Below are 72089 nucleotides of genomic sequence, written 5' to 3'. Positions count from 1 at the left end.
CTCATGCTTGAGTCATAGCTGCATTTCTTTTTGGTTTGAGTTGTGTAACGCTCGATGTGTTACAATAAACTTGATGTGAGGGTTGGCGTTTCCATCTGCCAGGCACGCTCCAGACTTATTCTAGAAGGTTCATCAAATGCATTCACGGTTTCTAATCAGTCATCATTTGTGTTCATCTCTTTTTTCTCACCTGCATCTTCTGCACATCCAAGAGAAGATCGTGCTTTTTCACTCTGAGTAACAGGCACGCAGCGTAGAGAGAGAGAGAGAGAGAGAGAGAGAGAGAGAGAGAGAGAGAGAGAGAGAGAGAGAGAAATCAAGAAGCCAATCAAAGCAAAACTGATTAAACTAACATTAGCATCCAGAGGAAACTCATAAATCAATGGCGCCTCGCTGATCACAGTCCTAAAGGCCATGCAATGCCCAAGTATCCTGTGGAGGTATTTTTAGTTTGAGAGTAAACAATTTAATAAAAAGCTCCTTCTCCTTCCCCTGACCTTTTGTCAATGGCCACAACTCATCCTCTTGCTTGACATAGACAGTCATCTGAATTCAAAGATTAGGCTCATTCCGACATCCACTCTGACATTTACATTTAAAAAACGATTGTATCACAGCTGCATAATCAACATAAAACTGTTTCAATGAGGATTTGGGGGGGGGGGGGGGGGGATCAGATCACATCTATGTGGGTGTGCTACACGTCACCAAAACTGAATGTGGATACACAAACGTACATCAACAATGATGTAGAATCTTATGTGCAAATCTGAACACTAATACAGAAGTGAGGTCATTTAAGGGCACGTTTCTTCCCCTGGATGCTAATGCTAACATTAACCCTGAGTGACACCTACCTTGACATAATGCCAATGAAATCCTCCCTTTATTCATTCATATTCTAAACCGCTTATCCTGTTCATTGTGGTGGGATTGCTGGAGATTATTCCAGCATGCAATGGGCGAGAGGCCTGGGTCTTACACACTCACATTCACAGCATCAAAGTAGACGTTCTAATTCATCGAACATGGATGGACGTGCACGAAGAAGACTAATGCACATGTTTGCAGGATGTGCAAACCTCTTCACGCTGCCTGTCGAAGACATAAAGCATTTAATAGTTGCTGAATGTAATGACATTAAAACTTGAGACACTTAATTATGTCCCTGTGAAAGTTGTAATCAACTGGCTTTAATGCAAAACTTGTCCCCCCACGACGCTCAGAATCAGAGGCACGCACACACACATACAGTTATGAGCAGCCCGTGTTCCACTCATCACCCCCTCATCACTCTACCTGCCAGACTTAATTGCAGGACAGAAACTTCCTGGAAGATGCTACTCTACATTTAATCGTCACACGGATGACACTCCGAGGCATGCATGAATGCGTTAGTACAGTTTCGAGGTCTAAGGAGTGTGCAGGCATATGTGTCTGATCCACATTATAATTATACCATCGAGATGTCCTTAATAGAACTGAAAAGCTGAAAGGACGGTCATTCGCCATATGCGGTGGTCATTAGTGCGTGCATGTTTGTCTAAGTTAATGTACTGTGTGGATTGATCTTGAATCCCTACATATATTTACCCCTACATTGCCTATAATGTGCATTCGGATTAAGTTATCCGATCCCTTCTTGCTCTGGAAAGGAATTGTAACTGCACTGCCTCCATTTACAAACTGAGAGTTGTCTGGAGTGTAGTTTCAAAGTATTGCTGAAACACTGTTGGGCTTGAGATCCTCTCAATGAGAGACTGTGCAGGTTTATTAAATCTCACTCCTTGATGCCCATGTGCCGGAGAGCAGTTTGAAGTATTGGGCCATTGTGCTGGAGGACTGTGGGAAGTGACATCTGGAGGAGATGATTAGAGAAGAAGGTTGACTCGAACGCAGGAGGTGTTTGTGTCCCAGAATAATACCTGGTGCCGGAACAGGACAAATAATAGACTTATATAATATCATCAGCAACCATATGTCTAGCAGCTGCTTGACAGCCTTTAATCATTCAGTCATACCTGGCGTGATGGGATACCAAGGACAGGGCTGCTGGACTGGATAATAGGGTAATTTATTTGTTTTTTTTAATGGGGGTAGGTAGTGTGGCCCCCCCCCCCCCTTTTTGAGATATCACAATGAAACCTTTTACTTTTGTAAGGGCAAATAGATATCCTTGTGTCATGGGAACAGCAGCATCATAAGGTTAGAAAGTCAGTCATCTGGAGGACAAGTGCACTCCGACCCTCCACTACTGGACCGAAAAGTGGCAGCTGAGTTGTTTCGAGCATCTGATCAGGATAACTCCTTAAAGCCTTTTGTGGAGCTAGTCTGGCAACATCCATTTGTAAGAGAACCCCAGGAGCAGACCCACAACATGCTGGAGGGATTATTTATTTTATCAGGCCTCAACGCCTCAAGAACTTCCAGAAGGATTGAAGGAAGTGTCTGTGGATTCCATGTTTGCTTGCCCTGCTGCTGCTGTGATCCGTGCCCTGAATAGGAATAGATGGATGACTGTGAACAAAGCAGTAACATACATTAGGCATTACAAAAATGTAGCAATTTTAAGTGAATATCCTTAAAATCTACACAGTACTACCCAGAAATCCTTTCATACAGTCAAAACTCATTTATAAATCTGAAAATATACAATATTATTTGGTTTTGCAGAATTTCTGCAGAATGTTTGTGCCTGTGTCTTCTTTGTGTTTCCCTTTGGGAGTGACTCAGCTGTGTGCTTGGGTGAGTCTGTGGGACCTCGGGGATTTGACCGCCAGCAGAGGAGATATGTAAGGCATGCAACCACGGGCCTTCGCTCTGCTGGGAGAGACAGGGACACTTCTCTCGACTAGACAGGTCTGATGCTGGAGCGTCATGGCCTTGGGGGAGTCCAGGCAGCAACGGTCACGTGGGGCGAGGGCAGTCAAGGGCAGCGCGGTCCAACAGCCATTCAAAGCAATCGCACATAGTTTAGAACACAGACAGGGATGCAAAGGTCAAATACGGTTCAAAATATGCTGATACACAAATACTCACAATTCTTGCTGAAAGGGTTAGTTTGATATTATAGATTTGAGCAACGTGCATTTTTCAGTAAACAAAACGTGTTTTTTGAGAAACGTTAACAATAATGTTCAGTCTAGATGTATGACGTGCAGAGGAAAGGATATAACATTTCAATTGACCTCATTCGATGCTGTGTAAGCAACAGATTCTTCCGCCTCAGCTCCTGCTCTGCACTGTCAGCATTTTGCCCACTGGTTCATATTCTGGGCAAAATGTTAACAAGCTGTCTCCGAGATAACTCAAGCACCAAAAAATGTTGTTTCCCCACCATCTGAACGCATAATGCCATGGATCCGTGAACACAGAAAACTAAAAAATGCTGTACCGGTGCCTTGAAACCTACCTGACAGTCCTCTGTGTGACCAACCGCTGAACCGAGCCCAGACCTGACAGATCCGCTCATCCCCTTGGTGGAGAGATGAGAAAAGGCAGCTGCCGAAGGTTCCGTACGACGAGCGGCCATCCGCTTGTGTGCATGTGTGTGTTTGACATGTACGTAGCGGGTTATGAACATATCTGTCACGCCACTCCCGCCAGTGCGTGTTCTGCGGTCACAACATATTAGTGTCCATCGTCACATATGTTTATTCTTCAATTGTGTTGCATTTGAAGGTCTCCATTTTATTGTGTCAGATGTTTTGTGCGCGTGCAGTATTAATCTGGGCTGATGTGTTGGCCACTGGTGCCTGGTGGTGTGGCATCCTGATGAATGTGAACCTGGAGGGTGAGCTGCTGTGTCCACAGCCGTCGTATCATTGCTGCGTTTGAGAAAAGACAGAGATGCAATGTGATACTGACACAGAACTTAGTCAGGGAGAGAGTATGTGTCACCGAAATCTATTTCCAAGTTTTGGCAAGAAAATGTTGCCATTGTTGGCTTCTTTTTGTGTATGTGTGGTTGTGTGTGTGTGTTTGTGTGTGTGTGTGTGTGTGTGTGTGTGTGTGTGTGTGTGTGTGTGTATGTGTATGTGTATGTGTATGTGTATGTGTATGTGTATGTGTATGTGTATGTGTATGTGTATGTGTATGTGTATGTGTATATGTGTGCATTACTGTGTGTGTACGAGTGTGTGAGTGAGTGTTTAGTGGTGGTACTGTAGTATAATCAGATCTCAAGTGCCTCACTGTCAAAGCACATTCAACTCCTTCCCATAACCGATATCTTATAGGTATATGCAGCATGTTGTTGGGGGGGCGGGGGGGAGGAACTGTGTATAACATTGTGTCGTTCCTGTGGACGCGCTCCATCAGTCCTGTCAAAGCTCATTGCCGCGGCTAATGTTGAAACCAATCTGTGAAAAAGGCCCCGGTAATGGTGTTGGCCTGACTTATCAGGCTTCTATTATGTCTGATGCTGTGCAAACAATGATGTGAGGAGCCTGGTGATTGCCTCACTCTTCTGTTCATCACTCATAAATATCAATGAGTCAGCAAGACAGGCAGGAAGACCGAACGCTACTGTCTGTCCGCTGCGGGAAGAGAGGAGATGATCCGAAGAAAAAAACGAATCTTTTATCGCTGCTTTTAAATTTTATATTTATAATATATTTATTTGAACTGCAAAGTCGTTTCTAAACGAGGAACATCTCTGTAAAGTTTTTCTAGGCTGCTTTGATCAACATCAGCCAGAATGCACTGTTATCTGGAGACTAACCCCCAAGCATCAGATTGGTCTAATTTCACAGATTTAGTCACAGTGAAGAAGTGACGGGATTAGAGATTTAAAACATCTCCACACCTGCAGCTCTCTCTCTCTCTCTCTCTCTCTCTCTCTCGCTCTCTCTCTCGCTCTCTCTCTCGCTGCAGGGCCGTGCTTATAAGGAACAGAGTGGATGCACAGGGTCCACGAGGTTCTGAAGTGGGATTATTCACGACAAAGACTTTAAAAAATATATTTTTCTCTATAATAATCCTTTGAGAGTGACTTCTAACAGGACTGTTGTACGTTGTAGTCGTACTTCAGGATATCTCGAATGTCATCTTTAATATATTTTTCATAACTACTGCCTTCCGCCATTGCAGGTTAAGTTTTAATTTCTCACAGCAAAAAGTTTTATTCAATTCCTCTTGGAACATAATCAAAATTCGTATATATACCTTTCTCTAATTATTTCCGTCCCAAAGTGTTGACGAACTTTATACAGTCGCTGATGCCAAATTAAATCCTTACCCAAAGCTAACAAACTCACTTTTTAATGAATCTTCTAAAGCAAATAGCTTTGTTGGCTGTGATTTTTACTGTTCCTGGCAAAGTCAACTGTTGCTAATTAATGTTGTTTTTTGGACTTGGCCAAACTCAAAATATAAAGACTGTTGCCTATGTTTGCAGTATGAATGTATAAAAATACTATAAAAATGTAAAAATAAAAGACGTCAATGGGATTAAATCAACAGAAACTCATTTGGTGGTTTGTAGACGTGACTGACTGAGCTGAGGGACAGTAAACAGAAGTCTGGATCGTTCACAGCTCTGAATGTGGATTTTCTTATGTGAGGACACACGTCCTTTCACCGATAAATCAATAGACCTGCAACATTAGGTCTTTAATGTCATATGTATTTATAAATTAAATGAAATCAAGTCAAAAACAGCAATAATCGTAATTTTATTTGATTATTTGACACCATTAATTGACTGTATGATAAGAATCTAAATCAACCTCCACCTGCCTATATTGCTTTGATTTACATGGACACAGAATACCATTAAATCCTATTTCAAGTTGGTCAAAGCCAGAGTGCCGTTCATCAATAAAAAATGTGAATGTTGTAATCTGCAACAAAAAAGCTGTTTGTCTCCCTGCCACCCACTCCGGGGAAGAGAGAGAGAGAGAGAGCAACACCCGAGGCTTCCTTGACAGGGGAGATCTGAAGCGACCTCATTCTACACTGAATATGAAATGGTGAAGATTTTCAGCCCGAGTAACAACTTAACAACTTCACCTCCACCTCGTACTTAAGATACTATGAATCTTTAATGATCCCTGAGGGGGGGAACTCAGAAATAGCAACAGGATACTGCAAAGAAAAGTAGCATTAAAACAGAATGGACACAGAGATTGCCCATTCAGCTCTGTGACATACGTAGTGTTTTTGAAGAGAATGCATTACAAAGGCGTTTGTGGGTTTTGTACATTCCTCACGTTCAAACTTGCTTTCTGGGAGGAGGGGCACAGTCTTATGTCTGCTGGCAAAAGATTGCTGCAAGTTATGCCTCGGATAGATGATGGGAAGAAGGATGAAGGTGATAACTTTCGAGATGTGGGTAGCGGGTCGATTACTATTCAGGCTGCAGTGAAGTCCTTGGTCTCTCCTCTGCAGCTGCCTGCAGGGGGCCCGACTCAGCTCGACAACACATCCACCGGTTTCCCACAGACTAGTCATTACCGAGTGATCGAAGATGCGGTCTCCTGCCTCTTGTTAGTACTGGAGATTGTTGAACTTGTTGAAATTCATCGCACCCTTATAGTTATATCACTTACCGAGAGACTGAAAGAAAGAACATAAATATTAATGAAGTGTTTGCACAATCGCCCTGTGGATATGGCTCATCCTCTGAGTTTGAAAAAAAATGCCAGTGAACTTTTTGCTCTGCAGCAAGATGATGCCTAACTTCCCCTCACTGCGAGAGGACACCCAGCCCCTCGACAAAATCACCACTGTTTGCTGTCCTGGATCCCAAATGGTGGAACGAGCTCCCTGTAGACATCAGGACAGCAGAAAGTCTACACATCTTCCACTTCAGGCTGAACACACATCTCCTCTGTGTACACCTTGGCTAAGAAGATGGTCAAAGTCAAGTTACACGTATATGTTGAACTTACATAAAGCACTTTGTGGTTGTACTTTTTTGAAGCTAATGTATTTACATGATTCCTTTCTGATAATGCCTGATTGACCAAAGCATCATCACGGATTTTCCTGATTTTCCACATTGTCTTTATCCTAGCTTCCTGCCGCACACCTTTATAAGATGAGTAGAATCCTTGTTGTATGCAGATGTTACTTCTGCTGATCCTGTCAGATTTGCTAATGACAGAAGGTTGCATTCGGCATCACAAAGTGCTAACGCTGTACCGGCCCAGGTTTCCCCTCGTGGCTTTGGGTGACCAGCGCTATGACCTTGGTTTTCAGCTGCTGGGTGTTTTTAGCGCCTTAAGTGTGAGCGTTCTCGCTTTAAAATTAGAAACTCGCCGAAGCCATTTCTGGAGCAAAGAGAACTTGTCTTTTCACAGGCAGACGTTTGCCAATGCTTTTAACAACGTTTTAAAAGTTGGAGAAGACCCAGATTGGCTATATTTCATATTTTGGTCTAAATTTACATTTTATCGAAGTGGTACAAAATAATTAGTAAAAGAAACTTCGTATAATAAAGGATGAGATCACTATTTTTCGAGTTGTCACATGAAATACACGCCAGTATGCATGTACAAAGAAACAGCATAGAATTACAGATTGAATCTTTACTAGTTAATCAATGTCTCCTCAACAGTAGATATATTTACATCTGAGATCTTCTAGTTTTCTTCTATCTTCTAGTCTATTGTATTATTGTAATTATCTTAATAGTTTTTATTATTTTTATTATTATTTTACCATTAATCCCTAAATTAAACCCAGACTTCAAAACACATGCCGAGCTGCAGGAAGGTAAGCTGAAAAGCACAGAGCACCTTTACCAGTGGACCCTGGGAAGCCTAGGGTGCACAGCAGCAAGCATCAAGGGTCATTGAATTTAAGTTGCCCATAAAACATGTGGTTTATGGAGCCTTCAGTTCCTGGTAAATGTACCATGTCTGCAAAAAGACATTGTGCAAGCTTGTCATACTGTGTTGGATCTGAGCCCTCACATTGAAAAGGGGTCAGATCTGTGCTTAGCAAAAGGTGACAGAGGAAAATAAGGTGCTTATATTGTAATCATTCTCTCTCACAAACACAGTTTATTTGTCATGCACTTTCGAAAAAAACTCCAAATCACTTCAGTGGCATTTTATAGATTTTCGGTATGGGTTGTTTTTCTTTACTCTCAGTCACTGGAGACTCAATTAGCAGCTGAGAATAGAAGGTTTATAAAGCTGGAAAAATAACAGGGATTCTCTTTGAACTAAGAATGACTAGATGGCATTTAAGGACATGTTTTGGGGGAGTTATTGCTTGATTGACAGCTTTCTTATCCTATCAATGTAGTTTCCCATTGCTCATAGCCCCACTGATTACTTCCTACTCCTATTAACCAAATTCACTCAGTAAAGTCACTGCAAAAATCACGGGGGAGACAAACTTAAATATAAGAGAAAAAAGCCGAGTGGTATCTTAAAAGTCCTGATTATCAGAGGTCTCTACATTAAAGTCTCTAATCTAATCTCTCAATCTAATCCAATTGTATTTCTCTTGTAGGATATTAAGTTCTTTTAGGCCTTTTGAAGTTAGAGATGTTTAACATCATTATGAGATGTGGGACAGCGATACAAATTCCATTTACGTAATGAAACATTCTGTAAATAAGTAACTTCAGCAGTAAACAAATAATATTGATGCTTTATTTCTCTTAACAGGATTAGAAGTGAGACAAAAATATTACTACGTGTGTGTGTGTGTGTGTGTGTGAGTGTGTGTGTGTGTGTGTGTGTGTGTGTGTGTGTGTGGGTGTGTGTGTGTGTGTGTGTGAGTGTGTGAGTGTGTGTGTGTGTGTGTGTGTGTGTGTGTGTCTCGTCAGTAGTCCTGGTGCATCAGGACCCTGTTTGTCTTCTCCCTGTGATGTTGCTGGATTGCAGTATCTTGACAGTAAGCCCTGCTAATTAATCCCTGTTTATTCAGTGTCTCGGCTAAACAGAAGTTATGCAACCATCCCCCTGTTTCCCTGCTCACACTGTTACCAAACCCGTACAGACCACATCTGAGCTGTTAATGAGGGGGGCAGGAAACCAGGCGCTAACATGCACACGCAGTGAAACACAGGCCGACACGTTGGGGGGGGGGAAAAAGGGGAGAATACCTGCGTGGACCTTTACGGTCAAACCCACTGTCCCTCAGTGCTAACACACAGGGCTCAGTCCAAATTAATGTGAAAGGTCAAATTACTTTATGGCTGACATTTTACAACGTGCATCATTGAGTCCACGCTTGAAAAGTCTTTAAATGTCATGTGTAATGAAGTCACTGATGACACAGGGTGGTATCTCAAGTATCATGGCTTTTTAAATATTGCTTTTGAAAGAGGTCATCGTCGGATCTAATGGTTTTAGTGGCTGTGAATTTATCAGTTGTGTTTGAACCAGTGATTGAAAGGCTCCTGATCTCAAGGAGCTTTACACAGTATTCACTTTAGTCTCTTTGGAAACAGTGTATGAGATAGAATAACATTACGTTACAAGTTCATCCACCAATTAGCAGGATCCCAGTGTTGCTGGGTTCAAACTCTGCAAGCTGTGAAAAGTGAAAATACTGTTTGCACAAATTATTAATTTATGTGGCGACTATATGTCCGTAGCACAGTTATTAACTCTAGGGAGAATAATTTAAAGGGCCGATTTAATTGAATTTTTATATAATTAGATTTTGTGCTACCAAGGTTTTCATGGTGGCCTGAATATGCTCACTGTGATTTTACTGAAATAAAAAAAAACAACCGCAGTCTGTATATTAATGTTCTGGATATCTCATAACACATGGTGATGAAAGCATGAAGGCGAAGTCCTAAAAAAGTGAGCCATGTGCAGGTTGCATTATTCATGCAGGAGTCCCTGCACCGGCAGCTCTGCACTCTCTGAAGAGCTTGTACCGCAGCTGATGAAAGGGCCTTGCCACCGCGGCACGCTGCTGTGGTACATTGCAGGCGGTTGTGTAATAATCAGAGGGATCCAGTGGCTGTCCTCCGCAGCTGCCGCCCTGCCCAGTGGAGGGAGAGGTGCCAGCACGGGGGTCCGTCCGCCAACTGCTGCTCTGATTCAAGTGCACTTTCCTGGAAGGAAGAGAAATCAGTGCACAGGACACGGACAGGCTGTTCTATTCCCGTATAAAGACCGTCCCATTAAATAGAAATATGCTTCGGGTAGAGTTATATCACGATTAAACAAACGACCTCAGGTGTTTTCATAAAAGCAGGTCACTAATGTATTCTGTTTAATTGTGTTTCAGAATACAGTTTGAAATCATGGCTCAATATTTAGCAAGTACACATGAGTTTTAATATTACACTGTTGGTTCACTATACTTTTATGGTTTTGTACTGAATTTCCAACAAGTGGCACATCCATAATCCAAACCCTGTGCTGGCTGTGGAAAGGATGTCGTCTCAAAGTCGACGGCTCATCACGACGACTGATAAGTGTAAATTCGTCCGGCTGAACAGAGACGGACGGTTAAATGTGTTTTTCTGCTACAAGGGGTAAATGAGTATCATTTCCATCCAGCTTTGCCTACCAATTTGCAGCAGAGCCATTAAAATGTCTCAACGCGTCAGTTGTAATTTGTAACTTATAATTAAAGTGACTCGACTTTAGATCGCATGACAATGAAAGGGGGTATTTATGTTTATCCTAGTTTATTGTAATTACAACTTGTAGCAGACGCTGCCTGAGAATGAGTTCAAACTTGTTTTCAACTTTTTGTAAGTGGCTGTGTCTGTAGCAGGATGCTGCGGGGGGGACTGCAGTGGAGGGGAACGACAAACTATTATGCGCTTGAACTCTAAACTTCAGCAGAAGTTTTCTCTCTCACATAAAACCATCATAACTTTTTAGTATATCACTCGCTGCTTGCCTTCTGGAACTCGCTGCTTGTTATCGTAGCTCTAAAATATTTGAGGGTGCCTTTCACCATCAGCGTCAACCTTTGTAGAGAGGCTGGTTTGAGCAACTCAATCTGAGGCTTGAACTTTGGAATAGCCTGTCACTTTGGTATAGTGTTTATAAAATAACTGAAATCAGTTTACAGCTATGAGACAGCAAAACATGATTTTAATTTCATTTCTAATTTTTTCCATTACTCCAAAGAGAGCTGGGAAATTTGTTTTTTGACGCAAGACAATCTGACCCAGGCTCCATCACACCAATTCCTTCTGCTCCCATTAATTCCCTGCGCTAGTTAATATCCAGTAGTTTCCAGTAGTCCACAATGAAACACATCATTCTGTAAAACATAGTATGCCACTGAAATAATCCTACACAACTAATAATAATAATATAGTAAGAATTCACTTAAACACACTGATAAATGCAACCATTTTATTGTAAAATTCCACAGCTATGTGCAATTCCCTTATGAAAAGGATGTTTTTCCAGTACATGTATAGGATATTATGCAGCCCCAAACAGAATTCATCAGTGCCCCTTTTATACAATACTCAAATGTACATAGATGGCAAAAGACTAACATATTGTATGAAGTAGAATCATATGAAATGTATTTTGCTCATGGATACCTTTTTACTAACTTCTGTAATTCCAGCGTGGTTTTTTTTGTTCTTTTTGTTCTGCATTCTGACAAAATACATAACAATAGAAAATATCTACATGTGCTGTTCACATATATGTGTCTCATTTGTGGGTCCCAAAATAAATATTGTCCAAAATGATAATATCGATGCAGGCGAAGGATTAGATGACGTGATGCTTGAGTCCAGATTCCTCAGAGACGTCCCTGTTCGACTAAAAGCTTGTTCCACATGCAAACTGCTGGAAACATTCCCCTGTACCTTCATTCCTCTGCATTTACAGTAGAGTGCACAAAAAACTTCAAAATATAATTAACATATCATAAAACAGGCTTCAACCTTCATGGAAAATAAATCATATTTGTTTTCTGCATCACTGTGAAAACACAAAACATGCTCTGTTATCGTTATGATAGGTTTGTAAATAGAGACAGGTACAGTTTGAATGGGACACTTTTTACCATTTGATAAAATAAATAAAAAGAGCATCTGCAAATCTGCGTCTGAGGGAACCTCGGTGGGGCTGTTGAACGATTCCTTGAGGCAAACGCTCACTGGACTCACAGATGTTATATAATAATCTGATATCCTCTATTGCATGTGTCAGTTTGGCACTTTTACAAGATGTAATCACTCCGTTACACTTTTTTGAATCTACTGAACACTGACGACGCCCTGTCTACGTAGCTATCGACTGACTCACGGTCCTACAGGTGTGAAGGTGTGTGCAGCTTCGGAACACAAACGGGACCACCGCCGAATACAGAAAGGGAGAGAACGTCAGGAAATCTGAGATAATCTGCTAAAATGCAATCAGTATCATCACTGATGCTTAATTAATGATGGCGAATATCAGAGGCCGATGACAGCCCATGTGGTGGTGGTGGTGGGAATAATGACTTGTCACTTCTTCTTCTGGTGGCGTGGGAACTTTTTTTTGTGTTTTCTTTTCTTTAACCCCCCTGAAAAATATTGAAGGCTACTACTCAGAGGCTGCACTACAGGTAATGTTGCAACTCGCTAAATTCAACAGATAGAACAGTTTGACAGGCAGTGAGTGAGAGTAGTGCACATTGATCACAACATAGAAAACACAAGATAAATAAGCTCAAGCTCCACCGACACATAGAACGGAAATGTAATCTTTGATATAGATGACAGCATTCTGTGTTTCTTTTTCAGGGGCTATATGAACATAACATACATTTTCTTTTGAACAGAATAAATAAATACCATCAATGGATAATTAAATAAATAAATAAATACCCCCATTACCCCCTAAGTATTCTACATGGTGAGTCCAGCATAATACAATAAGTCTAATATACTGTATGATGATATACTGTAACTATGCTGAAATTACAAAATATATTTCCCTTTTACAAAATCCCAAGGGCCCGACAAATGTTTTTCTTCTGTTTATAATCTATGTACAAAAAGAACAAATCTGATTTACACATCCCGTTCCTCATGAAGTTTACAAATCATACTCCAGCACTGTCTCCACTTGTTGCATACTGGTGTCTTATCAAAAGTGATCTGCGAGGGGGGGTGCTAACTCACGTGCGTTGTTTCGTATCATACACAACATTTACAATTCAGACGCCTCCGCTGTGTCCTCTGCTCTGTAACACAGCATTCCAAAGAAATTTTAAGGGAAAAGTAAAAAATAAAATAAGAAAGGAAAATACGGAACGTCAGCCCAACCAGAGAATGGATTTCCTCAGATTGTGATAATTCCAATCCTCAGTGTGTTTTCAAAGGGACAGGAAGTGGGATGCTTGAGACTAATGCCTACCCGTCTCTTGAGCTCAGTACAATCAGATCCACGTTATACTTGAATGAAAATCTCTTTATTTATTAGCAGTTTATATTGTCTCTTTTTTTGTTTGTTTCTCATCTTAGAAGAAAGAACACTGTTCTGTTGCGGAGATTTTAAAAATACCTTAAATCTATCTGTGGTCACATTTGTAGATTAGTTTCTATAAGATGCAACATCTCAACCTGTGTTTACATACCACTGCTGACCTCTGGGGGCAAAACGGTTTTATAACCTCCCTTGCTTTAGAGCAGCTTCTTTTGTAAACGTTTGCATAACCAAAATACAGCAGCAGCGTGTGATTATGTAAATACTCACTTTTAACAGCGAGTGGAGGAGAGGGTCAAAGGTCAGTTATGTCTGTACTGTAACTGAGCGGCCGCAGAGAAAATGATTTAACCTGTTTTCTGGACTGATCTTCCCACTTGTATGCAAAAATGATTCCTCAACTCAAAAGCATGAGGTGGGCACATATTATTATTTTTTTAAATCATTTGATTTTCAAAATTTTTCTAGAAAAAAGGTATAATTAAGTCCTGAATGATAATCAACAGTGCTCGTTAATTAGTTTCCATATCCAACAGTAGAAGACCATAAAACATGTAGATTTTTTGGCCTGAAATGTGCATGCAATAAATGTAAACCACTATGTAATTGTAAAATACAGTGTCTGTACAGTTAAGCATTTAAACAGCATCCGTGCTGCCTGACCACACGTGAAAAAATGCCATTTTTAATTGTGCTAATATTTTAAATAAATTAAGAATAAATTAGCATTACCAAAATGGATTTCAATGTCACTGCCTAACATAGCTCTATTAAAGTGCTTCAGATTCAGTGTTTTAGAATGTAAAAAATGTAGGAATAAGACATACATAATATAATTCATATTTCTCTGATGGGTGTCTGATTTACTATTTATTTTAATTGATTATTGTGGAAGGAATGTTTTTTTTTTAAAGTAATCAATTCATACCAATTGAAAATAAATAAAAAGGAAATTTAAATTAAAAAAAGTCAGAAAATAAAAAAATGACAACAAAAAAAAACGTAGATTCTGATTTGCTCACACAATCAATATTTTCAAAACACATCTACAGACCTCTCCATGCCAGTAAGATGTAATGCTACAACATTTGCAATGTCTGTTAAAGTCAAAAGTAACTTTTTACTTTTGCAAAGAGATTCAAACCAGGGAATTAAAAGAAAAGCTCGAAATCAATTCATTTTTGTGTTTCAGTGGGTCCCCTTCTCAAAAATGTCCCTTGCTGGCGCTGAGCATATGCAGAATATAATGAAGTGTATGATGAGGCTGGTTGCACACCAGGGCCTAGAGATAGAGATAGGAGACCCAGTAGACCAGGTTGAAGAGACCGAACGCGGTGGGGAAGAAGATGCGTGCATACGAGTCTATCTTGGCCACGTGGATATGCAACCTGCCGTGCCGCCAGGCTCCGGAGCGGCAGTCCTCGAAGCAGCAGAAGAAGCTGGTGCAGTCCTTCCCGTCCAAGCACTCGTAGCCGTACTCCTCGTCTCGCTCATGCATGTGCGTGGCGTTGTTCATTTGGATGGCAGTGGCGGAGCGTGGACGGATGTCGACCGTGGGTGTCTGCTTTAACCAGGACAGAAACCACACAGTTAGCCACCGGAGCCTCGGAGCAGCACAACAAACTGACAATAGCAGGGGACATAATCTGAGCTGCCACTTCTCTGTCTCCCATTTCATTTGGACACCGGTCAGCAAAATGTGATTTGCACATTCAAATTGCCGATGTCAAGAAAATACAAATAGACCCATAACTACCACCTGTGGATGTAATTAGGGAGGCTTATAGTGACAAAGGGTCAGAGCTTGTGAAACCAATGCTGCACATTGCAGCATTTTAAGCTGATGGCTGAGGGAATCATATATCATTTTAGGACAGTAGTCCATATTATTATATTTTGCTGTTGTATAAATCTACTGCTGCGTCATTTGCCCCAAGGAGAGTTTTTATAATGTTCTTAACGTGCGACGAATGAAAGGAATTTTGTAAATTCAACTTGTATGGGTGTTGTAAGCATTTTTCCTTTTTATAGGAATGCATTTATAGGATATGTTGTAACTGGCTTATGATGCACCGTAAAGCTAAGCTTAGGGAGGAGCATGTGTTGGCAGATGTGCAGCACGCAGCTCTATCTTTCTCCGGCCCACTCTGCCTGTCACTGGATGGAAATAAACCTCCCTTTCAAATGGCGCTCACCACTGGAGGCCATGCGCCTTTCATTCTGTGACGATTTCCTAAAATAGGACGGTGACATCAGTGAGTCTGCGGCCCCGTCACTCTACAGGGAGACAATTAGTATTCAAATAGACAGTTTTCATCAGCTTTTATCTTCCGAATGCCACGTCACCTTAGCACAAATTGGAATTCTGGCTGTTTGGCAGATTAAACTGCCCCTCTCCCCCCCTCCCCTTTGTAGAAATGGAAGCTCCCTTGACCTTGCTGATAAACTAGAGTGTCAAGCTCATCATTTAAAAACAGACTCAGTGTAGAGAGTCGTGCGTACTCCGGAGGTCAACTTCTAAGAATTTCTCGTCACCGCTTTCCATCGTCATTTTACTTTGTTCTCTGTGTTTTGTCTTTGTCAGATAAGAACAATAATCTGGATTAGCTTCACTAAGCACGTATTCATGTAGATACTTGCTAATATTAATGAGGTCCTTTTTATAAATTGCAAAAACATCACATAACAGCAAATGTATGTTCTTTCCCCCCAAACTTAAATGTATCTACAGGCATGCTCTGCTGCACAAACTGAGGCAGTTTTAGTTTGGACATAACAGTATCTGCAGTAAGCATGCAATCCTCCAACAAGCTGCAAACACTGAACTACCTGACTGAGCCGTTCATTCCCTGCAACAAACCTGCCGTCCCTTTGAAAACGATACATAACCACAGACAAAGCAGCGGGATGGTCTCAGCATCTCTGTCCTCATTGAGGGACAGAATGTTGAGTTAATAAGGGGATTAGCCCAACAGGTTATGACTCGGTTCTCAAAGGGGATTGGTTTGCACTGGAGGAGGCGCAGTGGGAGCTCAAGCAGGAGGAGAGTAAACGGCATCCAGCCGCAGGGCCGGGGTCAAGCTGGGGTTGTGCTGGGTCGGTGTTAGCAACACAAAAAATTCAAAATACGTAGAAAGAATATTCAAGAAAGAAACACAAAAACAACACAGTGGCACTGGCAACTTTAACTGGCTGAAAGTAGACAACCTCTCGGAGAAGAGTAAAGGTGGAAACACGAGACTCATACACTGGACGATCCCTTGGTTGTGTAGCTGGAAATTGGATGCCAGTGTTTCCAGGCTGAAAATCCAACTTATCCAAACCTACAAATATTCCTCCTAAAGTGAAATATTAATGTTTAAAAAAAAAAGTAGAGTCTTAAATTGTATGTTTCAAGTTAAATTTAGGTCTTTGCCAGCCCCCACCCACCCTGGGATGCTTTTTCGGGTATTTAAAGATTAGCGTGTGTTAATCCCCCCCCGAATGGACCTCCAACTCTAATTAGACTTAACACGGTGCAGGGGTTGTCTGTTTCAGTCTGTTAAGGCTCTGCTGACTCTGCAGGAAGCGTCAGGTGGAGAAGCCCAACAAAACACACAGGTATAGATTCGCTGGCGGGAGAAGGGGAAGAAGAGGAAGCCGTGGCAGCAGCTGCTAATTCACGGTGGTTACAACAACAACAGAAGGTGGAACAGGACAGAGGAGGGAGGAGCCAGAATGAGTCCACACCGGGCCCTGGACTGCTACATTCCTCTGGACTGGGGATGTGTGGGATGCTGATTTGAATTGTTTTGAAAACTGCATAAGTACGTCTGGCTGGCTGCCTCCGCACTGTGCACTGCAGAGCGCCCCCTCCCCTTTGTAATGCCATCTCTGATACCTATTTAGTAAGTGAGGAGGAGGACATTAAGAATGCAGGTAAAGGATAAACAGGGAGTAGAGAAAGAGGCATATCTGCTGCAGAACAGGCAGAGAGAAGCAGTGAGGTGCCGGGGGGGCTCGAGGAGCCGAAATGCAGCAGACACATGCAGTCAGACACAGGCAATATACCTTTGAGGAAAATAGCCGGAGGAGCTTTTGTCCAGACAGGAAACAAAGAATATGTGGAGTTGAGAGAGAGTTACAACAAAAAACAAAGAAGACATGTGAACAGAGAGAAAACATCAATATAGGGGGAATCAACAGAAACACAAGCTAATGCATGGAGATTTACAAATTACTGGAGAATTTAACTCAAAGTGGAGAAAGAGGAAATATACTGTAGAGAGACACGCATGTTACAAACAGACATGGAGGGGGGGGGGATGCATGGGGGGATATATATGTATCTCACATGATTCTTACACCAGGAAAATATCAGAATATAAAATAAACGAAAAGAGAGAAGTACACATGATCCATTATTCAGAATTGAAATACTGACATCATCATGCTTTCACTTTACGTCAACAGCATATGTTTAGTCTGAGTTACACAGGCTGTGGTGATGCGTGATAATTCAAAAATAAACTGAAGTCAAAGGAATCAAAGCGATCCTCAAAAACTGCTCTGAACTTTTAAGGAGAAAACTCACATCACATGAAACTGAATCAACTCTGAAGTAGTTAAACAGACGTCTGAAGTTCTTCATATGTAGTTCCGCGATTTCTTCTTATTGACTTATTTTTTTAAAAACATTAATGAGCATCAGAAGAATTTCAGTCAAAGACCTCTCCTGGCCTCTTCCTGCATCTGGGCAAGTCATGCAGAGATCCTAGAAACGCTCCTCTGAGATGAAGAGCTGGCTTCACACCTTCCACTATTCATTCATCCGTCAACGGGACAGTTAGACCACGTGCACAACCTTAGCTTTCGAGGCAGAAACTGGAGCGCACCTCTTCCCCCCCCACCCGAAGTTCCAGTCCAATACTCCTGTTCGCCCAAGCGCAGTATACCCAGAGGTTTAAGATTTAATATCTTTCAGGTCTTCTGAATCCCGTCCAAAAAGCCTGCCTTGACTTCAAAGATGTGTTTCAATAACGTGCAACTTTTCATTTTTTGAAGTACCACAAAAGTGCTCAGTTATCCCAAAAATAAACTCGTAAAAACAAACTTCTTCACTTAGACGAGATCAAGTGGAAAATGTTGACTCATTTTCATTAGAAATCCTCATGTCTAGACACGGACTGATTAGGGAATACAGTTTAAAAATAAAAATAATGAAAACCTTAGGCATAAATAAGATGTATCTTTGAATTATGTAAATTACAAAAATGGCAAAGTGGAGATTGTCTTTTACTTTTTTGAAGACATTTTACATTGGATTTAAAAATGTGAGTTTGTCTGTGACGTTCCATCGAAAGGTAACAAATAAACTTGTTTTCTCTTCTGTATGAAACTATAAATGTGTTTGTGGTAATCCTGTGTTTATGAGATGACGCCATCTCTTGAGGGATTCAATGCTCACATCAGTCCAACGCCGCCCCCCCCCCCCCCCCCCTCGTCATGTGACATGGGTCTAAATTACAACTGGAACAGATGTGTGGGGGATTAGGAAAAGGTCGGAGCCGCATGCCTTGCTCATTGAGTAATTTGACGAGGCGGCCCTCATGAAGATGCTCCCTTAGGGATACTTAGCAATGTGTTGTTGTTTACTAAAGGCTTATCCCAGTACTAGTATATATACAGTAGATGAGGAACGAGGAACTTGAACTCTCACCTAAATACAGGACACTGAACAGAGGAGAGATTTTACACACTCATACAGTACATGAATCAAAGTACAGTGTTGTTTGGAGCTACATTGCTATCATGGGAAAAAATTGACGTCAAGTACTTATAACTGTTTCACTCCCGTTAGTTTTCGAACGACACTCACCGGGTTCCTCTTCTTCCTGTCCTTTTTGGCGCTCGGCTTCCTGTTGCTGACAAAGTAGTGCAGCGTGCCGTACTCTATGAGCGCGGCGAAGACGAAGATGAAGCACACGGACACGAACAGGTCCATGGCGGTCACATAGGACACTTTTGGAAGGGACTTCCTGGCGATGGTACTCAGCGTGGTCATGGTCAGCACAGTGGTGATGCCTTGGGAAGAGACAACGTCACAGGAAACAGGCAACAGGAGTAAAAAAACTGAGAAAAACATGTTTACGGTTAACCTTCTTGCATGGAGCTGAATATGTCAGTTTCACATTCTGCATTCAGATTACACAAAGAAATTGGCTCATTTAGTTATATACATTATAGAAATCGTTATTTCCTTAGAAAAAAATGTTATGTAGATTTCCAAACTGTTGATATGAAAGAAAAAGGAAACCAGAAAGTTTGTTATAACATTAATTCAGGCATATTTTAGTCCTTAATGTGACTTAAATCTTTCATGAAGTTGAGCCTGATTTGCATGATGCTCACAGCTTCATTCAGATATTTAATCAGATGTTTTAAGTTCGTAGTACTTTCAGAATTGGAAAAAAGCCGAATTCAGTTTAAATCCCAGCGAGGATTCAAACCTGGAGTGAAGGGTTTTTTTCAGCCTTGGGTTAATTAATACATTTCTCAAGTTAGAAGAATCCTCTTTTTTCTGCAAATGGGGAAAAAAACCACAGATCTAAATAAAATTGAAATTTAATTATTGTACACAGGACATATAAATTAGAAGTGTTTTTTTACCAGCAGTGTTGTGTGGGGACATGAAGTCGTGTGACTGACACATATATATATACTACATAATAAAAGAGGATTATTGTTGTGCTGTTTAATTGCGAGCGCTTAACAGTCAGGCGGCCGTGAGGGAGGAGTAAGCAGCTGTTTTACCGGCCCACATACTCTTCTGCTTTACTGTCCAAGAGCCATTGACCACCACACTGACATACTGCATGCCTATACCCAGCAGCTGGTGGCCCGCTCCCCTTGATACCCACCCTGTCTGGCTCTAATGATGATGCAGATGGAGGTGGAGTGATGGCACATGATGAGGAAAGGCCTTTATAAGTACACTGATACAACAGATTACCAACAGCAGCATCACTTCCCCCCCGAACACAAACAAACAAGCGACTAAGGGCGCCGCCTCCTTCCTTTAAATAGACCATGTGAGGAGAAGCTGCCTTTTTTCCACACAAAGGATGAGTTCTGTCTAAATTTAACACAAACTGAAAGACATCTGTCTGCATCTGCGTCAGAATTACCGGCGCACTATTGTGAGTGAATTGATATATTTCTGGAAAAGCATTGAAATATTAAGAATTACGCCATCTGCGTTAATCTGCTTTCCTACCACCAGGCTGCCTGCACCTCCCGCATCATCCTTCACAGAGGAAATTAAGATGTTTGACTCTCGGTACATTTTGAGCAGGGATTTGACGCCGTTATTATTTCGCCTGCAAATCTTGAGCTGCAGCCGCACACAAGAAAACACAACAAGCTATTTTTAGCGGAGATTAATGACAGACAATGTAACGATGATCGGGAGGAGGAAGGAGGAAGGAGTGCGTCTGCCTGCAGGGGATTGCTTCTCATTCAGTGCGCTCACGCTAATGATCACATCGCGTGTACTTGAGGTCAGGACTCGCAGCCTTAAGGATTCAAAGGGAAAGCTGACTAAGGAATATGTACCTAACTACCTCTCGAGTGAACTTCTAAGGATGTTCACTAACGCCAAGGGCAAGTTCAGAAGCTGACAAATTTCCTTGAAAACCTCACTTTTGCCCTTTTTCCTCTCCCGTGTCCCTCCTTTGCATTCAGCGAGGAGGCCACCTGTATTAGTTTTGTGCTGAGGCTGCGTCTCTGCATCTTCCTCGCTCCAATGCATAATTAATGCCTCATTAAGGCATGCATGAAAACATATGTGCCGGGATAGGCTCTTCTAATCAAGATGGACCATATTCCTTCGCAGCTGCCCTGTCTCCGAGGGGAAAAGGAGGAGAAAGGAAGGGAAAGAGGACAGAGGGCTTTTCTAATATGTGGTGCTGTGTAACTACAGCACCCAGCTCTTGATATGTTTCGCAGCATAATTAAAGCCTGGATGTCAAATGAACCTCCGAGGCAAAACTAAACCATGTGTGGGTTTGCGTTAGGTTGACTGACTCTATTAATATACCGAAGTAAGATATGGCAAGATATTACACATGAAGCCTTTAAATAAAGAGAATAATTTAAATCTCATGGACAGTATAAGTCTTGGTTCGTTCTTTTGGTACCTAATGACGTCCGGGCCGGGACTGCATCCTTGTTGATCCAGAACGAGACCCAGGAGAGGACCACGATCAGGGTGCATGGGATGTAGGTCTGGATGGTGAAGTATCCCATTCTCCTGCTCAGGTCAAAGAAGACGGTCAGCACCACGTAGTCTCCTGGAGAGAGACAGAGTGAGAGAGAAGACAGAGTGAGGACAGGCTGGATATACAGTGAAACATCAGGGGATATAGAGCTTCTATAAAGGGCAAGCTAAGGTTCATATAATTTCACATTATCTACAAGGATGATCGAAAACTAAACAAAAATGATAAGTGCATAATTTAACCGAAATCCTCACTGTGAGGCGGCTTGGAAATCTAAAATGAAATTCAGGCAGCCGGGGCCGGACTCGCTCGGATTCACTTGCACCCCCCCCGTCTCCTGCCAGTGCTTAGCCGCAACATGAACACCAGCATCCGGCTGATGATGAGCCCTTCCCCGGGCCGGCTGTCTGACCCCAGCAGATGTTAGGTCTGCAGAGGCTGAGGTTAGCTGAGCCCAGATAGACACGACCCTGACACTATAGATCATGTGGGCTGCCTGTTTAGAATGCAAGCTAAGCATGTATGCACACACACACACGCACACACGCCTCAACCCTCTCGCACTGCACACACACACACACACACACACTTGGAAATGCACTTCGAACCCCCTTGTAATCAGGGTGAATATATAAAAGAAACCATCGTATACCCAGACACACACTTGCCAATAGTTGCTGTCCTCTTCACCTGTCTGCCTGATATTGTGGGTTTAAATGGCAGATCATTAACGACGTCCCCTCTCTCGGTTGTTGGCTAATTGATTAACGTCAGACTGAGAACCGAGTCGGAAACCTCGCCTGGCCTCTCGCTGTGCCTTGTAACCTGCAGGGCACTAACCTACTCTCTCTCTCTCCCATGTATCTGCAGTGCGTATGTATGTGTGTGTGTGTGTGTGTGTGTGTGTGTGTGTGTGTGTGTGTGTGTGTGTGTGTGTGTGTGTGTGTGTGTGTGTGTGTTGAAGTACTCCAGGCACACACCGAATTGTCTCCGCAGCTGGGGAACGGAACAGCTGGCTAATAATTGTCCTCATGAGAAAAGGGCGCACAACACGCAGTTTATTGAAAAACACCCAACATCTGTGTGTTTGTGTGGTGATGAGAGACCGATCGAGAGAGAGAGAGAGAGAGACCAGACTGTCAGGGTGCATAATGTCTGCGAAAAACGTGTGTGCGCGAAAAACGTGTGCGTCGAGTCCTCGCGGCGCCCCCCCGACCCCTTTGTGATTTACTACAGCGAGCAGCCATTGACGGCATTAGTAAATAGACCGAGTGCAATAACCCCGGCCGCACAACCATAAGCGCTTGTATCACCATGTGCGTTTTCTGCTGATGCAGGCAGGTGCCGGGGATATTACAGTGCGCTGCCGGTGTTTGTAGGAGTACATGAAGGCTGCTCTCGGGGGTCCCTCAGCCCACTATTTTGTTTTTATTAACATTTCATTAGCAGGGGCCCGAAACCGAGACCCCAGACAGCTGATAAACTGCTGCTTAATACACTTCTTCCAGCTTGGTCAGCAGCACCAAGCCTCCTTCACATTTACTCAGGCTCTTAATGATAATGGGCTCTGCACCTCAGGAGGCAGGTCGGCCGGAGTAAGACCCCCCCCCTGTCTTACGCCCCTCTCCTCCGTCTCTGTGCCAGTTTCATTCGGGGCCCCGGCGCTTGCCAGGAAGACACTTTGAGGAGGTGTTATCGACCGGTGCCCTCCCTTCTGGCAGGCTGATGTATCAGTATCAGACCACCTGCCATTACCGCTCCATCGTAATGCATGTGTTTGTTAATGACTTCCTGATTTCCACTCAAAACAAAATGGTTTCCAGTTCCCTCTCTGGCTTTAAGTGCCTGGCTGGGATTTCACAACATTACCGTATAGTTGAGTGTTCCAGACAGACAACAATTACTGGACCATGTGATCATTTTACATTACACTACTATGCATGATGTTTGTTTATACCTGACTGTCAGCTGGGGTGAATTTTGTATTCTTATGTGGTTCTGCCATAGTTCCGATTATTCGGCACGTTCTTCTTTAAAAAAAAAAGTATATGATCCCTGTGTGTGTAGTGGATGGGGGTGTTGTTAGTTTGCATACCTACCACTAGGGGTCACCAGTGTCAGATATGTTTTACTCTTATACATAGGGGCTTTCAATTTAAATTAATATCATATAGATGTTTAGGAAACTGATTTTCCTCTCGCAATCTTTTCAAACCCGACTCAAACATTTAGTTTGAGTCGGGTGGAACCGTTGGGTTCTCGCCACATTATTGTACATTTTAATGTGCTGTTTAGGCAAGGTACATAATTTGCACAGCAGCATACGAGTTGTAAAGTCCCAGTTTACGTCTCATAAGAATGCAGCAGCCATATCAAACCATTCAGGCCATTAGAGCCGTCATTCCTCTTTAACAGGAGCCCTCGGACTAACCTCAGCTTGAGCTCCCCATCTGTTACCACCAGCAGAAGAGGGTGTGGTCACGAGCCGCTTCACACTCAAGCCTCACAGAGTCTTTATAGATAGCTCCCTTTTTTATAAGGCTGTTACTATGGAGGTCAACATTTCCTTCTGGGGATCAACACTGAATGTAAAGAAGGTGTCGCCTTTGATCTCACAGCCGTTCTCCTGCGTCAGGCAGCGCCCACATCTCCCAGTGATCCCACAGGCAGCTCCGTTCCAATAATGGGCTGATTTCTCAGGCAACAAGAACACAGAGTACAGAACTCTTTGCATCTTTCTTATTAAAACCCCATAAAGTTATAATTTATCCACTCTTCTCTATTTCATTGCTGCAATTACATTGGTATCGTTGTAGTTTGTCCCCTTCTGTTTGTAATTCATGAACGACAAATGTTGACAGCAGCTGTGTGTGTGGCAAAAAATCAACTATGCACAAAACAGCTCAAAACTATTGTTTGTATTAAGATGTGATTTGAAGTATTTTTTATCAGGATCACACATATCACCGGCAAAAAGGGATTTACTGCGAGCTGATGTAATCTCCGGAAAGCAATAAAAACTTGGCGGGCACGATCATTCATCAGAGAACTGTGTTGCTTCGTTGTTAAAAGCCACAAAGACAACAGACTCGAAAGAATTACACACACACCCCCACACACACACACACACACACACACACACACGCAAACAGCAGCAGCAGCAGCAGGAGAAAGAAAAAATATCATCATTCTTCAAATATGAGCCCACCACCAGGGTGGAAATAAAAAAAGATGGATGTTTTATTATCGTAGAATATAGATATTGTTATAAGATCCCGTAATTGCTCAGTATTGAACCTATGGGGAGGGGCCTGGTCCCTGGGTGCGCTACATTATCTGCAGAACAGCCACAGGGGGAGTTTCTTGGGAAGGAAACATGGGAATTCAGGAGTGCTGACCAGAAAAAAAAATAAAAAGGAGAAAGATGTCACATGAGAAAATCATTCTGTCGGCAGCCAGGCTGTAAATTGGTGTGGATATAGATGGGCAGGAGAGACCTAAGGCACATGCTGGCCATCCAATGAAGGGAGACAAGCCAGACACATTGCAGAGCCGCTGACAGGCTGTCTCACTGAGCTCCTCTGCTGTCAAGGGTCATAAATATCAGAGGTGACAGCGCATGCTATTGTGTGCATGCATGTGTGTGTGTTTGCGCGAGTGTGTGTGTGTGTGTGTGTGTGTGAGAAAGACAGGAGCTTCTCTAATGACCCGGGTTATGCCACGGCTGCTTTCTGGGGTCAACAATACTTAGAGACGATGTTAACTCACCACTTCCTGTGACATGACTCGGGGCTATGTGTGAGCGATTAACCAGTTACCAGCTTTGCATTCTCCCCTCCGCAGTCGACTGCAGCTATTCCTGCCCGGCAGTGGGAGGCGAGATGATGTCACCGTGGGAATAATAAAAAATAATTAAATAATTAAAAGCCACAGCATTGTCATGGTGAGTAACTGCGGCAACACGGCAGCATGATTAAACAGCCGACAGGAGGCGACGGCGTTTGATTGCCTGGTTGTTAACGTTGGGTTCACTGTGACAGGGACAGATGATTAGCCTTCTCCCAGACACATTAATAGCTCTCACATTATTGAGGGACAGGTGGTAAGAATCTGCCCAAAACGGTTTCCTCTCACCATTATCGAAGAGTCCAGTGGAAAGTGGATAAAAGGTAAAGTTGAGAGATATTTTTAGATCTTTTAGGTTACATGCGATCGAGACTGGATTAACCTACTGAGGAGCAGTGGGTCCCTTTTGAGCATCACAGGATTACACATCTTGCACAGAGTCGCTGAAATCAACCAGTATTTGTACTATGGATTACTACACCACCCTGTCTGCTGTATGAATGTGTGATGTGTGATTGTAGTTGTATTAACACTACATTGAGACAGGGACCCACGATACGACGAGGCCTAAAGATTGGAGAAAAGCAGTCGCCATCCTATGGCTCAGTTTAAATTGAGTGTGTGACATTTTGTGCTGCTACATGCCCAAACAAATTTGTAATTAAACGTGCAATACGTAGCCTTGGCCACTAGGCGTCTCTCAGTTGAAACGATAACAAAAGGCCTAGTTTAATAATATTGTGAAGCAGCACTGGATCATGGGAGTTGTCGTCTTCACCACCACTGCTGATCAAAATATACCTGACTTCATGTTACGGAGCAAATTACATAATCGTGATCCCAGCGACCAGTTCAAACAGTTGGATGAAATAACAGCCAAGTGGTTCACTGGCTAACTGGCTGAGTGCTTTGTCTTCGTTATACATTGTTTGCCCCAGAAGTTACAGCCGAAAAGAGTAAAATGGATACGACACATTTAAAATGTGATGACAAATGAAGTGTCCCTTAACCTTGAATAAAATGTGTACGAAATTTTGGGGATAATGTGAATACCCAAAAAGTTGTATAACAAAGGTTGTTATTTAGAATTGTTACATATTATAACTTAAATCAAATCACCAAACAGTTTCCTAATTTATCCAGCTGGTATTTGCCACAAACACAAAATCCAGTTTATTCCAGTCTTTGTTCCACTTGTTTTATTTCTCTGCTGATATTTAAAGACTTAAAACTCCATAATTGTGTTCATTTCCATGCCATAATTTAATTAAAAACAAGGCCAACACATTCTCACATATCTGCGTGTCTCTCCATTTTATCTGCGTGTCTCCGGCTTACCTTGTCTAAAAATGGCTTCATTATTTCTTATTCACACAATGAGCCGGGATGTGTTTCACACTCGTTACGTAGATATTACATTATATATATTAATAATATATTAACAGTACAATGTATATATAATATACATTGTACTGTTATTTATGCCTATTGCCAGCAAGTGTAACATCAAGAGGAGGATTTATTTGCAGTAAATACAAGATGCACTCGTCCACTGCTAGTTCACTTCAGTAGAGCAAAACACACTTCAAATACAGAGACTGAAGGGCAAGGATGTCACAGCACCAACCGTATTTTTAACAACTGTGAAAATGTTCATGTGCAAAAACAGCACAGCAGTAACAGTTATCTTCCCAGATGCTTCCGTTTATGATTGACCATGGCACAGTATAAACATGGTAATTGTGTGTTTTTATATTGCAGAACATTTGAATTGTGCCGATTAAACTCACTTAGCACAACAATAAAAATCTAAAATCGAGACATTTAATGCTGTTTTTTATGTCTCATATGTTGACCCGGATGAATACGAGTTTTGCACAGAATACAACAAGTGAAATCAGAAAAACATTGGCTGCCTCATCAAACACTAATATGTGCTTTAATGAACCATAAGTCAGGAAGAACTGTCACTACCACAGGACAACTTTTCAGTCATAATGACACAATGAATAATAGCATTAATGCAATTTAAATCTAAATTGGAAGGATAAGCTGTATGAGCCAAGACAATCAGTGTCCATGTCTTTGCCAAAGGCTTTGTGCTCGTCCAAATTAGAATTGTGGATCCCTGGTTTTAAGCTTAAAAATCTAATTAATCATTATCAACATACTGAGTTGCCCAAAACTACAATACTGATTTATGCCTGGGCAAACTCTGATTAAACCGTGTTTTCTTTTAAGTACCTTAAGATGTATTGTCAGTTCAGTTGGCCGAATAAGAGAATGTTCTCCTCTAGCTTGACTTCATACAGGATCCCAGCTACTCAGCATGCACATCCACAGCAGCTCATCGAGATTCATAGGCAGTGTCACGGAAGGTAAGTGTTTGCATTGAGGCAGGTTAAACCTCTTAGTAAACAGAGCGGCCAGCTTAGATGACTTGAAATTTAATTTCACCAATAGCCTATATGCCTTTTAATCCCCGGATACATTATGGTATCTGTGACATGTATTAGCATACTGAGCACAGATAATATAAATGCTGTGCACTTCCCATGGCTTCTCAGGCCACATATGATTTATAAATGTGGATTTAGTGGAGTTTTAATACCGATAAGACGGGAAAAAAACATTTATCTGTGTAAATGCTCCTCCTTGTATTCAGGTGGTGTGCTGTGGAACACCATTAAGATTTATTATTACAATTCTGAGACGTATCCTCTTATGCCGCGTATTAAACAACCAGACACATAATGTTCCATATCTGCTCTCCCCTTATTTCTAACGGCTAATTACTCTGAAACCCAGGGTTGCAGAATATTATGTGGGGCCAATAAGCTGAATGAGACTTGTGTTATCTAAAACCAGAGCACAGAACTTTGTAATAATTTATTTGGCCACCGGGCCTCGGCCTTGGAACAACTGCTCCATGGAGTGGCATCGACTTTGAACTGCTTTTAGCCTCTGAACCTGAAGTCCGTTGGAAGACGTCACCAGGAAGAGACTGTTCAATTTGTCTGGATACAAAACATTTCTACTTAACTTAACTTTAGTGATAGCTGTAAGATTTCTAAAATCCTTCATCATTTGCGTCTCTCTGAGGGGTTCCGATCAAAATACAGAATGTTCTATCAGTGTCTCTATTATATTGCAATAAAACCTCACAATTTGTTTAATTCCAACCGTGGTAGTTGTCTCATATTGGAATAAGAGCAATAGGATGTTGTATCTGTAACAGTAACATGGGCAGTAGAGGAGTGATATTGTTCCGGGCATCCAATAAAACCTTCCAACTCAAAATTCAGAATATGTCCGACTGTCTCCCTCATTCACCTCCAGGCTTACTAAAGGCTGGAGGGTCTTCTGAATTAATGAGCCACGTCACCATTGAGAATCCATTTTGTTATCTGGAGCATGTATAGTCTGCCTAGTCACAAAGTGTGCGCTTCACGAGGACGTCTGTGTCTGAGGGTCCGCGCTGACCCTTGCAGACAATGACATTTACCCTCGGACAGACAGGCAGACGTGGAAAGTATGAAACGACCTCAAGTCTCTCGTCCCATCCTTAAAATCCTCGAACGGCGACATCAACCCACGTCTGACCTTCCAGTGTTACATACCAGAATTTTTCAGAATGACTGCCGCAGCAGCAGAAGTCAAGAGGGACACAAACCCCCCCCCCCCAAAAAAAACAAAACAGCATCTCTGACAGCTCTGACCTCTTTTGGTATTGGCTGCACATCCTCCTTTTTTTCCTCTCCTCCTTTTCCCCCCCCTTTTTATTTGTGCAGCTCTCTCCCTGTTGACCTCAATCTCTGCCTCTCACCCGCAAAAAAGGAAATAACACTCGTCTCACTTATTTACATCCACTTACTTCCCCCCGTTCCTTTTTTACTCTCTTGCAAATTAGATGATTTTAATTTTGCACTGAGCGTATTCCAGTGTCCTAGTTTATCGCTCTGAAGCTCATGTTGCAATTGCACTTGGGCTGTGGGAAATGTTTGGTGCCATAAAAGACACAAGGACACTTACAGTCACACATTGAGGTAGAGGAGAGGTTGCGCTGTATGTAAGCTGCAGGAGTGGAGCTCCACTGCATCTTATTCTGTGGCTTGACCTTCACTCATCAGTGCGTGTTCACCATCTTTAAAAACCATTGAGAAGACAGAAGACATAAATTATCACAAAAGAACATCTGCACTCCTCTGCTTTGCCCCTGGCGCTGTTCTATATGCAGGTGTCGGTCAATGGGGAGGAAAACAAGAAACCTAACTTCCCCTGGACAATCTCTGCTCCTACGGCCGACCAACCAGTCCCTGTTTGTCAGGTGTTAATTAGTGGATCATTAGGCCGTCAACTAAGAAGGGCAGACGGAGAAAGAGAGAGATGGAGGGAGAACGTGGGGGGGGGGGGGGGGGGGGGATTGGTGGGATTGTGTTGGTAAAAACTAGAACACGGAAGCACCAATAAAAAAAACGCGAGAGGGAGCAGTGGAGAAGGGGGGGGGGTGCTGCAGTAGTGGTGGTGGTTGGGTGGTGGTGGTGGGGGGGTGCATGGAGCAGGCACTTGTTAATGTGAATATTGTTAGTGTATCGGGGGGGGAGGAGGGTAAGGATGGGAGGGGGGGGGACGGGGAGGAGTGGAAATTGGTATTTAACTTCTCTAAAGGAGGATTCTGGCTGAGTCAGAGCATCTGTCCTCCTACTCCTGCCCATCACAGCTATCACCCAGAAGCAAGAGGGACAATGTGGAGAGAGAGAGAGAGAGAGAGAGAGAGAGAGAGAGAGAGAGAGAGAGAGAGGGAGAGAGAAAGGGGGATGAAGGGAGGGGAAGATTAGAGGGAGAGAAGCGGCTATTATAGCAGCCGAGAGCCGCCGTGGCTAATGGATTGTTTCAGCGCTTCTTAACCTTTTTCCTTCAACAAGATGGAGTGATTGTCATCTGATAAAAAGCTGCGACGTCCTATGACTGTGATTGAATTACTCTTTTATTATACAGCATGAAGTCATGGGCGACCTCACGTGCACCGATGATTTCTTTAGTCTGAACATTAGCAAAACAATTACTTCTCTTAGCTTTTATTTGTCTTTCAAATAGAGATTTTTATAGAAAAACAAATTAAGGCCGTGTGGATGTATTGGGTAGAACAAAGCATCGCTGGAATACTTTATATTGGCACGATCATTAACTCATATTTGAACATTTGCCATCTGCAAATTACGCGATCTCATATTGCGTCTGTTCACATTTTTTGCATTTTAATTCAGCAATTATACGAAATGTTACTCATTAAAGCAATGGAAAATAGACTCATTTCAGACAGCATGGCTGAGCTTCCGCAGGTGTTTTATTTGATCAGGGACGAAATGTCTCAGTAACAATAAAAAAACTATTGGCATTTGGATTTATTGGTTTTTGTCTCGCTCCATATTTTCGTGATTAAATCAGGCAGCTGGTTACAAGCGCTCCCGTCTCGCTGGCATCATCTTTTTCACCGAATTTTTATAGCTTTTCCTCTTTAATTTGCTTTGACTCTCTGCCACTACAACTGTGTGTGGCACAAACATGACCACCTCACCACTGGGAGGTTTCTCACAGCTCCTGACGCTGAGATAATATTGCCCCTTGCAGTCTATGGTCCTAAGTTTATTTCCTTATAAAAACAGATTATTAGAATAGATTCATCAAAACAAGCTGGAGACACAAAACTCAAATGTAATATGAGGCTCCAGTAACAATGATTTCCTTCTGCAGAGATGCTTCGATTGGATATATGGAGCTAAAAGTGATATCAGAAAGAAAGGAGGAGGAAAGAAGAAACCTGTGGCATTAAAACCTTGTGTATATTCTAAGGATTCCATCTTTACGGCTCATTCTGATATGACTCTTCTCCGGTGGTACTGTGGTGTAGGTCTCTATTCGCAGCACACTGGGCCTAAATATAGCGCAGTGATGCACTCACTGCCATGCTATGAGGTGAATCCTTTGGAATATCAGAGATTAACTGTGCTCACGCGATTGGATGAAAACGGTCATGTGACGCGTGGTGTAATGTGTACTATTTAAAACAATATGCAGCCTGCCCTGACTAAACCGATTACTTGTTTCATGGTTTACATGTGATTTAATTCATGATGAAAAGAAAATATATAAATATATATTTTTTACATTCATGAAGCAATGACACATCAACAGGCTGCACAGGCAATGGTTTGTTGTACTGTTATTGGTTAATGTCTCAGAATCGCTGCACCCCTCATATATAAATATAGCTCTGTGGATTTGTGCGTTTCGTGTGCGTGGGTATTCATGTGTTTGTTGTGCTGACTGCTTCCTCTTGCCGGGCGACTTGCTTTTCAACCACAGTGCCTCCAGATTCGCCCCATCAAAGAATCATCTGCGAACTGTGGAGCTGGGTAATCTGGAGAGGGCCACTGATGTGTCCCAGGGCTTTCTCCACTCAAACTGAATCACACAGGCGGGCGCACACAGACAACAGGGCTGCACGCCATGGCTTTTGGAGGGTCACTCTAAGAATAGCCTTCAATACATAAAAAAAGAGACTCATATCCAGTGGAGAGCGCCACGCTGAAATGTGCATGCAGGCAAATGGACACGTAGGAGCATGCATTAATTCATGGACACTGGCGCACACCAAAGCACTCTACTGTCAAACACAGAGATATATGTTCCACTGGCTGACTCCCTCAGCATACAGTTGTGCTCGGCTAAAGGGACAGCAGATTAACCACCCCATGTCCTGCTCAAACCCCCCCGTGATTCACTGCTGAGGAAGAGGGAGACTGGTCGCAGGAAAGGAAGGAAACTGCACTGACTTTACAGAGCAATGTTTTAAAGCTCATTTATTCTACTAATGCGCTGGGAAGATGGCTAACGGCTGCGTGGAGATCAATGTGATTGTATTTGATGGTGAATGTAAATGCGCCACAATGGCTAAATTCATCTGTGGCTTTACACAAGAAGACAAATCGCCCGATTTCTGATAAGATAAATCACTCAAATCATTGCTCCTGGTTCTCCAGACTTAATCTTCCTTTGCCTATTTTGAATGCAACCCGGTGGCTACTGATGTGTAGTGTTCTACTTCTGTTAAACCCTGAGTATATGTTAAAGAATGTTTTTAAATCACCATGCAGTCTATATACAGTAACTGTATCTGCATTTCAGACATTGCAAATCCACGTACTTTGCTCAAAGCGTCAAACTCCCCTTTGTAAACAAGGACAATTTGTCTAACATGGATTCTGTTCTGCAATTTCCCTTTGCAGGCACAAAATAATGCCAAGACTAACTTCCTTTTCAATTTTATTCTCTCTTCCATCATTTGTCTCTGTGCCTGTCTGCACAATGATTTTCTGACCATCTCTAAACTCCAGTCAGGCAGACCAGTGAGAACTTAGTACCGAGCACAAAGTTTAGACCATTCAAAGGGTTTAAATTTGTGGTTTTCTTACTTTCAAATACTTTGCATCGCTTCCACCTAGTCTGTGCACTGGTGTCCTTGCAGTGGGCCTTGCTTGTCATAAGCAACAGCGTGTGTGTGTGTGTGTGTGTGCATGCAAATGTGTGTGTGTGCGTGTCTGTGTTTGTAAATGCAGGTATAGGCTTCCAGGCAGGGCAGGCAGCTCTGATGTGAAGTGACATGTTGAGGGACTAAGCCTTTGGACACTGGCTGAGGGAGGAAAGAAAAAACTAATAAAAACAGACACAGCCTTTATAAAAGATAGAAAAAAGGCTCAAACTCGACTGCATCAGAGCAGCAGATGGGATGTGGACCTCCCCTTCCCCCAGAGGCCTTTTATTTAAATATCACTCAATCGTTCTTTAATCATGCATCCATTTTTTTCATCATCCTAAAAACAACAACCAAAAATCCGGGAGTACGAGCACAGATGCGTGGACGCCGCGGAGTAACGCTGTGACAACCTGAACCTGGCTGGACTGGCTTGTCGGGGGGGATGAGAGAGGATCTCTTCCTCTGGCTTTGTCCTCACTGTCCGTCCGGATCAGGCCGATTCACCTGTCTGCTTGTCTGCTGGGCTTACCATTACGTGTCCTCTCCCTTACCTCACCTGACCCATTGCAAACACAGTTTAACTGAGATCTCACATTGTGCTTGAGCATCCAAAACTAAATATATTGTCAGAATCAGAAGAGTTTCCAAGTGAGATTGAGCAAAGCGCTCAAACAGCTAAGGTCCCAGAAGATCGGCTGTAATGATCTGTTCATAGAGCTTTTAACCCCCGCAAATATAGGGGGGGAAATATAACCACATCAAAACGGCACTAAAAATCTTACACTGTCACTCAAAGGATTAACTTCAATATCTCACTGCTTGTACACAAATCCATTTGTGTCTATGGGCCCAATTAAACCTGATATAATGCTGAATGAAGCTCAGAAGCCTCAGGAAGCCGGGGACGAGCCCGTTGGTGTGTTACAGTGTTCCAACTAAACACGGTGATGCAGCATCATTCTGAAACACAGAACTTCTCTGGTTATTAAACATTCTGAGACGACTTTACATGTTGGTTATCGATTAAATCGTACTTTCACACTTTTCAAGCTCACATTTTTACCCTTGTCGCATTTCTCAACCCGGTAAAGCCTGGAATTTCCCAGGTGTTTGATACGTGCTTTAATAATAAAGTTTTCTTTGCTTTGCCTTGAATGATATTAACTGGAAGTTAATTAAAACCTTCCAGACAGGAAAAACACACAGAGTTCTTCAGCTGGCAGAGTGTCCCTGAGTAGAAAACTTGACCCCAAGGACGTGTGATTGGATGACGAGCCCCCTGCTCACTACACCACCACCTACAGCCCCCCGCTACAAAGTAACAGTCAGGAAAATGCGGCAGTCAACAAGACAGTGGTGATACGCATACATCTAAGTCAATGCGCGAAACAACATTAACAAAAGTTATTGTTTTAATTTTAAAAAAATCATATTACATGGCACCTTTATGAAAAATATGCAACTGATTGCAAAATAACCCGTTTAAAATGACAAAACCAACATATGTAGCAAATATAATAAAATATAAATGTGTGTAAATTCTTGGTAACAACATATTTCTTTAAAGATGAAAGTATGTTTGGCTAAAATTATAAAGGGAATAGGAAATACTGATACTAGACCATTAAATCATTAATTACATCATAAACCAACTCAAAAGTATGAGTCAAATTATTAGATTTCCTAAGTTGTCTTACATTTACATCAGAATTAAATACATTGACATCAATAACATTATATACTAATAATAATCATTTATTTTGAAAGTAACTCAGTGAAATAAATCACATAAACATCTAACTGACAAGTAGAAGTGTTTACTATATCATTATATCGTTAAAATGCATAGAACGAGCTGCTGATGACGCAGCATATTAAGAAGTCGCTGATTGCTTTTGGGGACAGATGTTGTGTTCATGAATCTTGAAGCAGGAACCCAAACTGACTTCAGAATGAGACGAGGGGTCTCACCGCCACAGTCAAGGTTCTCCGCTCTGACAACAGAGCAGATGGCTGCTGGTGGAAACAAACCAGAGGCGAGTCGGAGGACGCTACACGCGGCTCATACTCCCACACACGTCGCCCTTTCATGTTGTCACTAGAGAAATGTTTTGATTCGAACAAACACCATTTACAAGTAGCCTTTTATTTTTTTTAAATCACCTTGCACGGCTTGGAGCTAAGTATTTGGTATTGCGATGCCTATGTACATACAAAGGCATCGTGTGCTTATGCGTGCATGTGAGCGTCGTGTGGCAGTGACACTCTGGTGAACTGTGGCAAATTACAGAACGACTGGGTGAGTTCGCTTAATCCCTTGACTACTTTGTGTACAAGTGTGGTTCTCAGTATTTATCACTATTTATAGTATTAGCTCGGTTGAGCATTTTGTTCAGACAGAAACTAGATCTCTAAATTTGATATTTAAAATAATACATGGGAATAAAAAGCATTGCAGTGGCCGGTACATTTATATTTGTATTTTATGCAACTAAATTGCAACTGTGCTGTGATTAAAACATAAAATATAATATTTACTGTAATAGCAGATGTTTTTTGTCACCGCTTTGTTTTTTTCACCTTTTCAGAGCACTGGCTTGCATAACAGCTATTACAGCCCGAGTAAACACTTCAAAAACCACATTACCTCCAAACTACCTGCTCATCATGGGAGAGCACTGTTCATTAGTTCCACTGCTAAACACTGAGCTTTCATATACTGACGCACATTACACAACTGTGTTTAAAATCGGTATCTTCATTATCATTTATTCGCAAAAACATGTCATACGTGCTTCATACTGTATCTTTTAGTATAAAACAACAAGCACTCACAAGACTCTTATTGTGAAAGAGACACAGTACGCAGCTGTAAAGGACTAGACACACTGATCTACAAATGATTGCAAGAATAATGACCCCGCTGACTCATGTCCGATGCAATAACGTCCCTTTAGCCTTCCAGCCAGCAGTATATTCTAAGCAGATGGAGGGCAGCCAGAACAACATCCCGCTGCCTGAGATAAATACTCCTCGGTTAATTGAATATCTCATAAAAAAGGGAATTGAGTTGAAGGTAAAAGAGAAAAGACTGTAACCTTGTTGCGTTTCTTGTTAGTAATGTCTAGAGTTTCAAGTTGAGGTAAAAAAGAAAAAGCTTATTTGACCTGAAAGTATATAATGGGCCCTTATTTAAAATTTCAGTCGGCTCCTCTGGATGCTGCGGCTGATCTAATGAGAACGAATCCTCCTCCGGCCAAAGTTTGTCTCTGCGGCTCTACTTTCCTTGATTTCACACCCGAGACAAGCAGAACGAAAACACGCATTTCCTTCCGTAACATTGCAAACACAACTCCCTGACATCTCATGCATATAAACATGAGCAAACATGCGTGCACATGCAAACACACTTTGGGCCCTTCGCTGAAACACCAACACTTTGCAGGGGAAGAAGTTGTTTCTACTCGAGCCTACGTTTATATTCCTGCAGCGTTTGTGAAAGGGATCCCGTTTTAGAAAAATCTGTGTGACTGACACACCTGTTTCTTCTCTGTGTTATTTGATAAGCAACGCATTTGATTAATCCATCCACTCTTGTCAGAACATGACATGACGGACGGTCGACTCAGGTAAAATACATGGGAAAGAATTACAGGTGAGAAAGTCAATATTTCACTCACTTTTACTGAAGAAAATTATTACTATTATAACTCACATAAAGGTTTTAAAATTGGATGAAATGTAACTGGTCCATATTGTAACTTAGGTCCCTGACTCACAACGAGTTGAATCTCTGTTATGAAAGCAGAATAATAAAACCTTCCAAATCATCACACACATTCAAAACTGCCTTTCAAATGCTCTTGAGTTGAACCATCAGGTTGAGCGAAAAGAAAAGTACTTTAATGCTTGCCTGGGGAAAAACACACAAAAAAAGCCCTTCATGCAAGAATGGGTCAAAATACGTTAAAGCGCATTCACCCAGTGAGAAATATTCCAATTTTTTTTACAATAAATCCATGACTCCTGTAAATGTCCCATCTCACTCTGTCAGCGGGGCGGTTTTCTATTCAGCATGGATGGAAGTGAGAGATACCGGGCAGTCAGTCGCCCTTATGGATTTTACTTTTTGGCAGCAAGGGCGAAAAATGGGTAAAAACAGAGAAGGGCACATCTGTTTCTCCAAAAGTTTATGTTCTAACCTCCAGATATGAACCAGCTACAGATCCCCAGGGATTGTTTACAGATCAGAAACAGGGAGGGTCATGTTATTTGATAATGTCCATGCATAGCTAAGTTTTAAGATTATAATTATATGTCTTTGAGACTTGTTAAGAAGCAATGATATGGACCGATTTCTTACCTGAGACGGTCCTGACGATCTCAGAGGTGTTCCTCAGGCCCACGAAGGAGAACTGGTACAGCCTCCAGGAGCGAATGTCCCCAACCTCCACTGAGCTCCGTTTCCACTTGTACACGATCTCCTCCCTGGGGTAGCCGTCTGAGCACGAGAGAACAGAGTCAGTGTGACATGGAGCTCAGAGGAGGGAGGCTCGGTGCAAAAGAACAGCACTCTGCTTTTCTAAAACAAATTTTCATCCCTTTTAGGAAATGTCTCCAGACTTGATATTCCAGCAAGAATGTTCAATGTGAAATAAGTCTCATTTCACCCATACCTACAAAGTGAGCTACCGTACAAATAAAACTGTTGTGAGAAGCATGACACACTGAAGAGATTTATAACCACAACTTGCAAGACCTTTTAAATTTGAAGTATAAAAACTACAATAAACCAAAACATCCAATATTCAATGAATAAAACACTTGACTAAGGCCCACGTGTCAAAGACTATGCTTTGTAAGCAGCTTGTTGATAAAAAAAAAAAAAAAAATGTCAATTGATTATCCTGGAAAAACTACATTTGGGTGAAATGAAAATATTTTGTGAGAAAACTATTTCAACTCCTAAAAATCTTTAGTAAAAGTATTGTGTTCATATCTTTATTGAGTATTTAACAGAATAGTCCAAATGTGGTAAGGGAAAAATATCTTCAGGAAAACTTCACCGACTAAACACTCACAACATTGATCCACGGCTGATGATGAGTTCAATTTCTGAAATTGTAATACTTCAAGAGCTGAGAATCTAATAAGTAATCTCACATGTCTGATACTGATTAACTTAGATGAGTAGATGCATTACTATCATCTAATCATATTTGTTGTTATTGAATTTCTATCTTGTAGCTAAATTCAAAACTACAAAAGTAGTGAAACTTATTTCGAATTAGCTGGAACTTGAAGACTCCTAACTCTTCTCCTGTGAATGGACCTCACTAAAAGTACAGAGATTTAAGTTTGACTTTAACGATCTTCGGCCAAATCTCTTTAGATTTTCACTCCGGTGTCGTCTTCACTCTCCTGGTGAGCCCTTGAATAATGCACATGAACTTTCCTCGGTGCAAACTTAAAAAGCGGCTTTACGACTAAAGTGCTCTCAGACATCCAATAATGCCGGATCTCACAGGAGCAGGGGATGGGAGGATCGGCCCATTTGCCACATTACTGCCGGCCAGGCGGGCAGTCGGCTCCCTCACCGGCAATACATGAGGGGCAAATTATTCTTTTAGTGTCTTTTTGGGAACCCAGAGTGCTCCTGGAGCTCGGTGTCTGGAAGTCGCTCTGGAGCTCCTTGTGCAAGTCGAAGCATTAATTAAGATATTTAAATGAGCAGCTAGAATTCATCTACGCGTCTATAAGTCATTCTGCTGAAGTCTCGTGAAGAGGCCGCTCCGTGGCACGTGTGGAGAACTCACAGCCACGTGATGACAGCGGCCCACTGCCCCCCCGCCTGCCTCTTCTGAGATCCAGCTCGTGTGTGTACATCAAGTGAGTTTCAAAGTTCAGAAAACATCCGTGGCTTTCATCAAATTTACATGAAGGCCTCTGTTCCATTTTTAGGCTGCTTGCCCCCTCCCCCCCCCCTGGTTTCTCTTTCTTGTTGCTCTGGAGCTATTTAGGAAGCGTTCTCTGGAGAGCATCCCATGGTGCATCTCTCTGCAGATCCGTAGCAGCCTCATTAGCATAACTTGCCCCTCCGTCTGGGCGTCGCACTGTGGTAGTGACAAACACGGACAGGTCACCTTTTAGAACACTATTGACTTCGTGCAGGGAAATCAATCACCTCTCTGGCTTTGATCGAGTGGGTAATGAACCATCAATTATTAAAAACCTTTACGAAATGCCAGTACGTACTGTACCTTTAATGAATGGATGGTTTAACACGTTTTATTATTTGCGTCTTTATGAATGAATGCATTTTGTTAACGTTTTTATATAATTTTTTTAATAAAGCTCTTTATAGACTGAGAGAGCATTCTAGCAGGCGGAGTCTGTGAGATGTTCTGTGCAAACTGCAAATGCATCCACACTTTCATATGCGCAGCAATCTGTTCAATTTAAAGACAGATATGATTCATGTGATAGAAATAAAAGAAATACAGCAATTACTGCAGCTCGAATTCCTTGGTTTTGGCCTGTTGCTCTTAAATTGTGTCTTTGTTAGGATCATATGTCGCATTTTCATGGCCTCAATGTGTGTGTGTGTGTGTGTGTGTGTGTGTGTGTGTCCTTGAGATGGAACAGAGGAACAGGGGGAGGGGTGAGACAGTGGGGCATCAGCAAATGGCCAAACTTACAGCTTGAAAACTCCAGGGGACATGAGTGCTCATCCATTGGGAAGTTGTTCAGTTTAAGCTGGCACTCGGCGTCGATGGTCAACCTGCAGAGACACAATATTAGGATCCGCTCACTAAGCGTCTATAGACAATTCAGAAACAACAAAAATCTAAAGTCTGTGATGAAATAGTCAGAATTAAACCTCTAACCTTATCGGTAGAAACACCAGGCGTCATTAATAAAAATTTCCCTCAACTAAATGCATGTTTTCCAAGGCAACACATCCGTCTCTTCTCTTCACACTTGAGGGAGTTCGCAGGCAAAGTCATTAAACTTCCCTTTAATGAAAGAATGACCTTAAATGACCTTACCCACCCATGTGCTCGCTATTGTCATGTATCATTGTCCTCGGCATCGCAGCGGTCATCCTAATTAAGCAGTGGTTAGATTCAGAGTTCCTTAACAAATTAATGAAGTGGAGGGGTGGTGTTCTGCTTTGGAGAACATCCATCACGGCTTGATTGAGTCCAGAAGTATTCACTTTCTCTCTGATTACCACCCGTGATGTATTGTGGTGTCAGTGTGAACATCCGCTGTATTTATGATGGCACCCAAAATATGATAATAAGCACAATTAATATTTCCCTTTAATCTCCCCTCCTGTTTAACACATGACACATATTTATAGTCACTTCTGTCTGTTTAACAGTTCACTAGTAGGTCCAGCATATCAGACTGTAATCCTCGAGTCTCAAGATCTTCAGGAAATAATGGGTCATCAGACAATATCGCAGATATTGACAATTGGTATGATATTGAGTACATTTAAAAAAAAGAAGCATCAAAGCAGTTCAGACGGTCAAACCACTCAATTATGAAAGTAAAATTTGAAATGATTTTTCTCAAGCCTCCATGCAAGAGCACCTAAAATAATAGGCCCAGGGCGATGGAGTTCCAGTGTTCCCTTCCCACAGAACAACTTCCAGCCTAATTCGGCAAGACAGATTTCCTGCATGCTAATTAATGTCAACTTTAAAATGCTGAAATTTAAGATTGCCCAGGGCCTGTTCAGGATAATCAGCATCATAAATCATTAATGCAGAGGGGCCCTAATTGGCCGGGTACTTCAGAATGCTCTCTATAGTGCACGTTCCGCTTGTTGCTCGTGATAAACTCCATAAAGACCCAGAAGGACCACAATGAAAACTCATTTATAAAAATAGAAAACTCAGTAGAGGCCAAACTATCTCAAATATGTCAGCTGTTCAAGATCTACAAAACATTCCCTGAAGAAACGTTGATAAATCTTGCAGTGTTAAGGAAAATTATCAATTTCTCGAAGCAAAGGAATGTAATAGATTACAACAATTGACAATTGAACTGTGAATATGATAAAATATCAGTGATAACCATTAAATTGGATTAGTCCGCCGCCAAATCACACAATCAATCAAGCTTCGGGTCACAAATGAATGAGAAATACCTAAATCAGCTCTTCAGAATCCCATCTCAGTAATCCACCAAGCTTTACCTGAGGGTGTAGAGTATTCGACCATCGTTCCAGATCCGGAGCATGCGATTGGGCGTGGTGATCCAGTGAGCGTCTGCCTTCTTCGAGTTGCGGAAAAACGTATCGGGGATCCAGATCTTGCCGACCATGTTGCTGTTCAGACGCAGCACCTTCATCGTGCTGTTGAATTTCAGCCTCCTGTCGTACCAGGTCTGGGCGAAGAAGATGTCGATGGTGTATTCCTGACGACAGACAAAACACAGTTCCGCCCGCAACCGTTATGTTTGACTTCAGTTTAAATGCTGAACACCAGATAAAAGTCTCTGTTTGTCAGGAAAAACCTTGCGGCATACAAAACAGCATTGTTGGGAGCCGCTGCTGTCACCGGCGCGGCTTTTAACTGCAAGATGCGATCCCATCAAATCAAAAGCCTGCGTTCCAAAAACACTCTGCTGCTGTTCCTACACCCGTGGGAAGTTAATGCAGGAACACATTGCCTAGGCAAAAAAGTCCCTTTGTCACTACTAAAGAGTTTTCTGTTGAAAAAAGACCAACCCGACGCCCTCAGCCTGAGAATTAAATGTTCAACAGTGCAATTAAAAACTCCCATTGTTTGGCTGGAGTTTTATCTGACCTCTTAACCTGCTGCTTTGTCGTGAGCCTAACAAAAACCTTCTGTCTCCGGTTCGGCCGTGTGAGAACGTTACATGAGGTGAGAGAAGCAGGGTCAAATCTGGACTGATGTGCGAGGGAAAGGAGAGGAAGGGGAAACAAATTCGTATTCATTGTGTAACTTGCGATGGCTGAGCACTACAGGTTAAAGTAAAGTACAGCAGGAGAGAAACAGCGAGAGAGAAAGAAAAAAAAAACAAATAGGGATTTGTGAGCAAGAGGGCATAGAGGCATTAACTTTCGGACAAAGCTTAGCCCAACAATAAAGTCAAAATCCATGCCAAAGAGTCCTAAACGAGATTTGAAAACAACAAATTTCACTCGACAACACTCCCCTATTTATTTATTTCCCACCACAAAGGACAGATATACAGTTTAGATCCAATGCTGAGAGAGAGATTGAATGCCTTAAGATCCTCAACTGGGCCCTGCTGAGAGATATAGACATCTTTTATTTTTTTCTTTAACCTATATATATATACTCTGGGATCTTTCACAGAATCACACTTATTTCAATTCGAGCGGTTGCAAACATCTGAGAACGGCTAAGAGGCGCTCATCTCTAGTGGCTGCATTCATTTACCATTCCTTTTCTTCTTCACACCTTGATCTACCTCTCGCTCTTTCTCTTATTCTCTCGTGCCCCTCGTTCATACTCGCACAAGATGAAAATGAATTCAAAGATCCTTAACACGCGATTAAAAATTCCAATAGTGTCAGTGCCTAGATTAGATTAGATTAAATTAGATTCAACTTTGTTGTCATTACACAGTACAAGTACATATGTAACGTAATGCAGTTTAGCGTCTAACCAGAAGTGCAAAAAAAGGCAGTAAAGTGCAGAGTATTGTGCATATATTGCAGAGTATTGTGCATATAATGCATATTAAAGTGAAAATGTAATAAATAGGATCTGTACAGTGCACCAACATCGGCCTCTTCTCTGCTCTTCAGACAATCTACCGACCTCACCACGGCGTGAACGCGCTGGCCCCACCTCGTTGATTACATATGAATGCAAAGCAATCAGTCAACCTCTCATGTCAGCAGATTGCCCTCGTCACACACACACACACACACACACACGCCCTCTCATGCATGCAGACTCCCTCATGTGTGCACAAAATACACACTTTCTACCTGATCCCATCAATTTCAACGTCACTGTGAATGCAGTGATTGAGAGTGGGCGTCGCAGCTAAGACTAAGTGAAATGGAACGCCACCGCCATGTAGAGCAGACAGCTCTGCGGCATCACAGCAGAAACGGGTTCTCAGCAGGGACGTGCAGAGGAAAACAATGACACATAAAACAATGCTGATGTGAGTTTTGCGAGACACTCAATTTATGATTCTTTCCTTGTCTCGGATAAACATTTTCCCCTCTCCGCTGTCACACAGCCAGTCCTGGCCTATTTCAGTCATGACAGCAGCTCGGCGGCTAAATGTTCCATTACTGCTGATACTGTGTTATTTACGACTTCCACAGCAGTAATAAAAAAAGAGCATCATAGGCTCTGGTCTTCCTTTCTCAATCCGTCAGCTGAAATTCTGCATTTCTAAATCTAAACTCTAAAATTGTTATTTTCATTTTCAGAAAAACACTGATAAAAATGAGCCTTTCACAGACATATCAGTATCGTGTCTATGTTTGGTGATATTCTCTAATGGCAGCTGGGATTGGCTCCAGCCTCTTGTGACCTTTAAAAAGATAAGTGGTATGGATAATGGATGGATAATAAATGGGTATAATAAAGTTTATGGTAAAACTGTAAAATATCAAGCCTCAACTTGATAACAACATCTGAGGGGTTAGCCAATTTTCTTTTCCACATATATATATGTGTGTGTGTTAGTGTGTGTGTGTGTATTGGCTGATATATCTATATTGGAAAATGTATTATACATTTGTATTACTGGTGGCAGCATTGGTCCCTCAAAAAATCCATGTCAGGCTCCAATATTTTGTACAACGAATACTAATCAAATGGTACACAGATGTGCTTTGTACACACAAAACGCTTTATAAAGTATTAAAGTGGTTACAACATATTTTCTTCTGTTTTCTCAATATTTTGACAGTTATATTTTTTAATTTACAGTAAGAACAAGCAATAATAGGTAGAGCATGTACTTGTTGATAGCTATAGCTTATGTTAAATAGCTAATGGGAGCAAAACTATTTCATTGTTTATAAAAGAAAAATCATCCACGCATATTAACATGGACAAATGTTTATAGAAAATGAACAACACTACAAAAACATAGAGCTACCAGTCCAGATTTAATCTGTCACTAGCCACAACAACAGACTGAAATCAATCAAAACACCTGAAGAAAACAAATTATCAAACCAGATCCAAGGAAAATCACAAATCGTTGTATCCCTGTGAAGAAACTGCAAAGACCTTGAACAGGTGACACCTCAGATTTGCCGCTGATGCAAGTCTTGGCAAGTGAAAAGTGAGAACATCGGCGGATTTGCCAGCGCACACAGTCGTTTGCAAGTATGCTACTTTGAGCCTGGGCCCGTGTGTTGAGCAACACAACTGGTTAGCTGTTAATGAGTGTTCTAATTCAGAATTAGAGGTGTTTAATGGAATCTGACGCGTGGAATGGACCATATTCATCCACTGCGGTGCAAAGGCCAATGCAGTGGTTAAGCAGCTGATTGATACCTGTGCTTTTGTGTTGCTACACTACAAGGGCAGTGGGGTGACAGAAATCCTGTCCCCTGCTGAAGTGTGCTTGAGCAAGACACTGAAGCGCTGCCAGAGAAGAGAAGGACTCTCTGGATCTCGATACTCTCCCCTCACTGAGGAGGGAGGCCAAAGACGTACTTCCCCACTACGTATTAGTATTAGTTACACATCCAGTATCAGTATTAATAACAAGAATGACACACAAACATCAAATTTCATTGCTACTTACCATATTGATGGCATTTACCGGGCCGATGCTGTTGACGAACATGTCTGTGTGGATCACTGTCGGTTTGACTGCAAAGAAGCACAGGACAATTTGGGGATGAGGAGTCATCTATCACGCGCAAGATGCTCGTCACTTTTTGTCATTATCATCATAATTATCATCATCACCATCATCATCATCATTGAACAACAAGAGGAAAATAAATATGTGTGTCAATATGAAGTTGTTGGCAAACATCCCTGCTCAGTTTTCAGTAGAGAAACACCTGGTACTGCACACTGTCGAGTGAAGTTCACTACAAGTGCTGCGTTTCCACCGCAGGGTCTATCCCCAGGAGAGCAGCACTTTAAGAAAGTGACGGAACCTTTAGGGAGGGGCTTGCAGCACTGAAGATGCCTGATTGGTCAGGTACACCCAAGTTTTAACTCAACCAATCGATCTAGAGCAATAGCTCGTGAAATCAGTTTCCTAAGTTTGGCATTTTGTGTGTTTTTAATTGCGTTGTTCCCGGTTTTTGTCCGTTTTCCGATCAAAAGCAGCACGATCTGAATCTCCTCCATGTTAACTATTGTTTAATGTCACTCCATGTATACCCCCACCTGGTGGTCGTTCATTCATCAACAGGCTAATCTGCCTAATCTCCCCTGGTCTTTAGACCGTGGTGGAAAAGCAGGTGGGAAATGGTCGAGAGGAACCATTCAGCTCCTTGATAAACATTCCTCGGACCAGAGGTTCAAGACGATTTCGGTCGAAACGCTGAGCTTTAGACCAAAACATGCCTCTAAAGGAAGACTTCTGTTCAATCCATTCAACTATACACAGCACGATTCATGAATAAAATGGACCCTTATTCAACATCTACAGAACTGTATTACATTACAGGGGTTCTGCTAGGATATGTTCAATTGTGCTGACGAAATAGAAACCGGGCTACATCCGACTTCCTCTTCAAACACTTAGTCGGTATTTATGGCCAAACTCCTGACCCATTTACCAGGATTCCTTTGTGCCCGGTGCAACATCCCATCCAACCCTTTTCTTTTTTTTCCTCCTGTCCTTCCACGCTGGAGGCTTGTGAATCATTTACTCTCTTTACTCACAGACCTGCTGCTGTTTGCTTTGCACTGACAAAGAGATGCACTTGTTGGTTATAATCATAAATATGCTGACGCAAGATGACAATTCTTGGCCGAATGAGATCAACGGGACAAATGTATCACACGACACACGAGCAGCAGCTACAGTGGGAAAATGTCACTTTGCAATTGTTGGTTTTTAAAATGTTCTTTCGAGTAAACAAATGCAGACAAATGGACGTCTTGAGGTGAATCGAATAAATAATCTTTGCTCAGCTGCCTTTCCTGCTTTAGTGAGATGGACGGCCAGACGTCCAACAAAGTATGGCTGAAGGAACTGGGCAGCTTGAGTCAAATAGACCTCCGTGCTCTGTCTGGATCAGCTTCTACACTTTGCCGTCTAATGTGTATGTTTATGGTTGAGTGGACGTAATGTCTGAGGGAGGACTCGCGTGGCCTCCGGGATTGACGTGAAAGCTATAGTGAGTGTGAGAGACACACAGGGGCAGAGTGTGCAGGTTTGCATCCATTTTTCATGTCACTCCCAGGCATACATGAGCGTGCATTGCACCCCCACTCCCCCCCCACTCACACACATGTACCTGAACAAACACACAGAAGTTGGTGTTGCTTTTGGCCGGATATATTAGCGAGTGGCTAAGAATAAAAGTGCGTATAATTGGCATCACCTTGGAATCATTGGTATTTATGTAACTGAAAAAGCAACGCCTAAAATATACAAGCTTGGACTGCATTATTAGCACAATCTCATATTAAGTCGCAGGCACGGCATGAACAGGATTTAAAAGCAAAAATAACTATTGTATGGCGCCAACTACAACGAGTGTTCTTTTCATTAACGCCCAAACAGGTGCCAGGGAAACATCTCTCCAAGAAGCAAGTGAACATCAAGTGGCTGTGCTGAAATAGTTTGAGGCGTCATAATAAAATGCCAGTACACCCACCACAGGCTTCCTGGTAGAAGGATCCTCAAATTAGTAAAAATAATCCAAATGATCAGGAGCAGCAAAACGCATTTAGACCTGGGATTTGCGTGATGTTTGTTTTTTTTTCCGATAACTGTGCTGAATCAAAACTTTTAAACCTGCTCGTGTTCCAGAACCGATGCTTTTTCTTAGCTTCAAGCCATTTCGCTCGAGGCATTTTGTTCTCTTGTCGACTCTGGTTTTGAGGCAGCTACCGGCTAACATTGAGGGAATTGTAGGGAATGTGTTGCCACGAGAGTAAAGTTGAATGTTTACTAGGCATGTGCGGTGATGTTTAAGTTGCCTGAAGTCAGGAAAACTATCTCAGTACTTAGGGCTGAAATGAGGCATCAAAACCTGCAGAGGGATTCAATCCTGTAGATACCAACCATGTATGTTTTCGGTACCGAACCCTATTAAGACCTGTTTATAACATCCATTAAGCTCTCTGCACAATAGTGTTATGCCCTCAGTGTAACTCTATTTAATACAAACACCTATTTTCTGTATGTATTTAGAATAAGGCATTTTCAAATTAGTACTCTCTCACTGTCTTTGTCCTATTTGCCTCAGTTTACATCTACAGACTGCAGGGGTCATTGCATCTTAATGAGCATCACAATGGACTTCAAAGGGAAACTGTGGCACAATCAGCGGTGAATCTAAATCCTCGGCATCTCACTGCTCTGCGGAGTGAAAGGGAAACTTTGCCTCGCCTCAGTTTGGTTGGCTGGTTGGTTGGTTGGTTGATTGGTTGGTTGGTGGCTCAGATGCGGCTAATTATAATCCTTCTGTAGCTGAGCAACTTGGCAGCGGCTGGAGGACCAACGCTGAGAGAGAGAGGGAGATCACAGCGCGTTTGAAGAAGATGGTTAAGACGCAGCGGCTCTCTGGGTTGAAGCCGCACCTCAAAGCAGATATGAGCTGCGCCTCGATTTATAGCACAAGCCCACTTCTCAAGTCTTAAGAATAAAGATGATGCCCCTCGTGAAACGTGTCACATGGTCTGGACTGCAGTGCCGGGCATATCATGCAGTATATGGAAATGCCATGAAGGCAGTTGAGCGCGATGGGGATTTACTATATACAGCCCTGTTACTCCGCTCCTTTATCTTGCACCATCATTTCCTTCAGTTCATTGGTCATACTTTAAAGCTGCATTGGGGGGGGGGGGCATAGCATAAACCTCTCAGAGTCCGATGTGAAATTGATGAGGCAGCACATGTACTCTGTCCTTGTGTCACTGGTGGGGTAAGTGTAGCAGCTAAGACCACGGTGAATTTCATATCAGGAGAAAATGGGAAAAAAATACCAAAACAAAACTTAAAAAAGGAAACCTAACAGGAAATGATTGCACATCGGTGGCTCATGAATATCTTATTAAAGATTAGAGCCTGACCGTGTTTTTATTTGACAGAATACGCAATGCGGAATATTTTGGCTGTTGAAAAAGTGCCTGCTTTGATCATTAGAAATCATAAGAAATTTAAAAACTAAATTTTGGTATTTAAGCTCAATATGTTACGGTTGGATATTTTCAAATTATTGGCCGACATACCTAATATTAGTATCGACATTAGTACCCAAAAATTCTCTGCTACTTCTGGGGTGCGAGCTGTACATGTTTCCACATGTCCACCACAAGAAACACAATTTAATTTAGTAACTGTAACTCTTTGACGTAAGCTGATAAAACGGAGGGCTTCTTTTCAAACTATCTTTAGCACTAATGCGCCACTCGTCGGATTCCCCCAAATCAGCATGAGCACCACAGTAGATGAAGAGGCCATTCACTGCTGTCATATAGAGAGCGGTACATCTTTATCATTCTATAAGAGTGTGTGTGACACATTATGATTAAAACCAGTTTCCCCCGGAATACTGACCCATGAATCACGTATTCAAAGATGCCGAACATCTCCCCATTCTGCACTTGCAGCTGGACGTGACAGGCTTTAGAATATATGTGCTCTTGTGCAGACAAGAGAGCCCTGCCCAGCTGTCTGTCACAGCGAGGGGAGTAAGCTACTTGTCGACTTCTCACATTGAAAAGAGAAAGCTTGCGGGACTTTGACAGGCTGATATCCCGACTGTAACACATGCATGTAAATATACACAGGTACACACGCTTTATAATAATCCATGGCATGTCACAACACACACATAGAGTCGACACTGGCGAACACTGAGACATTTTATAATGCCCAGCCTGTCATTATAATGAACTGTGTGTCCTCTGTGTTCAGTTTCTACAGCCTGGATGCAGCGAATGGATGTGAACAGACAAATCCTACCATACGATCGTGTTTTACTTCTGCTCATAAGAAGTCAAAAGATGTTGAGATCTGCATGAAAGATATTCAAATACATCTCAGATACCATGACTAGCTATCAATAAAGGTGAAGCAACTTGTGAGTATAAAGTCAAGTCCAAATCTTACACTTAATGTTTTGGGTCCAACTCATGCGAGTTTTGCCAAATTCAATGCCAGTGATGAACATTTACCAAACTAATAAATGCTCCTCAAAATGTGCATTTGCTACTTTAACATACACTTAATAATCTAAGAGAAGATGTTTCTTTGTCAAGGGAAGCCATGAATCACTTTTTTTCTAAAATGAAGTTTAAAGTCAGATGCATGACTATATTCAGACTTAAGTCAGAGTCACGTGACTGAGTTAAAGAGGCATTCAAAAAATAGAGAGGTATATTCTGGGATTCATTAACCAGGAAAGGATGACAGCCCCTTCTAGAAATCAGCTGACATCACAGACACTCCATCTTTATTTTCATTTGCATGTGTCAGTTCCTAAGCACATTTTTGTGTTTGACTGCAGTGTGGATTCTGTGACTGAACAGATCATCTGAGAAGAATCAGTACCCACCTCCGATGTCGGGTCGGAGTTTGTTGTCGTATCCATCTAGCAGGCTATTTAGGATGTGTGTGACGTCACTCTCAAACACTTTGGGAGTCAGCACCCACGTCTTGTTAGTCGCCTCATCGTCTTCCTCATTCTGGATGGAGCTGCGGGGAGCGGAGGGAGAGAGAGAGAGGAAGAAATGCAATCAATAATTTATTTTAAATGGAGAGCCAGCACTTGCTCTGCTTCCTTCACAGAGGCATGTTCGGAGATGTGAGACACAGCGAGTGACAAGTCTTTTGAAGATTTCAACCAAAGGTCTGGAGATAAACTTGTGACATTTTTTCTGAGCGTTTCATCACCCACACCGAGATGAATCTTCCCCTTCCTCTTTGTCTCGGTTATTTCACACACAGTCGGTAGAAATTCAGCGCAACACACGTGATGGAGAACGTACATTTTCAATGCAATCGTTTCACACTATGAGGATCTCATTAATCACATACACTGTTTTGGTCTGCCCAGCAAATCCTCGCTGCCCTCAGTGATAATCCTGTTTCTTTTTAATGCACTATAGTCTAAACAGTTTCTTTCACCTTGAGATTTCTAAATTCTTGCACCATTGCCACCTTGAGCAAATATTGTCATTTGCAAAAAGAGTACAGTCTTTTCAGGCATCTTTATTCTTTTATAGAGAAATACATGAACATAACAAGACCAGTCCCTTCATGTATTTATATCGCACATAAGACAAACAGTGAGTTATCTGATGTTTGATGAGATGAAAGGGACGAACCTATTTGCTTTTGATCTATGCATTCCCCGCATAGGATGACATCTGAATTATACTGTTCATAATTCAATGGTTCTCAGTATCGAGATGTAAAACTTACATAAGCACAAATCAATCTTATAACCTGAAAATGACATAAGGCTTACACGCACATCAACATGTAAGAGGATATTAAATAGACATATAGACAGCTTCTGGTTGATGGATATGATGTTATTTCTGAAAGGAAGAAGCCATCACATGGTTTAATGAGATAATTCACTATATTCAGTTTTCTTTGCCTGTTTTCATCAGTGTAAACATAAGCGCATCCCCACGACATTTGAAAGCCACAGTAATCTGTGACTCATCTGTTTAACCTTTAACACGTGTTTTCGCCATTGAGATGTGGGGTTAATGTTAAGGGTTAGCACCGTGCACTCAACATATACTGTGACAAACATTTCATATTATTAAACATCTGTGTGTGTGGTTTGTTGTGCCTACACTGTCAACAGCAATATTTTTCTCATTTTGCGTTCTTCCATACAACTCAGGTGCAGGCAGGAAATGGCAGGATAAGATTGAGGGCAACACAAACACACAGAAACAAAGCGAGGAGCTCAAACTTTAGAATGACAAAGATGGAAGGAAAGTTGCCATTTCAACCTAATATCAGCAAAGGCAAGGCCCAGATTTACACAGGTGAGAAAATGTGAAATGGCCTCAGAAAATGACATTTTGGCTTTATCACACGTTTATGTTTATGTCATCATGTAGTCCAACCATAGTTAATAGTTCACATGAATGCAAAGTAAATTAGATGTAAAGTTCCACTCACACCTGAAAAGATTCATTTAAAAAAGCTCCCCCTCTGTCAAGATCGAAACAAGTTCAATCGAAGTCTCTCTCAATGTGAAATGTGAGATTTTCTGCCTTTTATTATCTTCCATCCAAAAGTGACAAGACTTCAAAGAAGTAAAATAAGAAGCGAGGCAACTCCAGGCTATTTTAACTTCTCAGAAACTGGAATGTGATGAAATGGTCTGTCCAGTGAGAGATTCAAAAATAACCTCTTTTTAACCTCATGTCTTTCATATCACAAACTTGGACAAGTTAAAAATGAATGTCACTCCTTTCAGACACCAACTTCCACACCTACCACAAAAAATGAATACTTTCTCAGTGACTACGGTAAACATTGCTCTGCTAATAAGATATATTACTGTTCAATTACTGCAGAGTAAAGTTTAACATTGAAAACAAAACGTTATCTAATCTTCCACCCACACACCTGCCTCGACCCCAATGTAAGAACTGCAGCTACACCTCTCCTCTGTTTTCAATCCAGTGACTCACAAAAAAATGATGAATAAATTCTTAGACGTCACAGTTTAAGAACTTGGAGGCAGATATATTTGTTGGATCATAAAAGAGGTTTTTTTTAAGGGCCTCCCAGATTCTGTGAAAGCTGAAGAGGAGATGTCAATCCTCCTCCCTTTACGTCCCCATGTCAGACATCTTAGAGGGAAAAGATAATGATGCCTCCAGAGCCCCCGACCACAAACACCACTATGGCAGAGCAATAAATATTTTTCTACTTTCTCAAGCACAAGGAATGATCTTGGTAAATGATTTCTTTCACATTAGAGCGATGGATAGAAGATGGAGGAATATGGTCTCCAGTGGCAACATGCTACCTTGACAATGGCAGTATAGACGTAGCATTATATAATGTTATCTGCACTAGGAGGGTTGAGCATTGCCTCTGTTATTAGTGGAGTGTCCCTAATATGTGCATATGCATTTAAGAGAGGGCCTACTTTTCTAATTACGTACACACTGCGTCTGAGATAAGAGCAGACGTGTATTTGCAGCTGACAAATAACACGGATTAATTGAGGCACATAATGCATCGCAAACACTGCAGAGACAAAAGAGAGACGCGATGGAGAGGTGGATTGTTTCAAATCCTCAAGCTGTCACAGCTCTGGATCCCTCGAAACTCCTCCAGCAACCACTGGATCCGACCAGGGAGAGTGGCAACAGCACAAAAGAGCAACCTTGAAACAGAGCGAGCTTTCATCAGGGCTTTATAGCAACGAGTGGAAAAGCAAACGTCTGAATGAAATAATAAAGAATGATGAAAATGGAAATGGTGAGAGAAAGACAAAAAAAAAAATCACTGTTTCCATGGTAAAGCACAAGGACAGAAGCCCTGATAGCTTTCTCGTGTTCATAGGCTGGGTGCGAGGAATACTGTTTTGACCGGCGCGCTTTCTCAGACTTCATTTAGTGCCATCCATTTCCATCACAACACCAGAGCCTAAAAACATTAAATGTTAAATCATTTTTACTCAGGTTGAAACCCTTTTTAGATACATGTTATTCAAAATAGAGAAAGCCTGTCTCTGACACAGACAGAGAGACGGACAAACGGACCGTAGAGAAGGCAGCGGTACAGAGGGATGTGAGAACCTGAACATTCTTTTTTAGGTTACTGCAGTTTTATCATCTATATTCATCCTGCAGAGTTGCTCTGTATATATGGAAATGCTCCAAAGACGAGCAGATCAAAGCCAGAGCCATGTGTTCTCCACTGCAGGCAGATCTGAGGTTGCCTGCTAATTTGGTACCTGAAGGCCCACAGAGAGAGGTCCGCACCAGTGTGTGCGTGTGCACGAGAGGCTGTGTGTTTGTGTTTGTTTTTCATGCATATGTATGACCATGTCCGTGTATCTAATGATGGAGAGTCCTGGAGTGTTGTGCTCACGTATACCCGTATTGAGCTCGATCTTATGGTTTCCATGCATTCTACTCTGCGCATCCACGAGAACCACTTTAACCTGCTCTGTATGCAACAGTCAACATCTGTCTCGGCCATCGAGCCAATCTCACACGAAATCTCATCTCAGGTTTCATGTAACGTAGCAGAGAACAATCCCAGTCCTCTGCAGGTTTACATTTTAGAATACAGGACATGATGGTGAATATCCCTTGTACGGTCTTCTGCACAATCTAAGTTACCAGCTACCAGTAGATGTAAGCAGGTGTTTGTGGCCACAAGCGGATGCTAGGGACATAACCTTAGTTGTGCACCCTAGCGTCATCAAGTGTTCTGGCCTTGTGATCAACCACACAGGCCAAACTTGAAGGAACGCTGAGGCTAAAGGTAAATCTGACGGCTACTGGCCTGTATGGCAGCACTATACCATATTCATAATAAGGTCTAAGGGGGAAAATGATGCAATATCATCTCCAGCGACTTGCCAACCATTAGCATCCACATCTGGTTCCCTTGAGCTATTATCTTTGCATGTTATATATTGTAGCTAATATGGGAATCCTGCTACCCGACACGAAATTGGTGCTGCGCTCATGGCAACAACACAACAAACCAGCCTTCCTCATCATTTTATAGCCGCAGAGCTCATTTCACAAGCTCAGCCATTAATAAAAGATTATGTTTCACTAATAAACAAACTGTAGCCATTAAAAAAAAATATTAACTTCCACTCAGGGTTTAATAAGTCAAGATGTCAGTTTTGCAAAAAATATACAAAGTAGGTATGGTGTTCAAATACAGGTCTGTTCTTCTTTTCTGATCTCTGACCAGTACAGGCTCCACTCAGTCCAGTCTGATTCAGATCACAAATATTAGTTTATAGTGCCAAGCAAGGTTGAAATGTTTCTTTGAACTACAGTAAAATAGATTAGGCCAAAGTCATAATGGTGCCAATATCTTCAAAAGGTCCAATCAGTAATTTATTGGGATGTTAAAATGCGACGTTACTGACATAAACAGTAGTTTTTTTAAAAGTATACTAGATGATGTAAACATAACCATTACGGCAACATAATTATGAATATGATATCGAGCCTTACTTGGTTGATTAAACTGGATATTCAATAAGAAAGTGATAGAAAGGTCAAATTCCCCTCGTAACTTTGTCTAGCCTGACATGAACGTAGATACTGCAGTGAATAATGATGAGTCAGCATTCTATGGTGAATTTAAGTAGAGGACTATCTAGATCACCACACATAGCTTTAGTGGGCTGGTTTTAAAAGTACCCTTGATTCACCTGCTGTGTACTCGAAAGATCCTGAAAGAAACTCACCAACCCCTTTGGAGTAAAAGAAGCTTAAAATATTTATCCACAGTCTTTTATGGACAGTGATATGAGGAGGGCAGATATTGGACCTAGTGAAAAGACTCTTTTAGCTCTGTTATAAAAAGTCATGTTACGTCCCAGTAACCACGACTCCACTTCAGGTTTCTTGTGATCCTTGACTCTAAATTGTAAAGCCAAGGCCGCGATATGAGCTTTGACATCTGAACACCGTCAACTCTAGTGTATTACATTTGAGACGATAATGGGGGGATAGTCATTATGGGATACATGACAAGTTGATGGTTTACATGTCCCAATTATCCTAAAAAGACGACCACAGGCAGATAGTATGTGATGGTATTTTAGAGAAGCTCAGCTCCCTTCTAGACAGTGGCCATTTCATAATGAATCAGGCTAACTGGGATGACTGGGATGCAACAAGTGGCAGGTGGGAGTCAGGGTTGAATTCATGAAGTTGGATTGTAATTGATCCTCCACTGAAAATCTGCCACACATTATAAACTTATATTTGATCAGTTGTGACTATTGTTATTTACAATCTTAGATAAATATATGATATGTCTTCAAGAGAAATAAGAAGTCAAATGTATTCAAGTTGCAGTTATAAAACTAAACTAATATACAGTGTGTTCCAAAATGTGGTTATGTAATGAACTTCCCCTGCCATCTGAAATAATAGAGGTGAGTTTGCACAACTGAATCACCGGAGCATGACAAAAGCTTCCTCCCTGTGACATCACTTCCTCCTGCCATGACCCTGAATGTGCCGGGAACACGTGCACCAAAATAGTCCTCTACACCAGGTCGGGTAGCACAGAGGTGTGTTGACGTGCCAAACCTGGGGATTTTTTGACATATGCGAAACGACAATCGGCTGCACACTTAACGTATGGTGATGCAAGTGGGCATCGCCACACATAGTAACTGTCAATGAGTCACAAAGTAGCATAGATTACTGAAAGCGTGCCCGGGGCCTTGAGAGAGGGCTTATGTAAGAGGTCTCATACATGAATCACAAACCACTTTCCAATGCAACTTACAATGCAGCTGTCTTTTAATCACTCTTCATAGAGCCAAGACTTTTAACAAAAAGAAGGAACATCATCTCTCTGTCACCCTGGAATGACAATGACAAGTTCTTAAACCATGTAAATAACCGTCACGCAGGAGAGCTCTCACTCAGCCCTGTTGTTGTTATTTAAGAAGCAGCCACATGTCACTGGCATTGATCTGCTTCCGTTGATTAAGCTTCAGTCACTCATGCACAACTTGTGACATCCATAACCTGCCCATTCATCTCAATGCTGCTGGGTGTAATCCAATTGGGGCCAAGGTGCAGTGTTTACTCGAGCATGCGGGTGAATGCTACACGGGCGCATACAATTAGAAATGCACAGGTCCTGACAAAGGGGGGCTGGGCAGGGTCGGGGGGGCCCAGTGGCTGCCATCACCAAGACGCTGATTGAGCGCCGGCTGATTTATCTGCCTCCATTTTTCACTCTCCGGCGACACAGGAGGACGGTGAAGCGAGGAGCCTAACCATCCGCTTCCCCCCCACCCTGACTGTTCTTATCTGAGTACACGGGAATAATGTCCTGACAGGGGCGGCCGAGCAGCCTCCATCAACAACCCCCCTTCAAAATCTGCGTCTCAAAGCTGAAGTGGATCTCCATTCCCCTTCTCCTTCCCCTTCTCTCTCTCTCTCTGTGGAAACAAGGCTCTGCCATATGTGTTATCCTTGTCCTTATTGTGCCTTTACACTTGTATTCTCTGTGTGGTTGTCTGCCATTTTGAAAAACAGCTTTTTTTCCTTCTTTATTATTCCAAATGCGTGTGGAATCAAACGTGTGTCCTCATTCACAGGCTACCTCTCTTGACTACTGTGGACACACACATCTATGCGACCGGGTGCGTTTTAAATAATGAGGCTTTGGCACTTAGAATAGACCTGATCCTTGAAGACAGCTTAGCAGAGGCTGTGTGTAGCCTTAGCTTCAGCCACTGAGCTATTTCCAACACCGGACAGATTGTCACCGACACACTGGACAAACCTTATAGGAAATATACACCTGCAAATCAGCGGGAAATCCCCCTGATGGCCACGGAGGAATGTTTGTGGCCGTGCAGCTGTTTGTCGCTTCGGTTTTTCTCTAATGGGAAAAAACATGATGATGCACCCGATGCTTGTGTCGCTGTGGCGGCGCAATAAAACACAATATCACACCTCCATGTTAGATCCACACCTGTAATCTAGGCCCCTATTTTCACCACATTGCTTTTTCGGCTAAAGGCAAATCTCAGCTGCGGTCGTGCGAATAGCGGGGTTTGTGTTACCGTTACACGGAAGAGAAGAGGCGCAGGGGAGGGGGAAGCACACATAAGACAAACACGCAGACCGAACACACGATGGAGGAATTTTTCAAGAGGAAATATCACGCGTCAGTCTCTTACCTTGTGGGGAGATTAACGGCAATAAACACCCAGAGAAGCAGCTTCAGGGGCAGGGAAGGCTTCGCCATTGCTGCCGAGCATTTGGAGGCTAAACTGGGTGAAGCCATCATCACCATCTTCCTTTCCTCTCTCTCTCTCTCTCTCTCTCTCTCGCTCTCTCGCTCGCCCTCTCGCGCTCTCTCTCTCTCTCTCCCTCTCTCCCTCTCTCCCTCTCTCCCTCTCTCTCTTGCGTTTCGTGCAGATGTCCGTCTATTCACTGTGTTTCCTCTCAACGATACATTACGCGCGTATGCAGCGGCGGGTCTGCAGATCTAGACCCGAGGCGGACGCGCGGTTGGGGATGAAATCAGCCCAAAACACAAGCGATGCGAGTCGAGCGCTTGAATTGGGATCGCTCGGCGTTTTTAATTTTTTTTTTTTACCGTGCCTGTTTCTGAATCCAGAGCCGAGCAGGGCCCGGAAAAACCTGCTACAGACGACGGAGCCTCCTCCTCGTAATGAGCCGGCTCTAATTTCAGGCAGCGTAGGAAAGCAGCGGAGCCTCGGTCTGAATGCAGATTAACTCCGGGGTCAGAGTGGAGCTGATGCACGTTGCCGCAGCACCGATCAACACATGCGTGGTCTCACCGGGCGGAAGCTCCACACAACTGGAGGAAAAAGCTGTAGTTTGCTGCTTAATTCAAAATGTTTTGATTTGTTTTTTTATTTATAAACACCAGCACAGGGATATTCTTTAAATATGATCATTTAAAATAATGTACAACATAATATTGAAAGTGATCTTCAGTCGCCCACTGGTGTGAGAGTAGTTACCACTGAATAACACAATTACATATACAAGGGTTAATGATGGAAGTTATGTCAAGGTTAAATCATGTTTCCTGCACACTGGTTTTCCTACATACACAAGTAAAACAATCAAATCAAAATGTATTTAAATCAATTTTGCAACCACAATAGGATATTTTCCAGCATAAGCACTGGCCTTGTCAGACCAAAGCTATCGTTATGTCTGAGGCCCTGGTTAATGTTAGAGGTAAGATCTGAATTGTGGTTATAGGTAAGGTTATGGTTAAACGGATAGCTCACCAGAAAAATTACAATTCACTCATTATCTACTCACCACTGTGTCAATGGAGGGGTGGGTGAAGTGTTTGAGTCCACAAAACACTTTAGGAGTTTCATAAATTTACTCCATACTGCTCCTGTGGTGTCTCAACCAATTGTCCGTTAGCCCCAAAATTCAAATTCACTTCATACTCGAACTAGGCTTCATTTAAAAAAAAAGTTTAAGACCAATAGTCTGTTATCAGAAGTAGCAAGTAATCGGAAGTAGTGACGCACCTGCATGCCCTTGGGCTCAAACTCTTCACCCACCACTCCATTAGCATAGTGGTGAATAGATAATGGGTACATTTCATTTTTTTGGTGAGCTATCCCTTTAAGGGATAAGGATTTGGGCTATCCACAATGAATAGAAGTCAATGCTAAGTCTCTATAACAATAGTGGCACAAACCTGTATGTGTGTATACACTTGCACATATATCTCCGTGAGGACTAGTTTGACCCTAGATCCTACAGAATGAAGACATTCCGGAAAAGTTAAGCCTTTTTGGCGGTAACTCACTTTCTGACCCACTTCTAAAATGCTACTTTAGGTTTAAGAATTGCTTTAATGGTAAGCGTTAGAATTGGGTATAGATTTAGGTTAGAGTTGGGCCTAGGGAATGCATTATAGAGGGTCAAGTACAAGGTCAAGGTAGTGTGTGTGTGTGTGTGTGTGTGTGTGTGTGTGTGTGTGTGTGTGTGTGTGTGTGTGTGTGTGTGTGTGTGTGTGTGTGTGTGTGTGTGTGTGTGTGTGTGTGTGTGTGTGTGTGTGTGTGTGCCTTGATGCCCCATAGATGTATTTGGAAACCTGGAAATGAGCAGCAAGCATGGCTTCCTTCACTTCACGCTCTCAGCACCCTGGACAGCTCCTTTACTTTCCTCTGCCTCACGGAGCAGAGTCCAGCACCCTGGACAGCTCCTTTACTTTCCTCTGCCTCACGGAGCAGAGTCCAGCACCCTGGACAGCTGCCGTCAGTGTGACGCTTGAACCAGAGGAGATCTGTCTCTGTCTCAGTGGATTCAACAGTAAATAAATCATTCTTTATAAAAATTCATTCTACAATGATTGGTAGACTGATGTTCAGGAGGAATTCAACTCATTCCAAATAATATGTTTATTTTAAGGTAACTTAACGATCCTTGCATAATTCATGTACTTTATGAGGCATTTTATTAAAAAAACAATCAAGCGAGAGTATCCTGAGTTTGCCATTGTCCTTTGCAATTTCTAATGCTTATGATTTGGCGGGTGTAACTTCTTTCCAAGGATTCCTTGAGGGGAAATTTAGAAAAAATATGTGTTCATAATCTAAAATACATAACGGTGGCCCGTCACATGCTGTCTCATAAATTAGTTTGATGCTGCTGTTACATTTCACAATATCTCTCCCCCCCTCTTCCTTTCGCTCTCTATGAAGACACAGACATTGTTACTGGGATGGCAAGTCTCAAACTTATTTTATTAGAGCAAGTCATGCAGATATATTAATTAATTAATAAAACACAGAAGTAAGAGTAAAGTCAGTACTTGTCTGGTCTCTAGTGGACTCTGCGTGTGACTTTTGACCCAAGAACTCTGTCACATCAGCCAAGTTTCCTTCTCTCGGTATGTGCTAAAGATAGATTTCAACTCAGTAGAACTTCTCTCCCAAAATATTATAATTTTCAAAGGGAAATTTAGTTGGTACCATATCAACACAGTGGTTAACAATATTGCTTAAACAAGGTAAGATAACACAACAAAACACAGCAAAACGCATCACAACACAACACAAGATAACATAACACAACATTCAGCAAGAACGACCTGTGCTGCGTCTCCTTCTGACACTTTGGGTAAACCCGTCTCTTGCTGAAAGGTGGTGTCCCACTGGTTCTCCCTCATTGATGATAGTTTAGCTTAGCGATCATTCTCTTTTCTTCTAACGACTCCACTTGGTCTCAGGTATCCGGGGGCCGAGCTGGCCTTTCTCTTCTCTCTGTCCAGTCTCCCCCTCAGCAGTTGAAATGCTGCTGCCCCAACAGGACACTTCAAAGAAGATGGCTGATGCCATCACAGAGTCATGAAAGGTCTACGGGGACATCTCTCAAAAAGAACTTAGTCACCCCAGCAAACAAAGTCTGCTCTTGCCCTCTTCCAGTCCGGTATATTGTTCAGGTGGAACGCAGAGATCCTTCGATATAACTTTTTCAGGTGACAGGAAGGTGAGTTGAAAGAGAATTCAGCAGTGGGGAGCTCCTGAGCCATTTAGTCATATTAATAACACAAGTATTCTTCCTCTATATTTTATACATTTATATTCATACCTTAAAAAAAAGTGAATTGATCTTAACTGAAACCCTTTAAAGCTGAATGAAAGCGAGCCCCAGTGAGAGTGGCAGGTGCAGTTGAAAAAAGCAGGTGCTTGCAGAGTTGCTGTCTTGTCACGGTGCATTAGCCCAAATTCCCCTCTGAACATTTATACCACAGGTATACAGGCAGGGAACACGCTGCAGTAACACTTTTACACTCCCTCAAGGCTACAACCACACTGAACTGTGACAGTATTTTTTTTTCCCATATATCTGTGGCCCTATAAACTTATCCCCTGGAGCGACAACCATCTTGAGTCTGGTCTCAGTGTTTGAACATTAATGATTAAAATCTGACTGTGGAAATCAGAGTTGATTGGTCCCACATACGTGTGACATGCATGGAAGATGAGGTCTGTCTGGTTTAAAAACACCATCATGTGTTTAGTGTTGGCAAGTGAGACTCCGTGTAGGTTAATCATCTTAAGGAAATTAACAGCTGCTTCATCACCGGAGCAACTGATGAAGCAGAGTCGACCAACAACCTCCTGAATAAAGTCTGGTTGTTTTACTCTCTGCTATGATTTCCCTCGACGCACCTACCTGACTGTAATTTAGATCATGGAGTGATGTTCTATTATTGACATTTTCTATAAATAAATGTCTATTGCAAAATACTGTTGGGATGTTTAGTTAACAAGACCCGAACTTCCAAAAACAGGCCTGGAAGGTAATACAAAAAATAATATTTTATTACAAAGAAAGGATTATTGTCCTCTTTTTTTTGTTTGACAGATACACAGAAATCAAAAATGTTGACTCATTCATCCATAAAGGCAATACTCTGGGAAATAACAGGGCTGAACTGAACCAAGCTAAACATAACAATAAACAAAATATACAATTTGTTCAGCAAATCACAACACACATTATCTGAAGACGTCACAGTATTATAGACAAAGCCAGCTGGTGAGAAACATGAGACCATGGCAGAAAATCACAACAGTGGATAAAGGAGGACAGGAAGTAAAGAACGGAAAAGACACACAAGCCAAATAATTTCAAAGTAAAAGAGGAAATAACGAATTCAGTGTCAAACAACTGAAATGCAAGTTTCACAAAGTGACTTTAAAGGAACAGATCCTAACAAACACAATATTAAATATAATATACTCTGTTGGAAAATGGAAATGTACGCTTTGCTCATATACGTCTTAAACTGGTCATAGAGCGAGCACACACGCACACACACACACACACACACACACACACACACACACACACACACACACACACACACACACACACACACACACACACACACACACACACACACACACACACACACACACACATGCAACCACAACCCATACCACTCGGTCCCCAGGGCCGGGTATATTTCTCTCTGCCCTGCAGCCCTGTCACCACAACTGTCAGAGTCTGGCCTCGCAGGTCACGACCCAACATGAGCACATCTGAGAAACTGGTTAGCAGGGGGAGGTATTGATTCAGCCGAAGGACGAGGTAATTTAGACAAATGTTAATACACCTAATGGCCCACAGTTAATTAAGCAAGGAGGATGCAGTTATTTTCTTACGGAGAGACGTTTATAGTTGTTTGTTTATTAGACATCTGAGTTAAAAGGGTGAAGGAAGGAGTTTTATGTTGTTGTTTGCCATCAAAACATATGACAAGGTGTTTACTTTTAATCTGTGTAGCCTTTATTGACCATTGATTCTTGTGATGCGACACAGCATTTAATTCTCGCCCTTTCTATCTCACACACACACACACACACACACACACACAAACACACACGCGTGCACTCACACACACTAACAGAGAGAGAGAGAGATAATTAGATGTCAGGTTAGATCCACTTGGTTCAATAGTCACAGCAGAAATTGGAGCCAAACTAGCTCAATCCCCATGTCATGGACGCACCTGGACTCCCGTGCACTGACCCGACTGCAGAAACCTATTCTACTGTGTGTTTAGAACATGCAGGTTGTAGTCACCGCTACTGACATGAAGGCCCAATTCTTACAGGCTCCCGGGTTTACACGGGAAACAGTTGTTGTACATATGTGCTACACAGACTTGATTAAAATATTTATGGTGGGACAAACCAAGTACCTGGCTGTATGGTGAAATGTATAAGAAGCATCCAGTATGTTACAATGTAGCATAATACAAATCCAGGCAGACGGTTACGACACATTTATTAATTCAACAGACTTGGTGCATCGTGGACTTTGACCCGTTTCAGATTGGTGACATGTCAGAATATCTTTTCTTCATCTTTCATGGCAGCCATTCTCCCTGCAGACAGAGCATGTGGCTTGTTTGAGTCGGGTTGTGGTGATATGTTGTGTCATCTTTAGATAAGAACTGGGGGAGGTATAGTCCCCTATAATGGCATCGCTGAACACACAGATGCCCAGCTCCACTATCTCTCCAGATTTGCAGCCCACACATATGCTGTCACAGCCTCACTCGGTTAGCATCAAGCTGTGGGAGCCGAACGATCCACTGTAAGCACGATTGAATATTAGAAACGGTCTGGCGTTCAGACCACATGTGATGTAACATCAGAGGCAAAACTCCAAAAGAAAAACATACACGAGAGAAACTCAAACTTGTGCCTAATAAGATGGAGCTGTGAGTTTGCTGCAGCAATGAAAGCAAAGAAAATTAAAGTGCAATGAATCTTTAAAAGACGGAGCCTGAATATAAGACCCCGAGGTTTGTTTAATAATGTGAAGGAAATATTCAGACACCGCCTCTCTATGCGCTTTAAGACACGAACAGGAGAAAGCACTCCCTCTGTGGTCTGGCATTATTAAAAGTTTGAGACCTCATCTGAAATGCCACCAGGCTGGATTCCTCCTCCAGCTTTTTCTTTTTTAGATTTAAGTGTCCTCTTATTTAGCACATTTTTCTTTAGTGTCTCCTTATTACAAGCCATTAAGAAATTGTGCCTTTATCTGACACCACGTCCTGCTGTGTCACTTGGTTCGCGCTGTTGATTTAATGAGGCCCCTATTAAAAGTAACATCTCCGCGTCTTTTACCTTCGTGCTGATAATGGTTTCTGTCATATTTTATACATCATGTTAAACAAACACAGTCTAACGAGCAACTTAGTGGACATTGTCACCTTTGTGCGGCCTCGGATACAAACTGCTTTCTATCATTACTGTGGAGAATCTGTGGTCCAGCGATCTTTGTTGACAGCCATACCTGTGATGCTGTCGTCTAGGAAAGACTTTCTTCTTTACAGACCGCCAACAATATGAAATTGTCTTGAGACTATTACATTACAGCTTGCGAGCAGCTGAATAACACCATGTTCTCACCACAGAGGATAATACCGATGAAGTAGGTTTGATATGAAATGCCAGCAGCCCCCTCACTGGGAAGATGCAGCTGCAGAGGGTGTGAACTGTTTGAGATTTATGGGCTTTCAGATCTCTCATCCTGAAGTGGGCACAAACCACGGAATCAATCACCTCTCAGGCGTGATGGCGCGCCTCTGTGGGCTTCTCCCCTCACGCTGTTTGCATTTAACCCAGCAAGCTGTGCGGATTGTGTTTGGGTCACACCTACTGGTCTTCAAGGGAACGTGAGTAAGATGTGATGAACGATGAAGGAACGATCAGGCCCGAGAGTTATGTTAGACAGGATGTGCCCCTGACTCAACATATGAACCACGTAGACCCTTTACATGAAGGAGTGAAGAATATGTTGTTCACGTACATGAACTGCTACCTCCAACAAGAAGTTTATGTTTTCAGTTTGTCTGTCATTGAGCAAAACTACTATTTCATGCATGTTTCTGGATTAAGGGGAGACAGGGTTTCAGCTCCCTAAGCACCCATCTCAATCTTTATAATAGTGTGGATTTTTGTCATGTATATGAAACAGAGAAGGCTTGTGATACAATAAACATTTCATATGAATACAGAAGTTAAATTGTTATAATTAAAAGGTTTAATTAAATAAACAAATATAGCATTTAAATGTTTTGAAAGTGACACAAATAATAAATGCTAAAATGCTGAAGATAAATTCAGTCTGGATCTAAAACCATGGATTTTTTAAATGTCAAATTATTGCACACACACTATGGATACGTTAGTCAACACAGCATTTAATCACAGGGTTCTTGTGGAGCCACACTACAGCACAATAAATGAAATCAAAGACAGTACCACACCATTGCTTCTTTTCCAGTGTCAGCCGCTGACCTCAACCTCGACCTCGTATTTGGTCACCGAAATTCAGCCGAGTGAAGAAATTAAACTGTTCTCGTTTTTATTTTTTATCTTTTGAACTCAATCGACTGAGTTGAAAGAAAGTTCAGAGAGGCAACTTGTCTGGCTCTATCTAAATTGTCCTGATCCAATAAACCATCCATTGTATACGGATGGAACAAACCATCAGGATTATTTAGAAAATGTGTTTAGCGGTATAAGCCTGTAACAGTCAAGCTTAGTCATCTGCTTTCCACGAGGCTTGCGTATGCTCCTGAACTGTGGCTCGTGAGTTCTCTCTGCCAGCATCTAACCTCTCCGCTGTGATTAGGGGGGGAAATGTAGCCGGCTGATTTCATAGCCTCTTTATGTGGTATTTGGTCTGCTTGACGTTAAGCAGGTATAATCTCCACTCCCAAAGGTAGATCACAGGGAGTTTCTGCTTTCAGCTCTGGTATTATTTCGGAGGCTCTTGTGTTCTCTTCGGGGTCACGGCTTTGTCAAAAACAAACCACAATTGAGCCCGAAGTCGCTGATGCAGATACTGCAGATTACATATGAGGGGAAGTCTGCCAAAACGGATGAGTGGTGCAAGTCGACGGCAGACATGCTGCCAAGGAAATTAAAATAGAGGGATACTGGAATATGTGAAGTGTTTTTTAAAAGTGTATCCGTGTTGAACCCTGAGGAATTTTGTCTTCTTTATTTTAAAGCTTCTTTGTGAGACAAAAAAACAAAGTGTGCAATACAGAAAGGCCTCCACACAAAAACACACGGAGCAGATGCCAAAAAAAGTATTTATCTGCTTTGCGATGAGCCGCTATGACACATTCCTCTTTCAAAAGTAATTCTGACTGTCATTACAAAAAAACAAATTCATTTCTGGCTGTGGCATTCATCACCCCTCCGATGGTTCCCCCAAAAAAAGTTTTTCTCCATCAGCAGTCCACAGTTAGTGTTGATTGTATTTTCAGCTTCAAGGTGGCCTCTGTGTTTCCACAAGATGACGAAGATGTGCCAGAACCCCACTCTCTCATCTGAAGGACACTAATGCTCTGCCACCTCCTATTCATCACAGGCTTGAGTTTTTTTAAAACTACTTCAAAACTTTGTCTGAGGACCTGTATTATCTTGCCGTTCCCTTTCTTCTTGAGAGACGGGTACAAAGATGCATGTTTACTTTGATCATAGATAATGGAAGAATGGCCTAATGCAGTCTGATGCGTGTGTTGGAAGGAGGAGAGGCCGCTCACACCCATCACTAAATGGACTGTCCCTAAAGAGCACTTTTGTGGACCATTATGTCGAGCTCTAAACTCTTGCCTCTGTGTTTTATCCCGGGCACTGCACCAGAGGAGGAGCCATCTAGTCCATTTACCCTGGCCCCACTAGCATACAGCCAGCTTCCCTTTAGATGCACGGCGTGGCACCTAAGTCGTTATGGAAGCAGCAGGGGAATTGATTCTGAGGGCAATACTTTTGATGTCTCATTTTGATCATATTTTAAAGGATTTCCTAATGGTGGCCAAAGGCTGTGACTCATACGGCTACAGCAGGAAGAGCAGAACACCACTCTGTCTTCAGTTATTCTTTAGCAATATGGTGTCTTCACAGAGTTTGCCGATTTGAGTAGATTATTACAGTGTGTATAGATAACGTGGACAATATGACGACCTTTTTATCAAGAAAAGATCTCAACCAGTACATTTTAATCTCTATTAGCTACAAAATGGCTGTGTAACATTTACTACTAATGCTGAGAGTTGCAGAGAAAGGGCCAAGGAGACATTGTTCTCGCTGGTTATAACAATTCATCACTTTGACTTTATGATGACTCTCAAAAGGACAAGAGATAAAAAATTACTCCAGTTCAGGACAACAGCTTTATTTTTATGAACGTGAGGCGTACATCACCTAATCAATGCAGCACATCCTGAAACACCTCAGTGGTTTTACAGTTGTATAAATTCATTGCGTAGGAGAAGGCTTTATTGGAAGCTCATTATTCATTTGTGTGCCTTCATCAGGATGTTATGCTTTGCTTTATTTCCTGCTGTATATATATAGTGTCGTGATGACAAATGTCCATATTAAAGGCAGCGGAAGTTTACTCGACTTTTAAACTTGTGTAAAAGTCCTTCCTGTGAGACAAAAGAACATTAAAAGTCTCCAGGTTGTCCTACTTTCACAATGAACTGACGTCAGCTCGTCGCAGCTTTATTCATATTGCCGACCTCCCCGAACAAATTCTTTTTTAAAGAGACAAGTTGATCCATCTTTTGTCTTTTTGTATCCCAAAAAGCAGCTTTCACAAGACCGAACTCTGCCACAGACAACGTTACATAAGTTTTGTCTGGAGTGAGCTGATACCTAAGAGCCTGAAACCTCATTCAAAAGGAGCTGCGAGCAGTGGACAAAGTGAAATTGTCTGGAGGAAAAAATAAATAAATAAACAGAAGGACATTGCGACAAATCTCCATGTTTTACTCTCTGGTCTTTGATAAAAACAGACATAACAACTTGTCATATTTGCATTTGGGACTACTGCGAAATTTGATACCAGGGAGCAATTTCTTTCTTTTTAAGACATTCATGGCGAAGATGAGAATTTGTTTGAACAAGTTGTTTTGACTAAAACCTTGTAGCCTTGCTTGCTGCAGATGGAAACAATTGCCGGTTTCTGTCAAAAGCTCAAATGAGGGGCTGAATAACAGTTTCAGATAAAAAATAACTTTTTTGAGCTGTGGATTATGAAAAGCTCTTCCCAGACTTGAAGTATAGAGCTGAAATTTAGCATAATAGGTCTCATTCAGCATCTTCAACCTAAGGCCGTGGTTCTAATTCCCATTGTGAATGCCATGGTTGCTCATAATGGTAGCTGATACTTGGCCTTGTTGTGCTCATGGATGTGGAGGCTTCCCTGACTAAGAGGATAAACAAACCAGGGTCAACATATCCATAAAGTTGAACCCCTCAGAAACAAATTCAGAGTTAGCGAAGTTGTTTTTTTAGTTTCCTAAACAATTAACATAAGGAGGTAAAAGTTTTGTGAAAAGCTGTGGTGAAAACTACATTTACGGTCTATTCAATTCTTCCCTAACCGTATGAACTCTCTATGATAAAAATAAAGAATGGAAAAAAAAATGTTCTTGGCTGTCATTACTGGTTTTCTCTTCAGGCTTTTACTGTCTTCCTACATCCAAAAGTAGCTCCAGTATTTCTACAGCCCATAGCGTCTCAGCAGCCTCCTGCATTTGTGTCCGCTGACTTGAGATTTGTCTCTATACCTGGTTAGTGATGAATGCCTCCTTTACCTCACTGACTTTTATCGGTCTCCACTGAGAAGCAGGGAGTTTGTGGAAACCGATCCCTTTCTTCTCCTCCGCTCGGCAGCTTTTATCGGTCCTCACGGGAGCCGCGGTACCCGGCCAGCTCGCTGTGTGAGCTCAGACTGCAAATATACCGTATAACCTTGAGATGTATGTTTCAGAAAGTTCACATCCCTCGACTCTGCACACAGAAACATCACGAGCAGAATCTACAGTAACGTGCACTGCAGGGCTGATGTTTGAAGACTGTACATTTTGATATATGTGTCAGTGGCGTGTTCAATAGTGTCTTCGGCTGAAAACAGAGAATCTGATGGTGTCAGATTCAGCTATGGGAGTGTACTTGGGTTCAGTGTAATATTTTTTATTTTTATAGGCTTTAGTCCATGAGCTGCTGCATTAACACAACTCTAAACTGTTTCATGAATTCAGATTTATTTTACTGTCACACGTAATTTCAAAGTTTATTTGGTTTATTGTCCAAATCGGCATGAGTATGCAGCACTTCAGCATAATAAGTGAAACAGTGTCGTGAACAATTCCGCTAAAACACTTTCCTTGATTGATACTGACTACTTTTTCTTCAACAGCATGTTTTTATTCAGCAATAAAAAAAAAGATTTGAAATAAAATAATCCACAAAATGAACTGTTCTGCTTCTTACTCATTCTACGCAGTAAATAATAGAAAATGTGTTTCACTTTCCATATTAATAACACTACCAAGTCATAAAACAACCGAGACCAGACACAGTATTCAAATGTGGAAGAAAATTCAACGCTGTAATAATCTCGGACAGCCCAATTAATATTTATGAACTTGAGCTGGTGAACCCCAAAGCTAAAATCCAGACAACCGCCACTATGTAATATATGTTCCTTTTACTGCAGTGGTTCTGCAGTCAGATAACGGGGGACTGACTCTGAAACAGCTTTTAGGTCTTTTACACCAAATGGGTTTCATTTCATAAAAAAAGTGCTCAGAGCCAAAAGATGAGCCTATATATCCCCTGAAAAAACAGCCGCGGGCACTGTCACACTGTACACAAAGTTGGCTCATCCATGGTAAATGGAACGGCTCCAGGAGGTGTCACTTGATGTCAACAAAGATTAGTCTTTACTCTCTTGTGTGCGACTTCCCGAGTTTCTCATCGCTGCAGAGGTGGATCGAACGAGCCAAGGTTATCGAGACATTGTGCATTCTTAACATTTTCATTCTGTTCAGGAAAGTCTTTTAGTGGCTGCAAGCGATACCGCGGCATTCAAGGTTAGATTGTATAGTTTCATTTATGCCCTATAGCCGACATTAAACAGCGTGCATCCAGAACAGCCAGAGTAAAGAGTAACTCTAATTGTTACCGTGAAGGGGAGAGACAGATTTACAAGTTATGTCACAATCGTTCATACTAATTCTTTGTAGTCTTAAAAGATGATTTCAGCCCATAATTCTCATGATATTAAAACCATCTCCTGGCCAATAAAACGTCTGTGTGGGCGAACCTTTGGATGAATACTACTCGTTATTGAGATTACAATTTCTGGCTGAAGTAGCCAAAGAACTGGACTGAAGTCAAACGCATGCAGGGACGTTACACGAGTCCACTCCTGGTGATGTCCTACACCGAGTTGATGAGATTCAGTGTCCATTTATATTTCAAAGATTTTCAATTATGCAGCGCCACCCTTTGATAGGCGTCGTGTAAAGGTCAATTTGGGCTTCATACATTGAAGCTTTGAGTAATTCATTTGCCGTGGCACAGTCATTTTTCTTACTTGCGGCCGAACGAATGAGGACTAATGTGGTCGGCCCGCAGTGTGTTGTAAAGTCTGATTTGTGAGCTAGTGTGTGTGCGCCGTGTCACTTTCTAAATGATGTGTTAGCGCGTGTTAACAAACTTTTTATCGATTTGGAATTAAAGTGCAGAGAAGATTCACTTCAATGCAAAGAGGGCTTTTCTAGTCTTGATGTTTTCCCACATATTCATGCTGTTCATCTTTGTGCCGCACTTTATCAAACACTTATGTGCAATTTGGGGTTCAGTGTCTGGCACGTGGGATGGACAAACAGGGGATCAAACTATCAACCTTCGGGTTAGTGGACGGCCCGCTCTTCCTCCTGAGCCACAGCTGCCCTGTTATTCAAAACAATAGCAGTAAACATACACCTTAAAACGAGATAGTGCCCTATTGATTAATCCTGAGTAGGGTTGCAAAATTCCGGGAATTTTCAAAGTTGGAAACTTTCCATGGGAATTAACGTGAATTAACGGGAATATACGGGAATATATGGGAAATTTTGTGGATAATTTATACTAACTGTATTTACCTTGTCATATACTGACATAAATATAAACATTTTTTTTTGTCATAGGCTGATTTGAGCCTTGAGGAAACTTTGGGCACTTGACTATATGCTTCTGCATCGTTGTGTCATTCTTAACATAGGTCTTTGCACAGTATTTGCAAATGTACACAGCCTTTCCTTCTACATTTTATGGGGTGAAATGTCTCCGCACATGAGAGAGTCCACGTGGCATTGTTCTGTAGAATAAAATGAGAAAAAAGTTGGTAAAAAAACACTAATGCAATGCCAGAGATATAAATAGTTAGCCAAACAATTGGAATCGTGTGTAAAAATATTTTACAATTGATGGATAAATGAATGGAAATAGGCTAGATGAACAGATGAACAATCCTCAATCAGCATGCTAATATATTTTCCCCAGTAATATCATGGAAACTAACCTGACTAGTCCTGCACACTACAGCAGGCCTCAATAGCCCTGCTGTAGTGTGAAGGATGCTGGGAGTTATCTGTGCATGTGATGGAAGAATGCACAGTGGATGGTTGAAATTCAACATGCAGTGTGTGCTGCATTCCATACATCTTTAAAATTGAGTTTTGAATGATGTATTTATTGCTCAGAGTTTAATTTGCGAAGTTTTGTTTTTTTTCAAAATTCCCAAAATTCCCGAGCCTATCTTCCCATGGAAAGTTTCCGGAAAGTTTCCGGAAATTTACCGGAAACTTTCCGCCACTTTGCAACCCTAATCCTGAGTAATCTACTTTCACCATTTGCATCATATTTTGCTCTCGAAATTCAGTGTTGGTCTTTTTGTTCTTCAAGGAAACTTATTATTCAACTGAAGGCCACGATTTCTGCGTCATATTTCCTGATGTCATGATACGTGTTGCAGCTGGTTGGCCAATAAGAAACCTTGAGCCCCCTGAGCCATGTCTGACTGAAGTCTACCTCAATGTGTTTTAGTTAACACCGACACAGAAGGTCCTTGAACAAGTTCTTAAAACTTTCATTTTTTCCACTTACAGTTGATATTTTCTGATTCATTTGGGATTTAGAAACATGTCTTGGCTTTTATTCTCATTCTTCTTCCAGAAACGAACAGAATGCTGTCTTTTGAGAACTCCACTTATCCTCCACGGTCACTGGTGGTGCTACGTGACAGAAGAATGCCGTCGAACTGGGCAGCCTCCGTGTAAACTGCACTGCTGAAAAGCCACAGGCACAATCCGAAAATCCTGCCTTTGTCAAGAGATGGAATCTCTTCATCCTCGTTGCTGTGACCATTGTTGTCGTCCTTGCTGTTGTTTTTCGTCTTCATTATGATTCATTTCATCAACCCATTCTTGGTGACACCCACCTCGTGGTGTTCATTGCATCAGCAAGATTAGAACCATCATCATCAAAATCATAATCCATCCCAGGCCTCTCACTTTGACCATCCCTGTCTCAGCCAAACGGAACAGGGTGAGTGATCATGCAGGAGATTGGAAGTAGGATACAGTTTTTTCTGATGTGAGAACAATTACCTGGATCCATGATTTGATTTAGAGCATAAAGGATGCTGCATCCTGTGAGGTCTAATGGATTTAGCTAAGTAACTTCTTAATGCCTTTTCTGGAGAGCGATCAAAACCTTCATTGGATTTTCCACCCCCCCCCCTTGCTCCTACCTTTTCACTGTCTCTGATATTCCCTCCATCACTCCTCACCCTGCGT

General features: G+C 42.0%; 1 protein-coding gene across 4 annotated transcripts; it reads right to left on the bottom strand.

Annotated features, from left to right (window-relative positions):
* Positions 1–14652: 14652 nt before the first annotated feature.
* Positions 14653–57200, bottom strand: gabrg2 (gamma-aminobutyric acid type A receptor subunit gamma2). 4 transcript variants are annotated; one of them, XM_061085857.1, is made up of 10 exons: positions 57085–57200; positions 49750–49889; positions 44802–44869; positions 41221–41441; positions 39710–39792; positions 37375–37512; positions 21548–21700; positions 19228–19433; positions 17421–17444; positions 14653–14934 (listed from the first exon to the last, which is right to left on the bottom strand). In XM_061085857.1, exons 1-10 carry the CDS (start codon positions 57198–57200, stop codon positions 14653–14655), a joined length of 1431 nt encoding a protein of 476 aa, XP_060941840.1. The 4 variants fall into 4 exon arrangements, with proteins under 4 accessions (XP_060941840.1, XP_060941841.1, XP_060941842.1 ...); XM_061085858.1 differs by having other exon boundaries at positions 14653–14931; XM_061085859.1 differs by lacking the exon at positions 57085–57200 and having other exon boundaries at positions 14653–14931; positions 21548–21697; positions 49750–49873.
* Between the last annotated feature and the right edge of the window lie 14889 nt (positions 57201–72089).

Source organism: Limanda limanda, chromosome 14 (genome assembly GCF_963576545.1).
Source record: "Limanda limanda chromosome 14, fLimLim1.1, whole genome shotgun sequence".
NCBI lineage: Eukaryota > Metazoa > Chordata > Actinopteri > Pleuronectiformes > Pleuronectidae > Limanda > Limanda limanda.
Note: the sequence above shows the minus strand (reverse complement) of the source record. Positions and strands in the feature narration are given on the sequence as shown.

Excerpts from the sequence above, each read along its gene's own strand:
- gabrg2 (XM_061085857.1), bottom strand. The coding sequence starts at position 57,200 with ATGGTGATGATGGCTTCACCCAGTTTAGCCTCCAAATGCTCGGCAGCA. Across the intron at positions 49,890-57,084 it reads GCCGTTAATCTCCCCACAAG|CTCCATCCAGAATGAGGAAG; the intron begins GTAAGAGACTGA and ends CGCTCCCCGCAG. Across the intron at positions 37,513-39,709 it reads TCCCCTGGAGTTTTCAAGCT|ACGGCTACCCCAGGGAGGAG; the intron begins GTAAGTTTGGCC and ends TCTCGTGCTCAG.